Source organism: Colossoma macropomum, unplaced genomic scaffold, assembly GCF_904425465.1.
Source record: "Colossoma macropomum unplaced genomic scaffold, Colossoma_macropomum, whole genome shotgun sequence".
Taxonomy (NCBI): Eukaryota; Metazoa; Chordata; class Actinopteri; order Characiformes; family Serrasalmidae; genus Colossoma; species Colossoma macropomum.
In genome coordinates, this window is record NW_023494792.1 from 34,939,924 (window position 1) to 35,012,012 (window position 72,089).

Sequence of the window (72,089 nt, forward strand, 5' to 3'; positions counted from 1 at the left end):
TTCAGATTTCAGTAATTTTTGTTGTGTTTTCCTGGACCACCCAGATTAATACCAGCATAAAGTTCAAAAGCCAGGGTCTGTAGTGGTATGGGGGTGTATAGTGGGTGACTTACACAACTGTGAAAACACCCTTAATGCTGAAAGATACATGTACATTTTGGAGCAACAAATGCTGCCTTTTAGACATTTTTTTTTCTGTAGCCACCTACAGTTGTGCAGCTGAAGACCTGCATAACTAAAAAAATGGCAAGAACATAAAATATTTTGTTTTTCTATTGTTTTCAATTTCACACTTCTTATGTGCTAGCTTATTATCAGACTGCTTCTTCCATTTCCACTTCTTTCTATTATTTTATGGCAGTAACAACACTTTGAAGAATGGGTTTAGGATATGAGAATGGGTTTAGGATATGAGAATGGGTTTAGGATATGCTACTCACTCTGAAAAGGATGTAAAGATTGCATAACAGCTAATCACTAACACTAGCCTCCAGGGAAAATGATGATGTTGCTCCAGATTTTTACCCAACCTGTTCTTCCTCATCACCTTTAGTGCATTCCACACAATGGTAATGAGAACATGATCTTGGTTTGTCTGAATTCTTCAACTGGCTGCTTCTAGAGAAAGACCACAATAAAAGCACCTGACTTACAGGAACAATACACAACCTTAATTACTGCTGTAAAGTTTAACACACCAGTGGGTTTGGCATGGAAAGCAAAAACTAAGGTAGGCCTACATAAAAACAGCACTTTCTTCTTAAATAGCTGAAGCTTTGATGGTCTAATGAATTGGCATGTTGGAACAGGTTTGTTAGCTTAGGGATGATTGTGAGAGTGTCATTTTGGAAATGTTAACATTTCTGTCCTGTTTTAGGACGTTCTTTCAAAAGATTTGCTGTTCATCATGGCATTTATAACATTTTAAAAGTAAACAAGTGCTAAATCTGTAGATGAGGCCATTTAAAATTCGTTTTGTATCTGTACATAAAACATATCTAAAAGTGTAATTTGTAAAAGGTAGTTCCTACTGATCTGTCACACCCTTTGTAAACTCCTAATTATCCTTTTTTTTAATTTACAGTACTATTTAAAGATCTAGTATTTTTGATTGTATGCCACAAAACCAACTGGAATGGATCAAGAAAATTGTGTTACATCTATTTTTTTGGCCTTAAACCTGTGTATGTGTGGTTTAATCTTTAATATCATTGCCTTTGTAACAAAAGCTGCTCCAAACAGTAACTTTGATAGAAGAAGGAAAAAAACAATACTTTGACATATATTAAAGTGGCTTTATTCTGTCATTTTGTACAATTTCTATTGGTCCGTTTATATGAAAAGTAATATAAAGTAATTGTACAGTAACAAAAAAAAAGTTATGAGCAGTGACAGATAGTTCTAGAGAGATGAAGAGAAGATGATGGTAATTGCGTGAACTGAAGCAAACAAGCACTACTTAAAGGGTAATGATAATAATAATGATATGTCTGCGTAATTAAATAGTTAAGATGTACACAGTCATTCAGAGTGAAATGCCCAAGTCAGAACTTTTCACTGGGTTAGTGATAGAATTTAGTACCTCTAAAAGGGACCTCATGAAATAGTTTACATGAAATCGTTGTGAATATGCTGCCTAAGGCCTAAGACTTTGTTTTATGATAGTTTTGAGATAAGCTTTTAGCCTAAAATATATTTTTACAATATATTTCTGACAATGAGGCACATGCAGGGTGTTCTAAGAAAAAACAGCCCCCCCCCCCGGAAAAGTGCCCCCTTTATTTAAAATAGCATTATTTTACCATCATCAAGATTTACATATAAAAACTCAGAACACACATGTAGGTTCACCAGTCATTTTGTATAGTATATGTAACCTGTATTTGTGTTCTACACATTGCAATCCCTGGTTTCTATCGCCACTACTATTGGTAAGTTCCTTCACAGTTAACCATTTCACATTAAACCACTCTGAATGACTTTGTTTACATCTCATGAATTGAATAATCCTGAAAATTAAAACAAAAAACACCCCTTTAACATGCTGGTGCTAGCAATTTAACCCAGATTCAATAAGCTGGGTGTTGAATAGAGATGAATGAAATTAATTATGTGGTCATTATGAGACATTTGGTTAAGCCTGTCCAATTTCCGGTGAACAAAGCCAAGGAGAGTTGGTCATTTTTAAGTTGCTCGTTTGTAGTAAAAACTTAATATTAACTAAATATTAACGCTTGAGAAACTTCTCAAAATCTGTTCAGTAACAGTAGCATAACATGTAATCCACACTTCCAAAAGTATGCACAAACCCATAAATCACAAAGACCGTCGGAAGTCATGCAGCATTCTGCAGTCAGCAGACTATGCCCATAGACAACCTTGTTTCCAAAGAAGTTAGGAATGCAATGATGTTCAAATCATTTAAACCCAATATTTAATTGAAAATAGTACAAAGACAACATGTCAAATGTTGAAACTGAGAAATTGTGTTTTTGAAAAATATGTATTTTAAAATATACATCACCTTTTGCTCTAACAACAGCATTTGGGAACTGAGGAGACCAATTGCTGTAGTTTTTAAAATAAAATGTTTTCCCGTTCTTGTTTGATATAGGATTTCAGCTGCTCAACAGTTCGGGGTCTCTTTTGTTGTATTTTTCATTTCATAATGCGCCACATGTTTTTAGTGTGTTCGACAGGTCTGGATGGTTGCTCCAAACCTGTATATATCGTTCAGCATTAATGGTGCCTTCTCAGATGTGCAAAGCACCCATGTCGTGCATTAATGCACCCCTATACCATCATGGATGCTGGCATTTGAACTGTGCACAGATAACAGGCCAGATGGTCCCTCTCATCTTTAGCCCAGAGGCTGCGGCATCCATGATTTCAAAAAAGAATTTTGATTCATCGGACCACAGGACACTTTTCCACTTCACCTCAGTCCATCTTAAATGAGCTCAGGCCCAGAGAAGGTGGCAGTGTTTATGGATCCTGTTTCTATGTGGTTTCTTTGTTGCAAGGTAGAGTTTTAACTTGGATTTGTGGATAAAGTGATGTAATGTGCTCACAGACAATGGTTTTCAGATCACGGCCAGCAAATACTAGTTTTTCGAACTTGTCCCTTACAGAGATTTCTGTGGATTCCCTGAATCTTTTAATGATACTACGTACCGTGGATCAGCCCAATCCCCAAATTATTTGCTATTTTACATTGAGAAACATTAGTCTTGAATTGTTGCCCTATATGCCTGCACAGTCTTTCACAGAGTGGTGAACCCCTCCCCACCTTTACTTCTGAAAGACTCAGCCTTTCTGGGATGCTCTTTTTTATGCACAGTTATGTTATATTATGACCTGTTGCCAATGAACCTGATTAGTTGTGAGATGTTTTTCAACTTTACCAGTCTTTGTTGCACCTGTTCCAACTTGTTTGAAACATATTGCAGGGGTCAAATGTAAAATGGGCGTGTCTTTATCAACAATAAAAATTCTCCATTTCAGCATTTGATATGTTGTCTTTGTACTATTTTACAGTTAAATATATGGTTTAAATGGTTTGCACATCATTGCTTTCTGTTTTTATTTACATTTTGCACAGCATCCCAGCATTTTTGGAAACAAGGTTGTACAAAAATGTTACAAAGTTGAGGGTTTGTCTTGAGTACTTTTTTCCCTTGAATGTCACTTTATCATCTGAATAACAAGAGCATTAAGTTGTTGAAAAACCAAAATTGCTACATCCATTGCCAATAGTAAGCTAACACTCCTGCACACTGAAGTAGTGCTGCATGAAAGTAAGTGTACACTTTCAACAATATTATATACAAACACCAGCTACTCAAACTGTAGCCGAAAGCTGCCAAAGCCTCTTAACTACCACACTAGACAAGGCTAACTGGTTTGTATGGGGTACTTTGGTCAGGTTGCCAGTCTTATGATGTCAGTTCAGTGTGCAGAAGTGTTCGCTTATATGTAGCAACATTGCTGTTTCAGCCATTTACTAGCCTTGCAATTCAAGAGACATTTGGAGGAAAAATCAACATACAGCAAAAAGTGTCAGCTTTGAAATGCTGTTCTTTGCCACAGGGTGATTTTGTTTTATTTCATAATGTGGACATGACAATGATTACAGAAGGGCGGCCCAACTTCAAAGGCCTATTTGTGCTTGTTGAACATTCTATTCCAAATCAAGGGTATTAATTGAGAGTTTGTCCCCCTTTGTTGGGTTCATCCTAAAGGTGTTGGATGGGGTAGAGGTGAGGGCCTCTACAGGTCATTGTCATGCAGTGCACAAACCTTTGACCTTATAGAGTATCTGACATTAGGTGCACTAGTGGCTAGATTTCCTATTTGTATGAACATGTTGAAAGTAGGGGCAGTGGTGGTAAAATGTTAGCTCCTGCTTAATTAGTTAGGGCTGCATTATGGACCAAACACCAAAAATGGATTATATTGCCACATACTGTGTGGCATATTAAAACACATTACAGAAAACTGAAGATTAACTTGAATTATTTTGATTATTCAGGAGTACAAGTTAGACAGTTCAGTTCATTTTTTTCTGTCGAGACTTCAGTATCAAAACATTTTGAAATGTAGTTGCCTTGTTGGATGAGTATCCTCCTGTTCACCATCAGAAGTAAATATTTAGAATAAAACCGCTTTCAGTACAGAGGAATTGAAGCTGGGTGTGGCCGCTGTGGTCTTCCTCATAGTTTCAAGCGCGTTCACGAGTCTGGTCCACTGCGCGTGCACGGTACTGCTATGACTGTAGTGATGGGAAGATCCGATTCTTTTAGCGAACCGATTCCTTCGAAGTGTCCGTATCAATGAATCTAACGTCTGATTCAACGGATTCTTTTTTTTCCTTCACAATTATGGTATAAGACGGCTCCGTATTCAAGCCCTCTTGTCCTCAAAGGGTCTGTGAAGATTTTCAGTCACCCAGGTTACTGATTTGTCCAATAAGACCTCATTTAACAAGAGAAGGCGTTTTCCCTCTTATCAGAGGGGCTTCATAAATCAAAAAGCCAGTTAATAATTATAATAATAACAACAATAATAATATGTTTGAATTAATTATTAAAGTTAATTTTATCTCCATGCATCAGTTCTTAGTTAAATTTATTTTTGTCTTCTTAATGTTCAATTCACAATTCAAATTGTGAAAAAAATCCTAATCCATTAGAGTTCTTATGAAATATAACCACAAAATTCTATAATATAAACATCTTTTATAAACCAAATTATAAATGCATATAAAATATATATTATGTGAAGTTTTCAGCAGGTGACATTGACAATGATGTAGAAAGTACTGACCAGCTGCCTCACTGTCTAGTATAGGAACTATACCATCTCAGACTGCAGAACCTTAAGACACAATGTGAGGACAGCTGAGAAGATCATTGAGCCGCCCTTTTCAACACCTGCTTTTAAATACCCTCGTCTGCTTGACCTTGTCATTTCTCTTCGGGGGAATCCTCAGTGCCATCTTAAGGGCTGTTCCATTACATTATTAGCTCAAGTGAAGGATGTTAGATGAGCCCTCAGAGGGCCGAGGGATCGAGTGAACACAGGTGTCGATTTTAGCAGCAGAACTTGCCCAGAAGCTGTTTACAAGCTACAGCAGAGAGGCACTTTAACATTTTATAACCATAATTCAATTTGCTGGGCTTTAGTTTGCAAACTGCTTCATGTTTTATACATGACTGCTGAAGCAACTTCATCACTTTCATCTGCTAACTGGCTAGTTAGCACACTAAAGTCTACACAGCTAACAAAAAGAAATACACCACAGCATGGTTCTTCTCCAAATTTATAACCGGACAAAGCAGTTATTCACAAATGTTATATACGTTATGCTCAAACTTCTTAAGCAATTATTCATAAATGCTGTGTTCGTTATGCTCAAACTTTTTTGCATTGCAAAGTTTGTATGGCTAGCCAATTAGCTCACTGAGGCTAACCTGTCGAGGGCGAGTGTGTTCTGTTAGAATAATCTTCTCATTGTCTCCTCTTCCCCTTTTACTGTGAGTGGCCACTTATGTAACAACAGTGTGACGCACATCCGAGTGACCTGAGATGGGTGAGGGCAAGTTAAAAAAAGAAATTGGGCTGGGGTCTCTCTCCCCACCATACCCGCTACAAGTCTTGCATCCGCAAGGCCTCCAACATTGTGGACGACACCTCCCACCCCTCTCATGGACTCTTCACCCTCCTGCTATCTGGCAAAAGGTACCGGAGTGTCTGTTCCACCACCAACAGGTTCTGCAACACTTTCTTCCCAAAGGTGATCAGATTACTCTTCACACTGATGCCCACCAACATCAACCTGGTTTTGTTTTCCTGTCAAGTTAGTGTCCTGTGTATTTATTGTTCTTTGTATTTATTGTCTAGTAGTCATTGTATATCCTGCACTCATTTCACACTGCTGTGTATTTGCATTTCTTGTGTAACGTGCTGCTGTTGTGTGTCAATTGCACCATAAGGCCTGGAGAATTTCTTCCAGTGCATACAAGTTATATTGAGCTATGACACTAAATACTACTTAACTTGGTAAAGTCAAGTCGACATATTGCAAAGTTCAGCCTTTATTATTTCAATTAAGGTGAAAATAAAATTAAGTTACATTCAGATGGATTCATGAGCCGGTACCATGAAAATAACCGATTCAGGCGAGCCGATTCATTCAAGAATCGGACACCGCTGTTTGAACTGTGACAGAAGCAGTGAGCGGCTGGAGGGAGAGCGAGAGAGGGGGAGGAAAGGACCGGCGAGACCGAAACGTCGGAACGACGGGGACAGATTCATGATTAAGGTACGAGAAATAACGATTTATGGCTGTTTTAGGGAGGGTTTGTTGTCGTTTTGCTGGGATTTTTGATTCTTGAGGCGCGGTTTGGTGCAGCATCCTGTCGGTGTGGTAGCGGGAGAGAACCACGTTAGCTGAGGCTGGTTAACGGGAACAGAATGAGTCTTTAGCTCGGTATCAGGGGTTAGATCGGCTTTTATAAAGGGATATACTCCGGGCCAGCTAACCTAAATCATTATGGATCTAAAATAATTTAGTTTACTTAACGTAAGTTGAAAAATGGTGGTTTGGTGCCGCTATGTTGGAGAATGTGGCCGCTGCTGTCTGCTGTGCTGCTAACCGAGGAGCCGCATTAACGTGTTTCATTTTAAAATTTGGAGCTCAATAATCTTTCCTCATTGTGGTGGCCCGAATGTGACAGTAATAACCCAGGCCGGCGAGTGTGTGTCGGGGCTGTTGTGGCTAATGTGTCTAGCAGGGTGAATGAAGAGAAACCCCGGAACACCCCCCACCTCTCTCTCTCTCAGCGAGCTGCTGCTGCTCAGCATGCGGAGATGGGGCGCTGTGGCCGGGCCGCTGCAGGCCCGCAGGCCGCCCGGAGCTCGCTGTGGATCATCAGCAGCGCGCTTCCACACCGCGTTAGTCAGCGGGGTGTCAGACAGCGAGAGCTGACAGGGTGGGATTTTAGCCGAGGGCTGCGGGTGGTCTTTTTACCCCAGGGTTTGAGGAACTTTTTAAAATTCCAGAGTCTCCGGAATAAGTTTTTTCTAAGTTGACGAGCCAATGAAGATTTTTTTAATTGATAGAAGTTTTTTGTTTACACCAGGTTGTTGTGTGGTTGTTGGTGTTTTAGGGCTTTTATCACAGGGGCTGTGGGAGTTGGTTACTTTTTGTATTTTATCATCATTTTTAATCTTATAGCCTGTGTAATCTTCAGGGTTGAAGGGGCTTTCATTTTACCCCAGATGTGTGGGGTACTTTTTGTTTGTATCCCACAGGTGAACTGAACTGAATTAGAAATGTTCTTTTTTTTGCCTCAGAAGTTGGACAGTGAGAGTTTCACCTTTTTTCTATTTCTTTTTAGGTTCCTTGAGGGTCAGAATTGGGCACAGTTTAGTTCTTTCCTTCTCTAACACACCTGACTGACCTCACCTGCTTTTCCCCAGAATTACTATGTGAGAGTTACTGTGAGTGTGAAACTGTACTGTCTATGTTTGCTGATTGAAAGCCTCCCATTTAAACACAACTTTGACAAGCTGAGTTATCGTAGAACAACGATGATGAGTTTACAGGAATGGAATTATCTATTTAAACCTGAAATGAATAGAGATAACGTACCTGAGGCGGCCAGCCAGTGTACAACACTTGGCCATGTTTACACGCTGTTCCTGTTTGTTTAAAATGACAGGGCTGCACAGTATCGTTGTGCGTATGGTTGCGAATGTAATGTAATGCAAGACAAATTTCAGAGCCAATAAAAAGTCCTATCGTATGTAAGTTTCTGGTTACCATTATAAGCCAGCGGGTGCCAATATTAGTTTATGGTTGCTAATGAAAGCTAATCTTCACTATTGTAAACTTTTGCTTGCTAATAGCTGATGGCTGCTAATGTAAACTGATGATTACTAATGTAAACTTATGCTTGCCAATTTAACAGTTGCTAGTGTAAGCTTGTGGTTACTAGTATTAGCTCATGGTTGTTAATGTTAGCTCACGGTTGCAGATGTAACTCTGAAGTGTGTGAGAGAAAGCAGGAGCGAAGGTCTGGAACAGCTTCAGCGCTGGAACGGCTCTGTTTACACACAGTGTAGACAGCCTGAAGAATTACCATGTGCTGATGTCATTCATATAATGTACTAATGTATATAATGCCACTGTGTGAGAGAGGGTGAGAGTGAAAGAGAGAGAGATAGATACAGTAGTCTGTAGGATCGTGGAGTCAGATGGGTGTGACTGTGTGTGTGCTTGTGAGCACTAAGCATGTGTGTAGCGTTTTATTAGAGCCTTTTTTCTTCTTATTTTGCCCCCTGACGTTCATTTCTCTGACAAAGTGTCCTTTTACTTTATTTTACAAGCAACACGTCTTTCAGTTTAAACCCCAGCCATTCCATTAGAAGTCCGATTTAATGGAGAGTTGCTGAAAGGAGTGTACTCAGTTTTGGAATATCCTTTACTCAGATAGCAGGAGACATTACCCCGCACACCCTTAGTGCTCATGGAAAGGCACTCTCCCACACAGCCATAGAGAAAAGCTTTGGGAGTGTGAATGGGAAAATATATTATGATGCTTTTTACACAATAAATATACAAGAAGTATCACAAATGTTTAGGGTTTTTCTACTTCATGTGGTTACTTTTTGTCTTATAATCTTAAACTTACACTAGCCACACATTTCATCGTAGCGTTTAAGGAAAAAGCATTCACTTTATAGGGGTGCTTTTAAACTGCATAAACAAGACCTGACCCAGTTGGGAACCAAAAAAGCTCAAGTTCACGTTCCACCTTAGTCAGCCAGAACCATTCAGTTGTTGTTCTGGTCATTTTATGCCACTCAAAAGCATCTCTTTTGGCTGATTAGCTACCTTGCATGCTAGTTAGCTTAACTTGTTGGCTGCTGCGAAACAATATTGCACTGTTTTGCATACACAAACACTCACGCACACAAAAAAATTGAAATCAACACATCGGATATGGCGTTCTGATGCTATTATTGGTGATGTAGCAGTGCGTGGTGACTGTATCTTCTCCTGGAAGAGTAAAGGATAGTCTGTAAGTTGTTTGCTAATTGTGTGTTAGCTTTAGCTGCAAGTGCTGCCAAAGTCTGAGGATCCCTCAGTGGGATTAGTAATACTTGTAGCAGCTCTACCTGCTTTTTGGGAAACAAATAAAATGTGCTTGGGTACGTTTGACATTACAGCCTCAAACACAACAAGATTTTACCACCATTACCAATGTTTTGGTTCAGTCTGGTCTCTTTGTGTTTAGTGTGCTGATTGTATGTGATTTATCCCTTTGAAGTATAGCCAACATTTATGTTTGAATGCATTTGATTATTGTTCTAGAAGTCTATTTGAGATTGCTGAACAACTTGGCATGGTTTAAGACAAGTGTGTGATGATTAAGGCATGCAGTTAGCACCATGCTAATTGGTGTTGTATAAGCTTCCTTTACTTGTTAGCTACATTAGCCTCGTGACTCCAGGTCAAAACTGAAGAAGCGAACTGTTGAGCTACGTTTTGTTTAAGTGTGAATGTGTTTATTTCATTGGCCCGTGTTTGCAGTTTGATTTGAATCCTCCCTCAGCTAAGTTGCTTTGTTCTTTTTGCGATAATGAACGCTTCAGCTGTTTTATCAGTATTTCCCTCTGGACTGCTGTATGATTAATGTGACTTACTTTAGTGACTATTTTTACTCGAGCTCTAATTAGACCAAACCAGCTTTACTGTCCTATTCTCTCTCCATTACCACTCTCTGTGTCAGAAATATTCAGGGCAAAGGGCAGAAATGTACCATAACATCCTCTCTTAGAAAAGCAGCAAGCTAGCATGAATGAAATTACGAACAAAACGGCCCATGCTTTGCGCATGACCTCATGAACACACTCATATACAGATAAAAATGGGCTACTATGCTATATGATGCTAGGTTTTACCATAAATTACAGTAAAATAGAAAGGAAATTGAATCTATACACCAATTGGCCTATTGATGTCCAACAGCTAAATTTGGTATGATGAGGAAAAATGCCACAGAAAGTTTTGATTGGTCTTAATGAAATTAAGTATAGTCATAGCTTATGTGAACATCCAACAGCATGTAACTATAAAATTTATACATATCATTTTCATACTTTTAATCTCGATCATATTTTCAATAATTTTTTAAATTAGTGCCCTCTTGTTACCAAAAGACTGAATTTAATGATAAACAATAAAATCTCATTACCATTTCGAACAGAAATATATGTAAAGTTTATTTATCACTTTTGAAAATAAATATATATAAATTGCAGGAATAATTGAGATGTCTCTTACATACATGCCCATGCGTTGTTTTCCCTGTGGGTTTTTAGGGAGTTTATTAGTTTTAGATTAATTTGTAATTAAATTTGTTTTCTGTTTGTTTCTAAATTGTTAGAATTTTGCATATAAAACGCTCATATTTGCATATAAAATATTCCTGAATTTTAGCTAATGTAATGCAGCTTTAGCTAAAATTGCACCTTAAACATTCCTGTATCCCACTTTGTCTACTTTATGTAAGGTAACTTTGGGGAAGAAGCCCCCTGAGCTAAGATGGCCTGTCCCACCTCATTTTCTCTCCTGATCAAATTGGGGCACAAGCTAATTTTTATACATTTACCGAATGGCTATGGTTTATTCCTAAAATGTATCTGCTTTAGGCTTGGTTTTTCTTTTAATAGTGTAATAAAATGACAGTGAATTAAATTGTTATTCGGTTTAATTTCTATAAGGTTTGCACTGCAAACTTCTGAATGAGAAAAATGGCAAAAATTTTGTCCCCAACAAATTTAATGCTAATGAAAAAGAGAGAGAAATAGTGATTAAAATGCTGTTTGTTTCCTTCACTTTCCTGCTCTGTGTCTAGTATCCTGAGAGGGTATAGTGCCCAAGAGCTCCACTACAGTTTAAAGTCACTGTATCCAGCTTATGACAGAAAATACAGCAAAATGGCAAAAAGGAAAGTCCATGCAAGCATAATGACACCATCTCTAGCCATTCTTTTGATAGAATTCGGAAATGAAGGGTGCCAAAGTGCAGCGAATCTCTGGAAAATAATAGAATTCATCGCCTTGGATGACCAGCTGTTCTCTATTGAGGACAATGAATTTCATGGGCGCATACTGTATACACTGTAATAAGATCATTTTAGAAAATGTATTTCATGTTAAATGTTTTTATTTGTTGTCGCCTCAGTTTTGTCCTATTAAAAAAGCTAGTTTTATTGATAAAAGTATTTTTTTTGCTCATTAACTTGTAGCTTTTCTACATTTATTACGTTGGTTCAAAAACAAATAAAAAGGCGCATTAGAAAAGCGCTTTTTGTAGTTTTGAGCGGGTCCTGAGTTTCAGTTGTGGCTGAGAATTTTTTTTATTTTGTATGGCAATTAATTGTCAGCTAAAATTTCATATGCATGACAGGCCTGTGGTCATAAGTAAGGGAGGAAAAACGACAGACATGAAATGTTAGATAATGTGAAGTGTGACAGCAGTAAACTTGGAAAATGTGAAAGTGTCGTGAGTGGAAAGTATGTGTTGGACTGTGTGCACCTGACAGCCGTCCCTCATGTGAGGAGACAGACTACTGACTCAGCGGAGAGACGTTGGGGGGGCTGGGGGTTCCCATATGTCACTTTCATACATGAATAGTCAGCAGTGCTAATGCTGTAAATGTACATGACTGTGAACTCTACACTCAGTCTGTATGTTTTGCTGTATGTATAAAATACACTATGCACAGTTTGAGTATAGAACCCAACCAGTGTATCAGTTGGTTGTTAATGTTGATACTGACAGCTCGCGTTTTTATTGGCATTTGCAAAAGCAGCGCAGATAATTAGACTTTTTGGTTATGGTATTATTAGGGTTTGATCTTTTGATCTCCTGAATGATAAGACAAACATTTAGACAGTTGTTTCACTTGAGAACCCAGTATGAGTCTTTGCCCATGTAAATGTATGACAGTAATTGTGCTTGAACTGGAGAATCTAACCACAAAACTGCATCATGTTTAAAGTCCCTGGGAACCTAATACTGATAAAAACAAGGGTGACCAATATCAGCCAACCAGTAAATCTGTCGGGCTCTAGAATTTTCCACTTTTTAGAACACACTGAAGATATCAAAACTGTGAAATAACACACACAGAATTATAGAGACCAAAAAAGTGTTTATTTTAGATTGTTTCAGAAATTAGCCCACATATGTACAAAGGCATCAACTTCAACTTGTGACCAATTATGTGGTGACCAAAAAAGTTAGACTCACCAGTAGCCCTTATTTGCCTTCATTCAGCTCTGCACATTCTCGGTTTTCTCTCAAGCAGCTTTATGAGGAGCCAGCTGAGATGTGTTTCCAACAGGACTGAAGAACACACACACATGCTGAGACAAACTACTGGTTGATAGAGCAATATTTTTTTTTTCCCAATCAGGTGGTTTTGGTTACTGTACCTTTTTAAGACTGATGTATGTAAATTAGCTGTGTTCTGATTGGTTGCCGTGTATTGTGCCTCATTCACAAAGCAATCTGGGCTGAAACACTCCTTATAACTTTGGCGTTAATGTGTGGGGCTCAGCTGCTGTTGGCAAAATAGAGGTAAATATGTAAATGTGCTGTTCATTGTGACATCTCAAAAATAATGAAATCAAAACAGGCTTGGTTTCCATATATGGACTGAAATCGGCCCCTTATGATTCTGGAAAATATACAGTGTCGTTATGTATGTTGCAACATTCACAGACAAACCAGAGTTGTGGTCGTGTTCTCACAGGCCTCAGGTGGGCCTGGTGCTGTCAGCTCTTAGTTTTCGTTTTGAAGGGTTTTTTTGGGTGCATGTTCCTATGTGTAGGTGAATGATGGTGAGTTGAGTAGTGATGAGTAAGTTGTGAAATGGAACTGCTTTGGTTCTCTCACTGGTCTGGTATTGAGACACTTGCTATCATCTGAGCAGCGCTAACGCTAATTATCTAGAGATATATTCATCACAGATCCTAATCTACCAGCAAAAGTATTTAGAGGAAGATGTTTTCAGAGTCCACAGAGTAGAGCTGGCATGATATAGTTTTGTCACACTGTACTTTTTCATATGGTTCAGTACAGAAAACGAGAAATCTAAAAGTAAAAGAACAGTGATGTTTCCATTAAACCGAGTATTGTTAGCAACAAGCTAGCCTGTCTTTAAACAGCCAGTCTTGTGGTTAATGTTAGAATTTAAATTTCTGTGTCTGTGTGTTGACTGATCTAAAGCAAATACCATTTAAAATCAGAGGTATTTTTTTTTTTAGCACTGTTGACACGTTGATTTAGCATCATACACAGAGTTGAGAACACATTCCTAACTTTCCAAGTCCTAGTTTTGCCAGTGTTATCTTGATTTTTTTTTTCTTGTCACGGGTGGGAAATTTCAAGATGCAAGCTTCAGTCCATGCAGCGAGAGCTCACACTAGCTAACTCTGCTAACTGAAAAATAGCTAGCACTAATTAATTCTGCTAACTGAAAAAGGCTAATGCTAACTAACTGTGAACTGAGGATATCTAATGCTAGCTGGCTCTGCTAACTGTTTTTACTGTTGTAATTGAACAGATAGACTTCTACCTCCTTATCTAGAGAGTGAATGACACACAGCACCATCTAGTTCAACCTGTTCAAAGCTTTTGCTGCTAATGCCAGACTGAGGAAAGGCCAAAATAATGTTATCACAAAATGCTTAAATGTGAATTATTGATGTTGGGGAGCAGGGAGGAAGTTTGGCTTTGATAACTATTGGTTTGTTGCCCAGGGCTACCACAAAGCCTGTCTCTGATCTCTTGTTTTTAGGGAAGGTGGACAGACTACCTGCAGTGAGAGTTTGTGTGTGTGTGTGTGTGTGTGTGTGTGTGTGTGTGTGTGTGTGTGTTTCCTCTTTGATACACATGTGGGCTGCCTCAGATCTGCTTCTTGTTCCCAAATGCAAACAGAAGTGCTGTACTGATTTTCCCCATTTCTTAGTTTGTTGCGGATGTTGAATAAAAACTCTATGCACATGAAGGTAAAGATGTGAGGTTTATTTTGGAGATTTTGAAGTAGTTGCTCGAGCGCAGACAGAAGCTGCTGTTGTCCCTAAACAGGACAGATTTATCACCTCACCAACTTATTTTTACCTTCAATAGCCTCAAGAAAGGCAAGCTTTAAAGTCCATAAATAATTAGCACGTTTAACTGATGTGTCTTAAATTAAAGTCCAGGGACTTTGTGCGTGAAATCATGTGCAGTATAGTATCGTCTGATTGCGTTTCCTAGGCGTAGACATTTGACGTTACTATTATGGCTGGGAAGAGGGGTGTAGTGGTAACAGGCAAGTCAGGGACTATTTTCCATGCCACTGCCACACCATCATGTTTTTTCAGGAAGATCCTCTTAATTGACATCCACAGCCCAATTCTGCAGGAACCCATTTTAACAGGACAGGTATTGCTGTAAAACAACAGAGAAGAAAACAAACACACTCACATTTCTGTCCAGAAACTTAGTTAACTTTGTTCTTGGTGTGTTTTGTAGTTCTTGCTGTGGTTTTACTAAACAGTGTCTTTATAGTTTGTCACTTGCTTTTTTTCAAAGGTGTAGTGTGTAAGATTTGGGGATTTGGAGACCTCTCTGGTGGAATTATACGGAGTGTGTGGGAGAATACTTTGACATTCTAGCTGGATGAGAAGTCAGTGTGATGAGTGCGGCTGTACTGTAGGCATATGCTCAGTGTAAACTTGCTGTAATGTATTGTAATTTCACTCTTGGGTAGCGTCAATGGAGATATTTCAATGGAGACAGAGTGGAGTGTGTTAGATGTGTTATCCCACAATGATGTAGTGCAAATTTCGGTGTTTGTAAAGCTCTTTGTTGTGTTCCTCTAACTATTGCTACACTTGCACTGATTTTAAAATAGTTAATAAACAAGCACTTTAAGTATTCTAAAATGTTTTTCCTTTTTTCAAACTGAGTAAAATAATTTTCATGTTAATGCAGGAGACATTATGTGGCACTGTTGATCTTGAGGTGTTTTATGTTTGAAAGAGCGTCATGCAAAAGGAGGAATAACCCTGTCTTAAATTTTTGAAAAACATTGTGTATGATGTGAAATGTTTGATTATTGACAGAATACATTTTCCCAATTAATCAAAGCCACAATAGACTGATTAATCAATCATGAAAATCATCATTAGTTCTAGCACTAATTGTGACAGTTTATCATGATGACAATAAAATCTTGTCAAATTGCCCTAGTAGAATGGCATAGACAATATTATTGATGTCTGGATAATCCTAGACTTTATTATGGGATGCAGTAATATAGGAACCGTGGGCCGATGCAGAATAAAATGTAGATATTTTAGTGCCGTAACCCAGATACATCTAAACGTTCTGTCCTTCCATTCATCAAATCAAAACATCCGTCTGGTACTGTAAATGTTTTAAAGCGGTTATCTGCTAAAACTTGCATAATTCTAATATTGTTTTGCACCATTTAACAGACTGTATAAACAAATATATCTGAATAAAATTGTTAATGATTAATCATTAAGAATTTAGTCAACTATATTATAAAATCTGACAACTATGACTATTGCAAAGAGAAAAATGTGTTTTGTATTATCATATGTAATCGTCCTTGCTTTTTTAACATTGGACCATGACTACGCAATAAATGTTTAACATTAGCAATAATCGATCAAGAAAATTCCTTACATTTTACAACTTTACACTTAAAAAAACATGTAAATTCATTCAGAATTTAAAACGATATATTTTGAATCATTAGGATAGGGCTGTCTGAACCACTGTGGCCGTAGAGATGGGGCATGGTAAGGCAGTGGAAGGATGCGGGTGCTCACTGCTTTGAAATTAGATTGAGCTCAAGTGTAGCACAGTGTTGCCTGAAGTTATTTGCCTCTCCACATGTCTATTATGTTGATGCTTTTAAGTTCTTCTAAGGCAGCGGTCGTAAGTGAAATGGCAGTTATTGTGGAATGTGGGTCGACAAGCTCTAAAGTGGCTTTTCCCTCAAAGTGCTAGTATTCTCTTAGAAATAAATGCTTCTAGATGGTTCTAGGAGAAAACTTTAAGTAGTGTCGAACGTTTACATTATGTGAAAGCTTCTTTATGCTGTGAAAAGGTTCTTTACACTCATACACCTCATTTACAATAATTTAAATTCACTAAAAGGTTCTGTAGGGAACCAAAAGAGGTTTATGGTATCGCTCCAAAGAACCCTTTCAGCAGCTTTATTTTAAGACTATAGTGTACAGTATCAGGTGCTGGCTCAGGCTTTCTGACTTTAGAATCAGAGACAGAACGAGCAGCAACAAAGTAAACGGCCGCCTTTAACATACCAAAGTCTAAGCTTTCTTAGATGCACCTATAGCATAATAATTAATGTTTAAATGACCATTTTCCAACCTCTCTTTATCCCTTAAACAGTGGTTTTCAGTTCCGGTCCTGGGGACCCACTGCCCTGAAGTTTCAAATATTCCCTGCCTCCAACACGCCTCATCCATCTCATGAGAAGCTTGATAACTAGCTGAAGAGCTGGATCAGGTGTGTAGGGCAGGGAATAGTTAAAATTGTGCAGAGCAGTGGTTCCCTGGCACTGCACTTGAATACCACTGCCTTGGAATTAAACAGGCTGTTTTTATTACTGTGCCTTGGTGTGCTCAGTTTTGATTGGCTGACCTGTATTGTACCTCATTTAAAAAGCATTCTGGACTAAAACACTTAGCTTGAATGGGTGTGTCAACTGCTGTAGGCTGAATAGGGGGGACAAAAATGCTGTGAGGCTGAATAGGCAGATATATGTAAATATGTTGGATTTTGGGACATCAAAAAAGCACCAAATTCCATTGAATTCAGGCTGTTTTTACTGCTTAGTTTCTATATATGGACTGAAGAGGGAATAGTGCATTTTGAAACGTTTAACTACGTCAAACTCTCATTTCAAATATTTTATTTAAAAAAAAAAAAGTCAGGGAAGATTTGGTTTTCCATGATATGGGTCCTTTAATAGTGTTACCTAGTACACAAACCTGTACTACAAAGTAGAGACGTTGCAGTCTGCAATGCCTTCTCTCCCCACACACACACGCACACGAGGTACTGGGCCAAACCATGTTTCCTGTGTGATCCGCTATCCGGTGCAGATCATTTCCTGTGAACTGGTCATTACTCACTCCTGGGTGGAGGATGTTTGCACACTGCTGGCAAACATAGAGAACAGAGTTCAGCTGCTAATATAACCTTAGCTAAGATTATAAAGCTAAAACTGAGCCTGAATCAGCCAGTTAACATTTCAGCTCAAACCGCTGATCATCGTATGAATAAATTTGTTTGAATCAATAATATAATTGCTTGTAGATCAGAGTCCTGGGGAACCCCGAAAGTCTTACAGGGCTGGTCTTCCAGAATGGGATTAAGCCTAGTGCTAGACTAATCTGCATTCTGAATGGAAGTTCTCTATTGAAATGAAAATACAGTCTGAGACTCTCTATCTTGAAAACCAACCCATCGAATCTTAAAATAGTTTTAAGGTGGTTTGGAAATGCACATCTGTTACTGAATTTTGGAGGAAGGTAGCATTTATGTTATCTGATATCTGAATTGGTGCCTGCGATCCTAGTATCCATCCTAGTTCTCATTATTTCGTCCCTCCTTCTGGAATTTAGTGCTTTTCATGCATGCATTCGCTGTTTGTTTATCTATTAGGGATGTAAATGATTAACCAGTTTAGCATCAAATAAACAGTTTGACCAATGCCTCTAGCGTAACATTTAATTTCATTCATTTCCACTAAATAGTTTCTATTTGGATGAGCAGGTTTATCATTCAGATTGAACATTTTTGAGATGTATGCATAAAGCTGCAATAGGCAGTTGGTTCCACTAGATAAGCCAACTACAAAATGAAGCTCGCAGCTATAAATAGTGGTGTTTGGAATGGCATAACTACAACAATATACCATACTGAAGGCTGTTATCCACCAGCCAGATAACTATTCCGTCCATGTTCTCAGAGAGAAAGTGTGACACACAGCGGAGTGAGGAAATCACACATAGGTGTGAAAATTATAGAGAAGAATGTGGTGAACGACGATGGCTTTTGAGAGCTGTTGAGGTACACTGAACTAAAGCTAGAACCGGTCATGGCATTTATAATTTTAATTTGAGCTAGTAGTGAGTGATAAATTTAAGCAATAGAACACGAGAGGGAGTGTGTTATCACGGCTGTGATTTGGTTGTTATTCGCGATAACCCACGACTTCGAGTGTTCTATTGCTTTTATACAACAGTTAAATAAATAAAGTAAGAAGTTAATAAATTGAACTGTGAATGTAGCATTTAATATGTTTTACTGTTCGCAGTTCCTTCTGCCAAACTATAGTTCCTTAACAAGCAGCTTGTTGCTAAATCAGAGTAACGAGCTCCGCCCACTCGCTGCACAGCCGGCAGTTCGTTCTCCAGCTCCTAAATTCCCAAACTGTCTTTACTACTGAGCAGCTTTTCAGTCGGCAGCTGAGACAGAAGAACAGCTAAACAACCTGGAATCAGCCAGAAATGAACCCAACACCATTCGCCAAACGTGCAGTCTGATCTTCAGAGTCTGACCAAATCAGACTGAGCCATAAAACTGCCGCAATATCAAGTTCAGCTCAGTTTAGTCAGTTTTTGCCAGATCAGTATTAATGTTGTTTTGTTCCAGCCAGTCTGTAAAGCATCTTACAGCCCATTTAGTTTGGCGAATGGTGTTGGGTTCATTTCTGGCTGATTCCAGGTTGTTTAGCTGTTCTTCTGTCTCAGCTGCCGACTGAAAAGCTGCTCAGTGGTGATGACAGTTTGGGAATTTAGTGTCGTCTCATCTTCAGAGTCTGACCAAATCGGCTGTCGGTCAAATGTGATCTTAAAAGTATCCATTTTCTGTTCGTGGCAAAGTAAGAAGTAAAAACGTTCAAATGGCTTGAGCGTCTCCTACAGCTGTCAGAGTCTTAGCAACGCTGTCTTAGCGGAGTGATCCAGTGTGTGTGTGTGTGTGTGTGTGTGTGTGTGTATGTCGAAGTTGCAGCACGGTTAGAACGCTTCTCAACCAATCAGCTTGCATGGCCGGAACTAACTGTTGTATAAATAACTTTAGAATGTAGAACTTTCAGCAGCTCATTACTGTATATTACACTCAGTCTGTCAGCTTTTAGTATTTGGTCATATAATTGTGAACGTATTATAGCCCTACATATCATTGCTACATTCCACTGTTCATGCAAGGAACACTTACAGAGCAAGATGTCTAGAAAAGGCCACAGCCATTCTAAATAGAAAGTACCACTCCTAATGGCAGAAACATGATCTCTCGGATAAGAGTTCCAATGGTGCAGGAAAAAAGGATAATAATAAAATGTCCTTATCAGTAGATTATAGGGAAGTCAGGAAAGCCAAAGGTACATAAAATAACGGAAACATGTCAAACATGATTTTTTTTTATACAAATAAACCCAAATGCCATGCGATAACCCTTTTTTTGCAGGAAATTATACCATTACATTAAGCATTTTAATTGCTAAAAGTCAGGATGTTTCATATTAATCAATGAGCTGCGTGGCTCATGTGGTACTGCAGTGGTAACGTGCGCAAAGTGCAAAAGTGCTATTTTTGACACGTGACGTGTGCCTTGCCAGCAGTTTTAGGGAGAAACAGTAAAAAAAGAAATACAAAAAGAATACAGTATTCTTGCAATAACGATCTAGGCTAATAAACAAATCGACAAATCTAGTTTTAACACTCTATCAAAATATCATAGATCCCTTTGTGCCTCTTTCCACAGGGTTAGGGTTAATGTTGTGAACCCACATGTGTCTTCTCCTCCTCAACAACAAGTAAAGAGCAACAACTCTGTCTTTCTATAAGAGAAAGAGTGAAATGATCGTGTACATCACATGAGAAAGCTAGCAACAGTCACGATAGCAAGTCAGGTTTTTATTATTTATCTCTTTCAAACAGTTGGCAGCTTATTAAACAACGTGACATAAAAACAACAACCCAAAAGGTCAATGTCTATACAAGAAGATTTCGATCCTAAATCAGCACTCCTACTCTATAAGGCTTTGTGAGTCTGGGCCAGTAACTGGACTGTTAGGACAGAACTCTTTTCACATCACGACGTGCATTGCGTCTGGTGTGAAATAACAAGCGTCACAGATCGCTACACCGGCTTACCACGTGCACTGCGTCACTTTTGGTGTAAATTCAGCTTTAGCCTGTGAGGCATGCTCGATAGTCAGCGTGAATAATCAAGTCTGGAAAACGACCCAAAATGCACTCTTATCTTGATAGCATATGTCTGTTTTTATTCTCCATAAACATCACATACTGTGTGGGGCAGCTGCTCTGTTAACGTCACACGCCCAGGCTCAAATAGAGGTTGGATGTTTAGGCCTCGGGTGCAAAGTCAGCATTGTACCGATGAGGATATGATGATGATAGTAGATCATTCACGTGCTTTAACACATTTTGTCTGAGTTCTCTTTGGTTCGAAGCACAACCAACTTAAAAAAAAAACGTTCCTATCCACGCTGCGTGCAATTACACATTTCCACCAGAGAGGAACTAACATTATGCAACAGTTTGCAACTAAACACATTTCTTTGTTATGTACATGATAACTCTGTAGTAGCTTTAATGGAAGCAGTTTGCCGTCGTTCTCTTCTCCTGTTCGTTTTTGGAATGCACACTTGAGCTGCTGAGTAACGTGGCATTCACACCATTCAGTAGATGGGTCTTTACAACACGTTGGCAATGAAAGTTGACATGGCAGCAGCAGCAGAAGTGCTCATGGCAAAATTTGTTTAGAAAAAAAGTAAAAAGTAATGTTAGTAATGCTTCCAAAACAAAACTGGTACGTTTATTATATTTGGTGATAACATTAACTTTGTTAATGCTAATTTGTTAACATCATTAATGCTAACTCATTAAATTTATAAAAGCATGGTCATTAATGCTTATTAACTTATTAATTTATTCGTGCGAACAAATTAGCTCAATTAATGCTTATTAATGTTATTAGCTCCATTTATGCTAACTTATCAACTTTATTATTGCTAATTTATTGACCTTATAGAAGTCACAGTACACAGCACCACTATGAAGGCTAGTAGACTCTCCTTAGGCTCCTTATGAATCTGCTAATCTGAATCTGCCATGTTGAACGGTATAAACTTTGGCCATGACGCGATGCACATGCGCAGAACGTACCGATTGGAATGTAATCGGATTCAGGCGTTTACATGGCTATTATTCTTCTATTTAACGGATTATTTAGAGGTTTACCCACCTCGTTCAATCGGTATTCCGAATGGCCTCAATCGGACTAGACTATTCCGATTGAGGTGTTTACATGGACGTAATCTATTCCGATTGAGCTATTAGTCGGATTATTATCGGATTATTAGGCTGCATGTAAATGTGGCTTGTCTGACACATTTTGCCTGACAACGATGGAACTTTGGGGGAACTTTTAGTTCTGCTGAGAACAGATCAGCTCTGTTTTCAGTTTACCATGTTAAGCTGCTTAGCACCATGATCAGTGTCATAGCACTGAGCTAAATTGCTAGTGTGTAGTTTTCTGGGTCTGAGTGTTGATGGCAGATGGCACTCAGGTGGGTAAAGTCTAGCAGAGCTGGGCACACCTGGGATATTTCTGCAACTCAGACATTTGAATCTTTAAATGAACGCTATTTAAATATCCAAACGAGAAAATAATTATTTATTTATTTATTTATTTATTTATGTTTACAGTGGCACCTACAGCTATCATGATTTGTATGTTTTGCTTGGTTCATGTGGTGATTTATCTTATCGTGTTTTAGACATACATGATTTAACATATTTACTGACCTGCATAACAATACCTTGCACAACTTTTGTTTCTTTTGTTCTGCTCAGAGTTTGGTGGACACTACCTTAGTGTATTCCTCCACTTCCACACCAACTCACAGCGTGAAAAAGCCTGTTATTGCTACAGTCCTCATCCATAAAATGCAACAAAATGAAAAACTGCCAGTCCAATGTCATGGGCTGCTGTTTCAGACTGTGTTTAACTAGTTCACACTTTATATTCTCAGTAACTGATCTGTCTTCTACCTGCACTAAACTAGGCCAGCAGGTAGCTAACAGGCTGGTTCTGTGATGTTGAGGCACTATTGTGACTGTCGCACTCTTCATCTCTGAAGGTGATGAAGTTTCTCCAGGTTTTAGGATGCTGCCCACTTCATGAGTTATAGTGAGATTTAATGCCATAAATTGCGTGATAACAGGCTTGATAGAATTCAGAAATCATGCCCAGTCCTGATCTCTCAAAACAGCCTTCCTTGTATGGTTAATTAACCAATCTGTTCGAAGTTTCTCAGTCGAGTACCATAGTGGGCAAAGAGTGGTAGATCAAACGGTGACAGACTGCCAACGCTGCTCACCCCGAGGATCAAATACCCGTGCTAATACTTCAGATATGCTTACTCTTTTTTGTGAAGACATCATCCAAATGTGTCAATCACTGGAATGCTGTTCCGCCTTAAATGAAGCAGTTACATTTTACTGCTGCTCCATTTAAGGTGGTGCAGAACATTTTAATAGGAAGCCACGAGTCTCAGTAGCTACTTTTCCCCACAGGATTCAAGCAGCTGCTGAGTGCAGATTTTCAACAGCCAAAATAAATAACTTGGTCTGTAGGGATTTTTATAGATACCGATTTGTAGTTCAGTTGTAGAACCCACCTTTATTCGGTTGTGGATTCCACATAGAGATGGGACAATATTTTATCATCATAATGCGTTTTCCTTAGTATACTTTTCCAAGCATATCCTGGCTATTGTCAGTACTTGAAGCTACTGACTATATATACAGGTATTGATATATAGATATACAGGTACTGAAAATAGCCACTTATAATTACACATAATTAGTCCTGTTTAATTGTATTTAGTGCAAAGAAGTGTGTGAAACATTGAACAAAAATCACTATTCATAGTTTGTTTTTTTTATATAATGTGGCACTGTTGGTTTTTGTGATATATACCATGTATCATGGAAATATTTTCAATGTCATGATGTTATATTTTTGCCATATTGTCCAGCCCTAATTACAGTTTGCTGGGAGTGACTGAGCCACATTAGAAAATTCCCTCACACTCATTTCAGCCAGAAGGCCAGAGCCGCACTTAATTTACAAACACAAGGTTAGACTGTAAATGAACTTCTAATGCTCAGTTCATTTAGTATTGAGATGTGGCCTTATTGTTTACAATATTGTTTGCATTATCTACACCAATCAGGCGTAACATTATGATCACCTCCTTGTTTCTACGCTCATGGTCCATTTTATCAGCTCCACTTACTATATAGGTGACCTTTGTAGTTCTACAGTTACAGACTGTAGGCCTTCTTATTCTTTGTTAGCCCCCATTTACCTTGTTCTTCAGGGGTCAGGACCCCATGGACCCTCACAGAGCAGGTATTATTTGAGTGGTGGGTCATTCTCAGCACTTCAGTAACACTGACGTGGTGGTGGTGTGTTAGTATGTGTTGTTCTGGTACGAGTGGATCAGACACAGCAGTGCTGCTGGAGTTTTTAAACACTGTGTCCACTCACTGTCCACTCTATTAGACACTCCTACCTTGTCAGTCCACTTTGTAGATGTAAAATAAGAGACGATAGCTCATCTGCTGCTGCACAGTTTGTGTTGGTCAACCTCTAGTCCTTCATCAGTGGTCACAGGACGCTGCCCACAGTCCGCTCTTTGCTGGATATTTTTGGTTGGTGGACTATTCTCAGTCCAGCAGTGACACTGAGGTGTTCAAAAACTCCAGCAGCACTGCTGTCTGTAATTGTAGAACTACAAAGGTCACCTATATAGTAAGTGGAGCTGATAAAATGGACCATGAGCGTAGAAACAAGGAGGTGGTCATAATGTAATGCCTGATCCGTGTATATAAAAGTACTTTTGTTTAAATTCTTTTTTATTTATTTTACGTCTTCTAAGAAAATAACTTGTGCCAGTTATTCCATCAACAGGCAAAGTTGTCTTTTAGAGACAACAGTGGAAACTACAAAACGCTTTTTGGAAGTTACCAAAAAAAAAGCAAAAAAACAAAACAAAATCAATACAACAGTAAATATTGAAGTTACGTTGACTTTTTTTTTAATCTAATTTTGTTTCAAAAATGTATCTTGTCGTTGTGAAATGTGTGTTACTGTTACGGCACTATTGACTGTTGTGAAAATGTCTGATGTTTTTGCCATATCTCCAAACCCCTACTTGTTATCCAATAATGAAACGTTTAAATAACCATGCCCATCGATAGGCAGATCCATGCTGTTTTACCCACACCATGTGAATTCCACTGAGCTGAACGGGTTCTGTTGCACATTTCTCAGAACAGGTGCTGTTATACGCTGTGCCACTTGCTGGATAGAGTTTCCGATCACTGTTTAATGTCATTTACCAACAGTGCACCTGATGTCTGTGTGGAGGCCTCGCACTGGATCCCTACACACTCCCAGATGAGCAGCTATTATCTTGTCCTGTCATCACTGCTCGTACTCCAGCTGATGCATATGATCCTTGCTGTTTAGGTTTGCTGTAATCATAATGTAATTGAAGTAGTAATGTGTCGATTGATCTCTTCTTAATCACTGCGATGCGTGTACTGAGGTATTGGCTTTACAGGTAATTCAGAATGGTTTGATGTTTTGCTGTATCAGAATGCTTCACTGTGGTGGTGATAGGAACCAGACGTCTGAAGGGATTAATGCCTCTAAAAGCTCCTTCACAGTTATTACATTAAATGGCCACAAATACATTGCGTTATGCCTTTTAAGATAGATGTTTTTGGCCTAAAGCACATTTTATAAACACATTCATGGTGGTGAAGCACATGCAAGGCATTGTAAGGAAGAATAGTCCCCTAAGAAAATGTATTTTTTTCACATTTGCCATTATTTTAGAATTATTAAATAATAGTAAATAAAATGATAAAATAATAGGAAAATAAAATAGTAAATAAAATGGCTTGAATGTTAGCAGTAAAGGTAAACCAGTAGTGTACTGGGTTCTGAGAGTGAAAAGGGCCTAACAGACCCACTTCAATTCAGGATAGGCTTGATGAGCTCATTAGTTGGATAATGTGTGTGGGAGCAGGGAAAACACCAAAATATGTGGGACAGGAGTACTCCTAGTCTCAAGAGGCCAGCCATGATCTTTTAACAAGAACATCTGGTGACAACAAAAATTTATTTAGGTAGGAACTGAATGTGAAATTTTTAAACCAGTTGAGTACCTTGTGAAGATGGAGCTTAAAGTAGGGGTGATGTTGCACTGGTCAACTGGACAACTAGCCTGTCGTTAGTCCAAAGATGTAATGCAAGTTGAAAAGTCCCACCTCAAAAAAAAAAAAAACTCCAGTTGAGCATGCAGATGTGAGCAAAGAACACGTTACATGTGATAAAAACAAACCTCTGGTTCCATAGCCGCTAACTAGCCTTTGTGTCATTGATTGTACTCTGGATGTTAAATGGATTTGAGGAATTCTTGTAAGCCCCCTAGTTGTCCCCAGACATGTATACTTGTTACGAGATCATGTTTGTCCCCGCAATGCTAGGGTATGGCAGGTCCAATGTTGGAAACCACTGGCCTAGTGTAGGGTAACTCTGCGAGTGCGCTACTCACTACCCCAAGCCATACAGGCATCCTGACGGTTGCTGCCAGTGTTTCTGGATCACCTACTGGAGTAAGGGCCTCTCTGCCAAAAATTCTATTGGCCATCCATGCTGGAGTTTGCATGCCTGGAGGGTCAGGTCTTTTGGCAGAGGGAAATCCCTCTTACAGGGAATAAAATCTGCATACAGAAGTGGTGAGTCAGATCTGGGTGTGTTTTGCCACAGATTTATGAAGGGACAATGCTCAGCGCCCTGGTTTTACTTTGTTTCCATAACTGAGTCTGATTCCACTGAAAAAAGAAAGTCTGTCATTTATCTTGATGTGTCTGAACTGGTGGAAGAAGCAGTGGTTAGTGAAGATAATTTGGTTGCTATCCAACAGTTTATGACCCCTTCCTTTGTGCAGGGACATCTTACAAGGGAAAATTTCCATCCTTACTTGGATTGCCTGGAACTTTGGGTCTGGCCTGTGCAAGGCTGACATACATTAAACATCACTGCATTCAGAAGGGCCTGGTGTGCTGTCATTTTTTGATGAATGGTGAGGAGTAGGAGTAGTTTGAGAAGTAAAGTCTATAAATGACCCTTCACACTAGCTGCAACATGCCTCATGTTCGATAAAAGGTCTCTTTGAGTCAGACCAGCATCTGAAATGAGTCTGTTGCAGGTACAAAAGTAGGTCTCTAGAGAGGAGATGATGGTTCGTTCTGTGTTTTGGGCTTTGCTTTGGCACAACATCACCTTACAAGTGGCATGACTTCTGTCCTCTATCCAAAGCCACTCACACCCCCATAGGGCCCATCATCGGTCCTCAACTCTCATTCGTATTTTGCTGTTGATCTCTTTCAGAAGGGTAATCTCTTTCAAGATGGCTCTTTTATGAGCATTTGCTGTGGCTAAACAAGCTAGTGACATTCCAGTTCTTTTGGTGCATCAGACATGTGCCCAGCTTGTCCATCGGGGGATTCAAAGATTTTATTCCTAAGTGTTTTATTTTGTTCTTAGTTTGAGTTCTGTCTTTCATTCGCCTCTGAAAAGGCTCGATATACTTTACATAGGGTTACATGAAGCTGAAATAAGACTTTCTGTGGTGTAGGTGGTTTTGTTTTGACTGATCTGTATTGATGGCACACATCTTTAGCGTTAACCGATCACGTGCATTTTCATGTAGTGTGCTGCGGTTGTTTGTTTCCTCCACAATTACACAGAGGTGGCAAGGAATGAATTACATTTAGTCTCGTTAGTGTACTCAAGTACACTTTTCGGTACTCTTTGGGGTAAAACGAAATCATACTACTTTTAGTTTACTTGAGTTGATTTTTAACAAAATACGTTTACTTTGCTACTTTAATCTTTCATAACGTTACAGAGTAAAAATAAATTCTGAATGTATCAGCTCAATAACCAATCAGGAGAAAGCACAGTTAAGTTTACAAGACTCAGTCCTGAAAGCCATTCAGAAACGGAGCAGCTCCTATCTGCAGGAATGATGAGTTTAGAGGAGAACTTTACCAGCACACATGAGGAACTTCATCCAGTCATCTGCATTCATTTTTGAACAAAGTACTTACTTCTCACAACTCCACTTTAGCCTGTAGGACAAGCTTTCTAGCTAGCTAATTCTTGCCAAACACATACTGTGTTTACTGTTTTATTCATACTTTCCTGTTTTAGAATAAAATGGTGACTGTTTAATAATGGTAATCTGTTGCATATGTTTTTTGCGAGTGTCTGTTAGCTAGCTGCTTTAGCCAACCCATGTCGTATGGGTTACCCGTATAAAATACGCAGTTTTGGATGCATAAGGCCGTACTAGGCTGTGTTTCAGGAAAATCTAGACTATGATGGGCTCCCCATACACTCTGCACAGCAATTCTGTCGTGCTCAGATTTGCTTTTCACATAATGCCTTTCAGTCTTACTTGTCTAAACAGTAATCTGATTAGACTGCAGGTCGTATGGAGTGAAGTTCTTTTGTCGCGCACACGCTGTTCACAGACAGAACAGAGATCACCTCACACCAATAACGAGTCATTAGAGACAACAGAGCATCACTTAGAGTTTTAAACAGCGTTGTCTATAATATTATTATTATACATTCACAGCCTTTAAACTGTATAATAATAATAATCAAAATAATAATGTTTATTGGCTCTAGAGCTTGACATCAATGAGTTAATATAAGCTAAAGTTCATGATGCTAATATGCAGTAGGGCTGTCACTTACTGAGTAATCTACCTCTAAATTAAGTTGAATTGTTTCAGTAACAAACTCTGCAGAGCCTTTCAGGGATTCTAAACCGCTTTACTGGAAACACATGATCTAGGAAGCCTTGGTTGTATTTGAATGTGACCTTTGTTCCTTACATAAACCACTGAAAGATGTGTGAATGTGCACTAGTGGAGCACACTGTGATCAGTCTCAGCACTCAAAACGTTTTTTATTATGTAACATACTTGGTGATGTTTGTACAGATTATTTCCAATGATGTAGCCAAGCCGACTCAGATGTTTTCAGATTGTGAATGTGGATGAATTAAAAAGTAATTTGATTACTTCAGTAGTTTTTGATTAAATTACTTATTTACTCTTATTATCTTATTAATACTTTTGTATACGGAAGTAAATGATCACCACAGTAACAGCACTTCTACTTAGGTTTTTCAGTTTTTGAGTTCAGGGATTTTCAGTACTCCTTCTACCCTGCAATTACATCATATTGTTCAACAAGCCAGATGAATGTTATCTCTGCAAGAAGTCTACTGAGGCCTTCGGGAGCCTGAATAGTTGTTTGTGCTGTCACTTACATACACAAAGGGTTCAATAATTTTTAATAATACTTCACAATACCTATAAGACAAGACCCTTACAGGAATGTCTGTCCACTTATTGGCTGTCTCCGCTGACCAGCCTGAATGAGAATGAACATCAAACTGATATCGAGATAACATTTCGAAAATGTCCTCACTGGTAAAATCTGTTAAATTGCATAAATAGTTCAAATAAAACACAAACGTGCTTTTTCGGGTGGTTCTGGGTTCTACACATGCACCGATCTCCACAACAAAGGTTGCCTTTACAATTTACAGATTTAACAAGACGTTTGGCTCTTTTTATTGAAGGGACGGGGCTTCCTCAACAGCCAGCATGTTGAGTGTTACAAGACACCTATTCATACTTCTAGTGAACTGTCTCCTCCTCCTCCTCCTCTAAAATGTCTCTGGTGTAGCTCAAAGTTAACAGGCACCTGTAGCTGAACAGCTGTAGCAAACCTTATGAGCAAAAACATCATTTATTTTCTAGATAAATGAATTATTTGCTCGGATGTTTGAGACCTACTGTCTGTGTGTGTATAAGATGTCTCATTTTTATAATCTCAGTGTGTGAATGTGGAGTGTGAATGTGGAGTGTGAATGTGGAGTGTGAATGTGGAGTGTGAATGTGGAGTGTGAATGTGGAGTGTGAATGTGGAGGTTGTAAGGTGAGTCAGTGGGATGTTATCAGGATGTTGATATGGCTCTTGGCACTAAGCACTGAAATACTAGAGGGTGTGTGTTTAGGGGTGTGTTTACTTTCTGAATTGTTGCCAAACATTGGCCTTTATTATAAGGCTAACTGTAATTCAAACTACACTACTACACTAACAAACTGCTGCCATGGTAACATCAACTCATCATCTCTTGCTCTCTCGCACGCACTCTCTCTCGCACTCTCTAGCATGCTTTTTCTTTTCTCTCTTTCTCTCACACTTTTTCTGTATGTTGTCTCTTGTCTCTCTTTTCATTTTGTGTCACTCACTACCCCCCTTTTCTTTCTCACATATATATATATATATATATGTATATGTGTGTTTTCCCTGATTTTTTTCTCTGCTGTTTTTGTTTGCTATCCAATGTTAACCAGAGGAGGATGGGTTCCCTGTTTTGAGACTTTGTTCCTCTCAAGGTATATATATATATATACACACACACACACACACACACACACACACACACACACACACACACACACACACACACACACACACACCCTCTCTCTGATTTTACTGTACTCGGTCTTCTCAGGTTTGTGACATTGCAACATGGAATGTGCAAAGCCTGTGACCTGAGAGGAATTCAAGTCTGTGTGTGTGTGTGTGTGTGTGTGTGTGTGTGTGTGCTGTTCCACTTTCAGCAGTGTGTTCACTCTGAGGCTGTAATCCTCTCTTCTGTCCTTTTGTCCTCTCTCTTTTTCTTCTCTGTCTCCACTCCTGTATTCTCTCTCTCTCTCTCTCTCTCTCTCTCTCTCTCTCTCTCTCTCTCTCTCTCTCTCTCTCTCTTTCTCTCCCTCTTTCTCTCTCTCTCTCTCTCTCTCTCTCTCTCTTGCTGTCTCTCTCATCCCAGTGGAATGTTTGTAAGAGGGGTGGAGGGGTTTGAGTGGTTTTAACATTGTTTCTGAAAGCGACTTGACCGGTCACTGGGCAACTAATCACATCATCCAGTTACACTACAGACCATAATGGATAATGGACAATAGTTTGCGATGAACCCAGAACTGCTTCTGTTCTTTTCAGAAGACTTTTCAGTTTTTTAAAGAAATCTGCAGGGACATTTTTCCACACCTCCAGAGTCCAGTCTTAGAATTTGGTTGTATTTTCTGCTTCTCACTATCCAAGTAATCCCAGACACATTCAGTGATGTTGAAATCAGTTGGGGTGTTGAGTCGATTGTTCTGAGAACATCAGCAGCTTCTTTGTTTCATAAGTCTTGATCTTGATGATTCTTGATCTTCTCAGCCGGGGGTCTGCTTGGGGTCGTTATCTTGCTGAAGAATTAATTTCTTCCCAATCAGATGTTTTCCAGACGATATTGAAGGTACGATGTATTAAAATGTGTTTGCACTGTACACACTTATGATGCCTTCAGTGAAATATTTGTCCATTTCCTTTTTTCGAAAGCTGCTTCTTGGCAGCTTCACATACTTTTAGACTCAAGACTGTGAAGCTTGATTTTCTTCACTTCAGTTCTGTTTGTCTGATGGTGGCAGTGTTAGTGGTCTACCAGATTTTGCACTGTTGTTAAGAGTCCCATTTTCTCAAAATCTTGTAAGAATTTTCTCAACTCCAGTTTTGGAAACTTATGTTTGTCACTTGTTTTCCTTTGACTTTCCTGTTCTCTATGCAAATGGATTACCTTATATCAAATCTACTTAAAGATACTTCCTTTAGCCATTGTAAATGCATTTGAAATGAATTTTGAAAGCAGCTAAGATGTGTTTGGGTAGTAAAAGCTGTCATTGAGAGCTTTGGGAACAGCTTTTGTTGGGAACTGTAACTGGATGGGTTTAAGATTGGAAGGGTGGAAGAGTTAAAGTGGAAGTATGTACACTAAAGTAAAGAGAGAACAAATGAAATACTGATAGATTTGATATTATATTTATTTGTAAAGTGTTAATATAATATTCTGTTAAACTATTCCTGCTTTTTCCTGACTCTGACAAATGAATAACTTGAACCTAATGGCCTTTTTGTCTGGGTGTTAAAAAACAAAAGGGTGGTTTCTGATTTTTGCCCAGTACTGTATAGATGAGGAGTGATTTTTGTCTGTCAAGTGTTTGTTCAACCATTTCCAAACCTCTCCTCATGGAGCACAATATTATTTGTAGGTATTATCCAATGCGTAGTTTAGCTAATCAGTCCTTTATTAAATTAAATTAGGTGTGCTGCTGATGGAATATATTGTGACAAAAAAATCAATTCTTAGATGCATCGCAATGCGGACGTGGATGATTCTGAATCGATTCACAAATATCAAAAATCGATTTTAAAAAACTACATTTTAATTGATAACGTAATGTTGACGGAATGTAAAAGGCGGAACTTGGAAGTGCAGAAGTGCAGCGCCCGGACGGTCTGTGGCGGCAGATAACAAAAACACTACTGGATGAGTGAGAAATCCAACTGACTCCCTCTGCATTAAAGCCAGGTTAGGTCAGGAGTCACAAACCCAAATGTTAAGAAGAGCCATTTTGTCCTTTCAACAAAAATCAAACCACCTTGGGAGCCACAACATTTAATGTCCAGTATGTCTCAGTATGTGCTGATGTCCTAGTATGGGCTAAAAATATAAATGAAAACGTGTGCTTACTTTGTTGTGCTTTAAGCTTTAGCTGTAGACGCTTTCCTCCCATCTCCGCCAGAAAACTTTTCCTCAGAAGTAGATCAGTTAAATGTCTCTCAATGTTCGACTGTTTTATGAGGCTGAAGTCGCTTCTTATTCCCCAGCTTCTTGTTCGAATTTTCCGGGAAAATGCGAAAGACTTCATCTGCAACTTTTTTAGTGTTTGACAGTCTCTTGTTGCAGATTTAACATACCAGGAAACCAAATGCGTTGCTTATTAATGCGAAGAAGTCCATTTATCTCTAAATGTTCGTCTCAAATCTTTCTCTTTGGTTTTTCGTTAGCAACTAGCGTTAGCTAGGCGAGACTGCGCTGCTAGGTGACCTGCAGTCTTCACGCCAGGGGAAAACCCGTTTTCCTACCGGTTATACGTGCTGCCAACCAGAGGACCATCGAGCAAGCGATGTCAAAGCTTCCACCGGAAGCGAATTACAAACTGTATCGCAACTTTTATTGCCAAGGATTTGCGTCCGTTTTCAGTCGTTGAGAACCAGGGCTTTCGCGCTATGTTGGACACTTTGGAGCCGAGATACAGCGTCCAGTCTCAAAGATATTTTACTGACACAGTGACCCCCTGACTCTCTACAACGAGACCAAAACCGAATAAATGCTGCGTGGACATCCATTGCCACAGAGTCTTATGTCACCGTAACTGCATTTTATCACAGATGAGAGGCAGCAGCGTCTCATGTGCTCCAAACAAGAGCACTGAATGAGAGCCTTCCAGTTCACTGGCCACATCACTTCCATTTGATTTATTAATAAAGGATATTGGAAGCAAATTCGTTATGGATCATTACAAATACTTTGGTTTGAAAGTATCAATAAAGAAAATCAAAAAAGAAATCCTGTGTAGGAAAAAAAAAAGATGCATCGATAATCGTTTTATAATCGCATCGCAGCCCCCGAATCGTAATCCAATCAAATTGTGAGGTGCCTAGAGATTCCCACCCCTAGTGTATAACCTAGTAGCCCCGGATTGAGCCTGAGCAGAAGCTGAGGTTATCTGAGGGCCTGTGGTCCTGCAGGGTAATGGAGGTGATCTGCGGTCAGTCAGTGTGTTCTCATTACCCTGCAGTGGCTCTGGGTTTAATACAGAGCTGAACAGAGCTCTGATAACACCGTGTTTCTTCAGTGTGGATCTCTCTGACCCTCAGGGCTGTGTGCTTTCAGCTTCACATCAGCCTGTCAGCCGTGTATGTGTGTGTTCTAATGCTACATAAAGTCCTGATTTTAAAAAGCTGATTTTAATGAACTTTTTGTAGATATTACAATGTTCAAACACTGATTCAGACATCAAATTAAGCCTGAAGAAATGAGTAATAATTATAAGTATCTGTGAACTCTGCAAACTCTGCTAACTGGAAATAGCTGATGCTTGCTAACTCTGCTGATTAGAAATAGCTAATGATAGCTAACTGTGCGGACAGAAAACTTGTCCTATTATTTATTTTTTTCTTACTGTTCCTGTATATTTTGTATTTTTTTACTTAGTACTTAGTATTTATATATTTATTTATTGTTTGTAATTATAGCTCATGAAGTAGTGCAGAGTAAGAATTTTGTGTGGTGTAACTGTCTGCTTCTGTGTACATATGATAAACCTTTGATTCTTAAATATGACTATTAACACTGGCTAGCTCTGCTAACTAGCTAAATAGCTAATGCTAGCAAATTCTGCTTACTGAAAATAGGTGCAAGCTCACTCTGCTACTGCTAGCTCACTGTGCTAACTAGAAAAATTAATGCTAGCTAACGCTGCTAGCCTAAAAGGCTAATGCTAGCTAACTGCGAATAACACTAGGAAATGTTGCTAGCTTGAAATGCTAATGCTAGCTAACTCTGCTAACTGTCCCCCTGGTGTGAGCTGCTGCGAGTGAACAGCTAGACTTCTTCTCCCTCCACCTCTCTGCCACCTGCTGTGTTGAGGCACCAGCTGTTCAGCGTTCAGACATTTGCTGATACCAGATTTGGGAACAAAAAGGAGTAATGAAGATACGTTTATCACCCAGGTCTACGTCAGGCACACATAACTCATCTCTTTATTTGCTCTGTCTGTTTCAGGTTGGGATCAGGTGGATCAGTGTGTGTGTGTCGTTCTCTCGTCATGGCGTGTATTTCAGAATGGTATGCAGGGAAGAATGTGCTGATCACCGGGGCGACGGGTTTCATGGGGAAGGTCCTGGTGGAGAAGCTGCTGCGTTCCTGCCCAGAGGTTAAAGCCCTCTACCTGCTCGTCCGGCCGAAAGCAGGCCAGTCCATGCAGGAGCGTGTCCAGGACATGCTGAAGTGTAAAGTAAGTGGGTTGTGTGTGTTTTATATATGTGATTGGAAGGTTGGTGCTACTGTGTGTGTGTGTGTGTGTGTGTGCTGCTTTTACTCTCATTGCAAGGACTGCTTGTGTATTTGTGCTGTTGTACTTTGTCTAGGGACATTTTATGTTGTGCTGGTGTGCTGTTTCTACTTTCTGTGTGAGCACTGTGTGTCGTATCCAGAGCTGTGTTCAAAATATCAAAATGGCAGTATATCATGGATGAGCTTATGGTGATGCGCATATTGATGCAGTGATGCTTGTATCGATATTTGTAAATTTACTTTACACGGCATGTATGCCAAGTGGAACAGATTGCCTAGAAAAGAGTGTGACGTTTTGCAGCATCTAGCATGTAGAAACGTGCTCTTATAGTTATATTTTTAGAGTGATGTATAGGTATAGCATTTAGCTCTTTATTATTATTTGTATAAAAAGCGAAAGTGGTCTGGTTTCACTCTGGTCCCTTCTGCGTGTCTTGTGTTCAGGAGAAACGGTGCCAACTGTTTCTAAGGCATGTGGGCTCCTTGTTGCACTCAAGGTAGTTTCATTTCTGCTGATGTGGTTAAGTTTGTGGTTGTGGAGAGTTATTAGTTTATAGCTGTTGTGATTAGCACAACTAAACAGATGATGCTGTATGTGATCTGTGATACTCATATACATATGTGCCGAGTACTATGTGCTGTGCTGCTGTCTTTGTGATTAAAAGTGCCGAACGTTCACTCTGTGTTCTGACCAACACCTCAGAGTGAAGCTCAACTATAATATAGTTTGTAGAAGCTCCCCCAGATTGATGGGGGAGATTAGTTTTTATCCCCAAAAGTACATACCTGCACTGAGAACACTGAGGACATATAAACAATCATAAACACCTCCTGCTGTTTGCTTTGTGTAATTTACCTGTGTTTATTCATGTATTCATCATTCTTGTACTAACCTTAAAAAACTGACTTGATTTAATACAAGAAATGTCATTATCATTCTCTCCAAACTTTTTTTTTTTATTTATGCTTAATTACTGTAGCCTTTTTAGATGAACATTGACCAAAAGTGTCTGTTGTACATCTGGTGTGGAGTATCATTGTATCATATCGTGAAGTTGCTGACAGTTGGTTTTTTCCATGATATACATTGTTCAGAGTGGGCTTTACACATATGAGAAATACTATTTTATGATTACAACCACCTTTATTTGAAACATAAAATGTGTTATACGTCAGCTGCTATTCTTTTCAAACTGCATTGCATATGGATAAACAAATCTACTGTACAAAAGTCAGAAACCAACCTTTTGCCAGTTTTGCAAGTGCAAGTTTTTCAGAAATAATGAAAAAACACATTTAACAGAAAATTACACACAAATGTCCAACACTAAGTATTGCTTCAGTGCTGAAGCTATTAGATCAGAACCATCTTTAATTTATGTTTTACATCTCTAATAACTGTGTTACTGTTTTTGTAGAAACTGTGTTTTTACTGTTTTACAGCCTTTATGGGGACAGTGTGGTTTTACTTTTTTATGCACACTTTATGGTGAGTGTGTGTGTGTGTGTGAATGTTCACTGTCTTTGTTGGGACTGTTTGTATGTAAACTGTGTTGTCTCTGTGGGAACTGTGTGTGTTTTACATTCACTTTTTTGGAGACTGTGTTTGGCTGTAATGCTGGCTGTAAATGTGTGTGTGTGTGTGTGTGTGTGTGTGTGTGTGTGTGTGTGTGTGTGTGTGTGAGGTTTATCTTTAGGACCTGATTTGACTAAAGGGGAGTGTGTGAGAATGAGACCTGATATTTTCTTATGACAATATTGAAAAATGCCTTTTACAGTGGTTGCTATAGCGACATAACCTCAGAATCAATTTGAATGTGTGTTGGAGCACTGCATTTTCATATGTGCTGCCCACACACACACACACACACACACACACACACACACACACACACACACACACACACAGATATACCTGAGTTTGGGTGTTGACAGTGATGTTATCTTCACATATAGTGAAGATTCAGACAGCAGGCATGAAATGGGGACACTAACACTGGGGACATAACTGCCCTGTCCAGGCTCCGCCCACAAATACACATCTTTTGTAGCTGCTTTTGTGTGATTGGACAAGTTTTACAGAATGTTGGTAAAAATCGCAATCAACCTAATGAGGAACTGCAGCGACCTTTGTTTACAGTCTCTGCATAACTCTACAACAACAAAGTGCAGCCCAATAATCAAAGCTACTCCAACATGCTAATGTTAGCTCGATTGCACAATACAAAAAGTAAAACGCTGGGAGATTTACATGTGCTCACTGTAGCTGTAAGGTGGATTGAGATTGCACTGTGAATGTAGGTGTTGTCACACCCTGCACTGTAAAAAGTAGAACAGTGCAGAAGCTGTTTTTGTAGTATGAATTGAAGTAAAATATTGCTGTTGTCCATCTAACCCTTTCATTTTGCTTTGCATTGTTTTATTCAAAGTACTTGAGTTTAAGGTTGACATAATTGATTATATTGGTAAATAAAATGAATAACCTGGTGATTATTCTGACGATTGAACAAGTAATCAAGTAAACAAGTTTTTTTATTATTTTTTTTTTTGGGAGGGGGAAACACACATTATATAATTTATAAAATGAGAGAGACTTAATTATAGAGTTAGAGACTTAGTGATCACTGTTTTAAACACAACATCTTAACATATAACCAGGGAAATCATGACAATTACAAGCTGATTTTATTTGAAAGCAGAGTCCCACCTTTTTAATATGAAAGCAGAACCAAACTCTGTATTGACAGAAATCAACGCAGAGCTGTAAGTGTATTACTGAAGGGAAATTGTAATAGGCATTGCATTCACCATTTATTGCATTTATAATGTTAAAGGGTAATAAAAATAACTATTCTTATTAAGTAAAGATCAGGGATATGGAGCAAACTGACTACAGCAGCTTACAATGTTCATAATTTCCTAATGGTTATAGCCTAGTAGGCTGTAAAAATCACCATGCAGCCAAAGGCTGTACATTTAGCCATAATTTATCTCTGCTACAGTTTTTTAGCCAGGCTGTTCTTTCTTTAAAAAATGAAAGAAAGATATATTGAGAGACTGTTTACACAAAGGGGAAATACCAGTATTACTAAAAAAGCACATCTAAACACTCTTGAGTGCTGTAAAAAAGCAACTTGAGTGCTAATAATGCTCCCTTGTGGCAAATGTTCACACTGCTAAGCATGACTTTCTAGTGACCTCAGGATACCCTGCTTATCAATCAATTGTAAACTAATCACTAAGTGATTCAAGGGGAATTTTAATCAGTTAATTTTTTTAAATCAAGTATAATTGAGTAATAGTGACAGTCCTATTTGAGTTGAATTCAGCCAATTAAATTGCTTGTTACCACACAAAGTCATTTTTCTAGGTTATGCTTACGAACCATTTGTTACAAGTGTCAGTCATGAGCTACAGTTTCTCATTAGGTTGAATGAATATCTCACTCTAAATGTAGGTATTGTGATATAAACTGAGTTGTGAGCTACAGTTTCTCATTAGGTTGAATGAATATCTCACTCTAAATGTAGGTATTGTGATATAAACTGAGTTGTGAGCTACAGTTTCTCATTAGGTTGAATGAATATCTCACTCTAATGTAGTTTGTATAAACTGAGTTTGTGCTACAGTTTCTCATTAGGTGAATGATATCTCACTCTAAATGTAGGTATGTGATATAAACTGAGTGTGAGCTACAGTTTCTCATTAGGTTGAATGAATATCTCACTCTAAATGTAGGTATTGTGATATAAACTGAGTTGTGAGCTACAGTTTCTCATTAGGTTGAATGAATATCTCACTCTAAATGTAGGTATTGTGATATAAACTGAGTTGTGAGCTACAGTTTCTCATTAGGTTGAATGAATATCTCACTCTAAATGTAGGTATTGTGATATAAACTGAGTTGTGAGCTACAGTTTCTCATTAGGTTGAATGAATATCTCACTCTAAATGTAGGTATTGTGATATAAACTGAGTTGTGAGCTGCAGTTTCTCATTAGGTTGAATGAATATCTCACTCTAAATGTAGGTATTGTGATATAAACTGAGTTGTGAGCTCAGTTTCTCATTAGGTTGAATGAATATCTCACTCTAAATGTAGGTATTGTGATATAAACTGAGTTGTGAGCTACAGTTTCTCATTAGGTTGAATGAATATCTCACTCTAAATGTAGGTATTGTGATATAAACTGAGTTGTGAGCTACAGTTTCTCATTAGGTTGAATGAATATCTCACTCTAAATGTAGGTATTGTGATATAAACTGAGTTGTGAGCTACAGTTTCTCATTAGGTTGAATGAATATCTCACTCTAAATGTAGGTATTGTGATATGAACTGTGTTGTGTGCTACAGTTTCTCATTACGTTGAATGGGAATTTTTACCAGCACCCTGTAAAGATTGTCCAACCTCAAAAGATACAAAAGATTGCATTTGTACATTTGTGAGCAGAGCCTGGTGGGGGGGGGGCAGTTATCTCCCCAGTGTTAATGTTCCCAGTTCACACCTGCATAACATCACTGTTGGGACATAGGCCTGAGTTTATCGCTCTCTCTTTCTGTTATGGAAATAATTTTTTTGCGTACGTGTTTCAGGAATGTTATCTGGTATGCAGGTATAGAGATATTATCTGATATCCGTGTGTGGTTTTGCCAGGATGTTATCTGGTAGATTTATCTGGTATTTGTGTGTTTTTTTATATTTTTTTATTTTATTTTTTTTTCTTAAGGGAAATCAAGTTTTTTTTTTTTTCTTTCTGTCTTCCTTTCTTTAAACAAAGTTGGCTGTCATTGTTTTCTCCATCAGCTCTTTTTCACAATGCAGTATTGTTCTCTTTCATTTACAGTCTGTTCTCTTCTTCCTCTGCTCTACTCCCTCTTTCTTTCTTCTTTCATCGCTACAAGGACACAACAAACTCTCTAAGCTTCTGGATGGACATTAGTGTTTAACTTTATTCTGGAAATTAATTTAATTAGAACTTTATTCTGGATATTTGTTTATTAGAACGTCTTTCTGGATGTTAATTTTATTGTTTATTTATTCTATACTTATTAATTCTTGATGTTCAACAGTTTTCTCAGTTATTCTAGTCATCTACAGCTCTGTTCACCATTTTGGACACCTCTATCATTATTGAAAATCAACAAAACCTTGAAATAGAATAAAATAATCCTTTCTGCATGTCTTCGGTTCCCAACCTGGTTCTCAGGGCCCCCCAGACAGTCCACGTTTTTCCTTCATCCCTCTTTGTTGTGATTGGGTTGACTGGTTGAAGCAAAAACGTGGATCGTCTGGGGGGCCCTGAGGACTGGGTTGGGAACCACAGCTCTATATGTACGTCTTGACTACAACGTTTGTGGTACGTCTTTAATGAACAGAGAGATATGCCTGATAATGAGAGCTAAATAATTCAGAGAGAGAGAGAGAGAGAGGGAGAGAGAGAGAGAGAGAGAGAGAGAGGGAAAAGAAAGGGATATTGATCCTGTGTGATAAAGCTGTTCTCTCGTTTCTCGGAGTGTAGGATGAGTCTCATCTGTCCTGGATCATTAGATCAGGTTCATCATGATTACAGACTCACTCTTCCTTACACACACAGCAACATTCTCTTGTAGACTGCAGCCTCTTTTCAGCTTGTTTCTTTACTGACTTTGTCACATTTCTTTCCAGAATTTGCTGATATTTCGTGGAATCCATTTTTTTGTGCAGTGTTTCCAGTGCACTGCCACACAACCCCAAAGCATAATAGGACCTCACCCCTTGCTTAACAGTTGGCAAGGTGTTCTTTTCATCAAATGCTGCTTTTATTCTCCAAATATCTCTTCGGTGATGGTGGCCAAAGAGTTCTATTTTACTTCATTAGTCCACAGCACTTGTTTCCAAATGTCTCTGCCTTCTCTAGATGTTGTTTTGCATACTTTAGACATTGACTTTTGTAGCGAGGTTTCAGGTAAAATTTTATTCTAATGACTTTTCTGTGCAGATCATGTTTGTGCAAGCAACACTACACAGCAGAACAGTTCACCACCATTCCTGTGCGAGCTAAACCTTCCTGCAGGTTCTCTGCCTTCATATGGAGGTTTTGCTTTGCCTTTCTGGCCAACATGAGCAGTTTTATCTGAGTGTTTTCTTGGTCCTCCAGATTTTGCCTTGACCTCCAAAGTTTCCCTTATCTTCTATTTCTTAAAGTCATTTTGGACCGTGGAAATTGTGAACTGGATCTTGTGGCCTTCACTGCTTTGTAGGCATTAATTAGCTTCATTTTCAGATCCTCAACAGCTGCTTAGAGGAGCCCAGAAGTGTTAGCACAAAGTTTGAAGAGTCAGAGAATTAATGTGTTCTAAAGTTATCAGCCAGCAATTCCTAACGACAGTCTGCGGCCTGTCTAACTAGTCCTAATGAATAAGTTAAGGCTTAACGAGTGATTAAGTTATGAGCCTTTAGAACTGAAAGGGTGTCGAAGCTTTTGCACGTCTCAATTACTATTTTGTTTTTTCAGTTTTTTTCAGTTAATCATGTCTACAATACTTGTTTATTAAGATTTTTTAAAGAATTTTTTGAAGTTAGTAAATAATGTACTGTAATTAGATGTTTACATATATCGTTTTTGCCAAGGTTTCTGACTTGAGATCTAAAATATGATGTATTCTGGACATTTGTTGTATTAGAACATAATGTTCTATTGCTTTTTCAGTCATTTTGGCATCATTTACAGCTGCAACACACATACATGCGCATACGAGCCTACCTACATATATATAAGAGGGCTTGATTGGTGTTAGGCCAGAAATTTTTATTTGATATGTGTGGCACAAATAACCAACTGTGTGTGTAAGTGTGCTCACACAAGGGAGAGGGAGGGAGAAAAAAGAGATCAGACTAAGCGGTCAAAGCCTTTCTTCCTGAAGAGAAAGCATTGTCTTCAGGAACACACACATTCTCTGAGCTGGTGTGTTTGTGCCGTAGGATTGGCTGGCACGGTGACTGCTGTCCCACAATGCTCTCTGCCTGATCCTGCACACAGACAAAGCTCAAATTTACAATATCTGACCTCAGTGACCCTCTGACCTCACTGCACTGTAGTTGTTTTATAACTACTGAATATGTTTTATCCACAGGTTTCTAACATACTTAACACTGTCATAACAAAACCTAACAAAAATGAAATGATAACTTTATAACAGAAGAAGACATTCTTAACTTTAATGCAGGTTAATGAATGAATTTTATTCCAGGTAACCTTTGATTATTTCTATTGGTGAATTTATCATGAAATGTTGACGCAGTGTAAAGGACAGCTGGAGTTTTCAAATACAGTTTACACACAAACACACACAGTTGTATGCAAAAGTTTTTTTGTTTTTTTTTCTTTTTGGAAGTGAAAAGAACACCCTTCCAGTTGTAAAGACTCAGAACCTTTTTGTTCTCAGAACTTTTTGTTTTTGCACAGCATAGGTGATGTTTATTTACACTTACTTTTTGGAAAGAGGTATTAAAGGTAATAAATAAAGAAAGGGATCTAACAGCCTCTTCCAGACCCTCCCCAGCTGTGCCTCCATGGAGACAAGTCTTTAGTGCTAGGAAAAATCATAAAAGCAGAGTTTGGACTAGTTCTGGCAGGATTTATTGCTGCAGTCAGACTAATTTTGCATAAATGGAAGAGCTTACATAAACCAGAGGTTTTAGAGTTGCTCAGGTTTATGACTGAAACAGCTTTAACTTCCCAGCTTCAAGCTCTTGTGTAAGGCCTATCAAGGTAAATGCTGGGAACGATGCATGAAGTCATTATATACGAGGAAATGTAAGGCAGTGATTCAAAACATGCCTCAGAATCCACCATGAACTACTTCAAGAAAAGGCAAACTGAAGCTTCACAGTTCCCTGACTTTTAACCTCTTTGAAAATCTGTGGGTTGATCTTACACATGCTGTGCATGCTGTACGGCTCAAGAACATCACAAAATCTTCTGCAAGGTGGCATTTCTAAATACCCATTTAGTACTTAACACAACCATCTGAAATCAGTTCCTGATGTTTCCCCAGGTCATATTTTGTAAGTCTGTTATTTGACTGCATTTCCCTTCTTATTTCCAGCCTTAGCTCCAGTCTCCAGTCATCAGCAGCATGTTCTGTTTGCAAGTCAGTTGTCAATTTCAACTGGAGCTTTATTATAAAACTTTTCAGTGTCTTCTTCAGTCGCATCCCTTGTTGCGGCATAAACGTGGATGACAGCAATGTTAATGGTTATGCATGAAATCGGGTCGACATCAGTCAATCATTCATAGTGTTATATGGACTAACATCCTTATTGGCGGTGAAGCCATGCCATTTCTTCTGTGTTGTTCATGGCCTGAGTAGTAAATGCTGTGTTTTCCTCACTGAAAGTGTCCTAATTCAGTCTATTTGAGTTCACTGATATCTAGAAGGTTGATGTGTAAACCAGTGGTTCTCAAACCAATCCTCAGGGGTCTCCAGACGGTCCATGTTTTTTGCTCCATCCCTGTGTGTTGCAAGTTAGGTTGGAGCAAAAGTCTGGACCATCTTGTGTAGCCACTGGTGTAGACGATCCATTTCCATAGTCACTATTTCCAGCTTACTATGGTTCGCACTCTTTATATTCCAGGTTCCCACTCTGATTTTGTTTTTGCAGTTTTAAATTCTTTATTCTATATGTTGAAAGCGTACTCGAGGAAAACTCAGTCAAGATGTACGATCTACTGTTATCATCATATAATCATCAGCAACGTTGATTTTCTATTTGAGACCTAAACATCCAGGCAGATCTTTTTTTTTAAGCCTATGCGTGTGACGTTAAAGATGTCTGACGTGGTCCAAAAAGCTTCCACAAAATCCGACCCAACGCCTCTGACTATTATATTATTATAATTTTAGGCTTTATAGGGTGACTTGCAGCAGTGCATGCACACCATATTTAGCATGTTTTTTTCCTTCTGACTCAGTAATGCTACTAATTTCAATTTTAACAAAACTTATACAGTGCTGCATTAAACTCGCTCAAAGTATATTAAGCATTTCTGTAGCAGCAGCAGTAGCGTGAGGAACTTCAGCTCAGTGGGACTAACAGTTGATCAGAGGAGGGTGGATGTTCTCTAACAAAACACACAGCGATGATAAATTTTAGTGCTTTACGGATGCGTACAATTCCAGTTTATCCCAGCATGACACTGCCTGTCAATCAACTCATGCGCTTAGCAACAAAGCAAAGCTCTGTAAAACCATGTCTGTGATAATCCATCTCTGTCAATGTATGCCAGTGGGTTCAGGTTGGGTTCAGGTTTCAGATTTAGCAGTAGGAGTTGGGCTGGGTCGGGTTTGGTTCGGGTTTCAGTTTCATATCCCTGTGTGTGTGTGTGTGTGTGTGTGTGTGTGTGTGTGTGTGTGTGTGTGTGTGAGAGAGAGAGAGAGAGAGAGAGAGAGAGAGAGAGAGGTGTGAGCCATTCATTTCTTATGCCTGCAGGCAAGCAGCTTTTATCCTGTGCCAGTGTGAGGGGTGTGTGTGTATGTGTAACCACTGAGTGATGCAGCAGTGAGTGGGAGAAGAGGATCAGATCTCTGCACTCCTAGTGTTTGAGTGTGTCAGATTCAGGCCTGCAACAATTAGTCATCAGCCAACTATGTAAATTATGGAAAAAGTCAACATGGAAGAGCTCTGTAATGCTCTATAATTTCACATGTTCCGCACAGTCATTTTGACAGATTGTAATACTCTACAGCAAATGTAGGGGGTGATATGGCTTCTGTTTCATTTAAAAGGTGCTCTATAATGCTCTATAATGTTCACATGACCCACAAATTCATCCTGACATATTGTAATACACTACACAAGTTAGGGTAGGAGACAGTTTGGCCTATAAAAATGGTGTAGAGAGTTTCAGAGATTTTCAGACAGTTTCAGAGTGTTAGTCATGCAGGCCTGCTGAATAGAATTGTAGAGTTCTTGGCTGGGGTGAGGAGGTCATAATCTCTTGCTTTGTTTAAATTTATAATAATACTTGAATAATTTTGCCTGAAACGCACATCCTCTCATCTAAATTTTTTTTGTGTGTGTGTGTGTGTGTGTGTGTGTGTGTGTGTGTGTGTGTGTGTGTGTGTGTGTGTGTGTGTGTCCTGCAGCTGTTTGACCGTGTGCGGGAGGATAACCCTGAGTTCCATCAGAAGATCATTCCGATTAGCAGTGAGCTAACGCAGCCTGGCCTGGCCCTCAGTTCCGATGACGTTAAAAAACTCACCGACTGCATCAACATCGTCTTCCACTGTGCTGCCACTATCCGCTTCGACGAACCGCTAAAGTAAGAGACACTACTGCCCAACACCACACTAGGCCTTGGTAATAGAGCATTAAATATACTTAGCAAAATGATCATCTTCGATATCTGTAATGTGAGGTTATTTTGTTATATTGTGCTGTTGGGTTCTGGTCTATGCTGATTCATGCTGGCCTGGTGTTGATCTACTTGATCACTCTGCATGGTCAGTCTGGTTGACCAGCATACTGGCATTCAAAAAACAAATGCTGGTTTTGCTGGTAACCAGCTGTGCTGGTCTCTGCTGTTTTCTTTCTAGTAGGGAGGTCACAGAAGTTTAGCTATTGTTAGCTATTTTCAGTTAGCAGAGTTTGATACTATTAGTTGATTTTTAATTAGGTACCGTTAACTGTTTTCAGTTATCAATAAATTTCTAATGAGAAGAATTGCCAATCATTGAAGTCTTCTGGGTTCGTCAGACACTAAAGGGCACTTCTGAGCAAGTCCAACATGAATGGGTTCATGTGCAAAATTACAGTTTGTAAATCTTAATCTTTTTCATACAGAAAAATCACTCAATTTTCCAGCACAGCACAGCATAACTTACTTTAACGCTGCTGTTATACTTCTGAACACTTTTAAACTCCGGTTGTAGGACTTTCGAACAGTGCCTCATGTATGAACCGCTTCACTCAGCCAATGAGCTGATCAGCTCGCCATCCAGCACGCAGCAGCAGTAATGCTAGCTAACCAATCTGCACGCAGCAGCAGTAATGCTAGCTAACCAATCTGCACTCAGTAGCAGTAATGCTAGCTAACCAATCTGCACTCAGTAGCAGTAATGCTAGCTAACCAATCTGCTCTCAGTAGCAGTAATGCTAGCTAACCAATCTGCACTCAGTAGCAGTAATGCTAGCTAACCAATCTGCACTCAGTAGCAGTAATGCTAGCCAGCCAGTCAGCGTTCAGTAGCAGTAGTGCTAGCCAAACAAACAGCATTCAGTAGCAGTAATGTTAGCCAAACAAACTGTGTTTGGTAGCAGTAATGCTACTGTCATGCTGCCCAAAACCTGTGTGCTGTCAACAAATTGAAAGATACTGGTAGGTTCTCGTTTTTTTAATAGAATATATCCATTGGAAGTGTCAAGATTCGCCATGACCTGGCTTTGGCATTAGCTATTTTCATTTAGCAGAGTGTTAGTTGCAGTTTATTAATAAATAAAATGTAATAATTATATCATATTCATCGTATTATCTATATTAAACAACATGGGAAAAATATTTGAGTGTGAGTTTAAGAAAACATCTCAAGAAAAAAGAGGACACCAAAAAATGTTGATTTTTATTTTCATATCTTATTTCTAAATAGAATAGCACGGTTATATAATAATTTCCAGTAATTATCTATATGGAAAACTATGTAGGATTTTTGGCATGCACTTTTTGCCGTACACTACACACCACAGGCTGTCACCACTCAAAGAGACGGGACTGTCCAGCACCATCTCTCTCTCTCTCTCTCTCTCTCTCTCTCTCACTCACTCACTCACTCACTCACTCACTCACTCACTCACTCACTCACACACACACACACGCACACGCGCACACACACACACACACGCACACTTACTAAAGTTCTGGTGAGAGGGCCGATCTTTCAACACCTCTCTATCCTCAGTGGGGCAGTCGATACCAACTTGTGCTTTTAGGAAGAGGCAAGGACACAACTGTTAAAATGATAGTTCAGCAAAAATCTTATTCACCCAGTCACCCCCCACCCCAAATGTAGTTGATCCAGTAGAGTCAAGTTTGGTGTCTGAAGTTTGCTCTGTCTGAGAAACCAGATAAGCAGTTGTATATGAAACTCTCAGGTAAGTCTTTGAGGATTTAGGCACGCAGTTAGCACCATGCTAAGATTCCATTAATTGTTAGCTACATTTGGTTAAGGGAGAAAAAGTGTATACATTTTTATTTTTTTCCCAAGCTATTTCCTTAATTTATTATTGAAGGGGACAGAAATGGAACAGTGCTAATATACATGCTAATGACAATGGCATTAGTTACCTAGCTAGTGTTTGTGTTTGTGGAAGTCTGACGGTTTCTCGGTTATGTTGGCTTCAAGTGTGTTAGCAAAGACAGAATTTCCAGCTGAAGGCAGAAAGAGAGCAAACTCAAACTAATAGTACTCACCACTGCCCTCTGAAAGGGTTATTAACAAACATCAGATAAACTGTGCTCATTGCTGCCCTCTCAAGGCGCTGTTAACAGACATCAAATAAACCGTGTTTTTGCAGATGTTAGAACTTTTACGTGTTAGCCATGATGTATCTCAATGAATGTGCTGTCTTGTATTTCTTATACCTCAGGGAAATGAATTCGCTTATTTTCTTACATTGTGCCTCTAGAAAGGCAGGAGTACAGTAGCTGTGTTTTGAGTGTTTTTGCTGTGCATTGTTCATTCTGCCTGTTGTGCATAACAGGTGTGCAAGCAGCTGCACGTAGAACAGTACAGAGTAGAAACCGCTGAGTCCAAATAAGTGGGGGAAAAAAAAAGGGTTAAAACGTAAGAGTCATTCTTCTATTTTTTCCCCTCCTGCTGTTCTGTTTTTGGAGTGCTCCTCTACGTCACAGTCTCGAGAGACACACCAACCCCTGAAAATGACATATGATCCATCACAGAGGCTGTAAAAGGAAAAGTAATGTTACAACAGGATTTTGTATAAGGTGTATTAAAGCCACAGTACACTACAGCACTGAAACACAACTATTACTTATACTGATACATAAATGAAGGTTAATTAAAGGAAAAAAAAATCAGGATTTTCTTTTTCCTACAAATGTTTAACACTGCAACAGGATAGATGGATGGATGAATGGATGGATGAATGGGTGGATGAACTGGATGGATGGATGGATGGATGGATGGGTCACATCAGATTCTAATGTGGGAATTCTCTCTCCCTCTCTCTCTCCCTCTCTCTCTCTCTCTCTGTATGTGTGTGTGTGTGTGTGTGTGTGTGTGTGTGTGTGTGTGTGTGTGTGTACATACGCATGCACCAACTGGCCACTTTATTGATTACACCTCCTTGTATCTGCATTCTGTCTTTTTTATGAGCTCCACTCATCTGTCGCTGCAGTTTGTGTTCATCCTCTAGTCCTTCATCAGTGGTCACAGGACACTGTTTATAACTTTATAACTGTAGAACTACACAGTGCATCTTTTTGATAAATGGAGCTGATGATAAAATGAACAAAGAATGTAGATTCCAGGAGGTGTACTTAATGAAGTGGTCAGTTGATGTGTGAGTATATGAGTGCAACACTTTTGGTTTTGGTCCCATTTTGAGGTTCATTTAAAAAAAATATGCAGGACACACTGCTACAGGCAAATGGTGGTCACACCAGATTCTAATGTGGAAATTCTGTTTCATGACCTACTGTTTTTGCACACCCACACACAATTCTGCTTACACCAGATATAGTCAGTCAGAACAAGACATGTTTGATGGCCAAATTTTGCTTCTTTAGTTTAGCACTGGAGTGACGAGGCTAACACTGCTACCAAGCCAATCGTCACCCAGATATTTTACGGAAATCCCCAGTACATTTCATTGCACATTCCCAAAACATCCCTCATCCCACTCAAACTGCCTCCGGGTCTTCATCAAGAACGCACTTGTCAAAGTAGTTAAGAGTCCCTGTAAATTATGAAAATGAGCAACTGTGTAGCTGAATGCTATGGGCAGTCATTTTTGACAACAGGTGGTGTGTCAAATTCTGATGCACCTGCAGAACCTGAGTCCCCTTGTGTGTACGCTGATTACACTTGAGATTTATGTTTCTGTTTGAACGTATTCAAGATAAACATTTAAGTAATGTGTAGTCTGTATGCCATACAGACAAGCAAAGGGCAGTTTGTTAAAATGGCTGCCCCCAGTGTTTAGCTGCATGGAGACGTTTTGTTCATTTTCATAGCTGGAATGAGTGGGTTGAGAGAAGTTTTGGGGAGATATTTATGAAAAGGATTTGGATGATTATTCTAGTGTTTGGTGGCAATAGCTTTTCTTTTAATGAAGGATTGTTTAGAAAAAACTATGTATTGGATGGGTAAGCTAGCACACTCCCATACAGAGCAATCACAATGGATTGTTTATTTGTTTATTCAAATTTTTTCTAATGTTAATGTTTTGTACTTTACCTACTTTTTTGCTCACTGCACAGATAAATAGCTTTACAGATGCATTTCTCAGGTGCAAAAGACCTTTGCTCTGGTCTGTATGTAGGTGTATATGTGTTTTTGAATGACAAATATTAATTAGAGAAATGTCTTTCATTTTGTGTGTGTATGTGTTAGGCATGCCCTGCAGCTAAACGTGATTGCGACGCAGCAGCTCCTGGCATTGGCGCTGCAGATGCAGCACCTGCACGCCTTCATCCACATCTCCACGGCCTATGCTAACTGCAACCGCCGCCACATTGATGAGGTCATCTACCCCCCGCCCGTCGAGCCAAAGAAACTCATCGACTCGCTCGAGTGAGTGTGTGAGGTGTTTAAAACAGGGACTGGAGTACAGGGTGGTCCATTAGTCGACTTACACCAGATGTACACTGAACAAGTTCTGAAGTCCTAACAGATATGCAAAACGGGGAGCATCTCGCACTTAACATCAGCCTTTTACAGAATTTCTGTAAAAGGCATTGTGTAATTGTATGGTGATGTGACATATTGTGATATACTGCAATTTATTACTCTCAAAGAAAACTTTTTTCAATCTAATGACTAAGTGCCAGGTGAAAGTAATGTTAAGTGTCTCTCTGATTTACTCTTATTGGTCTTAACAGGAAGAAACAGCCCCATCATGTGGATTAAGACAGAACTTCACTGTGATAATCTGTACGTCTAATCTTAGGCTTCATACATTTAAAAATATTAAATCATGTTGTCTGGGCCTCTGTTATACCTATCCTATTTAAAAAGCCAAAATAACTTGTGATTTGCTGTAATTTTTTTTCTCCCAGGTGACTGTTAAGTTACCGTAATGATGGCCCCCAGTGACAGTAAAAACTCATTTTCTGCCACTTTAGGAAAAAACATGTTGTTCATCACATGAACAGACCTTTTTAAACATGTTGGGTGAATTGATATCCTATATTAATACCACATTTATTGTACCTAACATAGGTGAGATTGTTCTACAAAGGCTGCCAGTGTTGAGCTGTGCTGGTTGAACGTGGTCTGTTCTGCAGGCAGATATCGTGCCTGTACAAAAAGCTTGCCTATAGCTCTAAGAAAGCTTATCTATAGATTGCAACGTTAGGCTTCAGACAACAGACAAAACAGCTCTGGTCACAAGTAAAAACGTGTCAGTTGTCAAAAACAGGCTGTTTCAAACGTCCTCAGGCGAAATGGCTTTAGAGATGAAGGTAAAGGGCTAAGCTATGCAGCCTCAGATGCTGAAGTGTGACATTGTAATGTGACCTTTGCAATTCTATTGTGCATTACTACATGTGAAATGATTAAGCTTCAACTTTTGCATTATCACTGTTTTTCCCCCAAGTCTGCCTCAGTGTTTGGCGTCTCAGCGATATCTGTTTATATGTCTATGTATCTTTGTATCGACTTTCTTCTTCATTTTTGATTATATTGTTGCCATGTATACAAGATAACCTCTAGGACATAGAAAAAAAGGTAACGCAAAGCAGAAAAAAATTGCCCCAACATCTTTGTCAAATCAACCCCACCTGACCCAGTTTAACCATGTCCAGTGTTTATTGCCCACAAGCATACAAGAACAAGACGACTCTGTTAACAGCACAATTTGTTACACAATCTTCGTTCAATTCCAATCCTGCTCCCAACCTGGAAATTCACTTCTGATTTTGAGAACTTGTCAAAACTGACAACTTGGGTGAAATCGAACTAAAAATCATGTGTTGTAAGCCCTGTTGTCCATGGTGTAAGCACCGATTTCAGCAGTGTGTCATACAGCATTAGAAACCACATAAGCAGTTCCATTAGAGATTACTTAACAACTCATGGTTTGAGGAGAGTGTGTGATTATTGCAAGAAGTTAGCTTGATGTTGAAATGGGACAGTTGGTAAATTTAATGTTTCACTCTTAGGGTTACATGTACCCCCTCAAATCTCCCGGTTCTTCATCTACTCATTCTGACCCTCTTCAAGGTCTCTCCCCAGGCTTGTTGGTATATTATTGTGACTCCTCTCTGAGTCATCCTGCATGATGTCTACAGAGTTTGCTTGTTTTGTGCTTGGCGCCAGCTGCAATCAGGAAAAGACACAGTATTCATCATAGGCACAATTTAGTTACAACGCTCAAATCACTGTGATTGTGCAAAAGATATTATAGCACTCACATATGGTTAGGTTTCAGTTACAGAGCCCATATAATGGAAAACAACTGTTTTTGGGTACATGAAATCACACGAAGTGCACAAGAAAAATGTAAGATATAGGATGTTCAATAAATACTGCTGCACCATAATATCAGTATGTGCAAAATACCATAACATAGCAAAGGTATCTTGCAAAATACACAGAGCAGATTAGGTTATATTCTGTGTTTTGCTGCGCTTACAGGTGGATGGATGACGCTATCGTCCGGGACATCACGCCGCGGCTGATTGGGGACCGGCCGAATACCTACACCTACACCAAAGCGCTGGCAGAGTGTGTGGTGCAGCAAGAGAGTGGGAAACTCAACGTTGGCATCATCCGACCCTCCATCGTCGGAGCCAGCTGGCAGGAACCGTTTCCTGTGAGTCCAAATTTGAACTGCCATATGTACATTATAGAGCAGAGGTCCTCAAATCCGAACCTTGATTCCAGTGTCCTGCCTGGATTTTATAATCGCTGGTGGGTAAGATGACCAATCAGTTACATCAACAGGTTAGTTGACTACCAGTGAAAATCCAGGAAACCGAACTCAATGTCCAGATTTGAGGTCCTCTGTTATAGTGTATTAGTATTTAATTTGCCAGCACTATTACTTTTAGTTATCCTGCTGGAATAGGCTCCAGCAACCCCCGGCGACCCAGAAGGATAAGCGGTTTAGATGATGTGTGTGTGTGTGTGTGTGTGTGTGTGTGTGTGTGTGTTACTTTTAGTACAAAAAAAATCCAGCAAGCTAAACAAGAATGCAGGCTGTGTATATTTCATGCTTAAAGCACTCTCTCTGTCCCTCTCTTGCTCTCTCCCTGTCTCTCACAGGGCTGGATCGACAACTTTAACGGACCAAGTGGCGTCTTCATTGCGGTAATTTTAACTGCCCTGCTACTGTATGCATGAATGTAGTAATTTAGACATTAAAGAAGGCAGCTCTCAACAAATAATAAGTCAATAAATAGACATGGAGCTCCAGAGTTAATTCTTACTCGGTGAAATCACTCTGAACAGGACAGGTGTGTCTGTGTGTGGTTCAGGTACATAGAAGTGTAGGCAATATTGATTTGTTCAAACATAAACCAGTTAAAAGTACAATGCAATGTATGTATGCGTGTTTTACCATGGCCGGGTCTACCATATGGGCAACTGGGACAACCAGGGTGACTGCCCAGGTGCACCTAGTAGCTGGGGGCACAACACAGCTGCTGTAACAAAAAAGAAATTTGCTCTTGTTTATTAAATTAATTGTTTGTCAACGTCTGTTTTAAACTATTCATAGACTAGTCAAGACTAGTCAGTCTCTATCTAATTCATTTTATTTTTATTTTATACACATCATTTTAATATGTGTGCTTTGAATTTGGCAGGTATTGGTGCTTGCAAAGTAAAGACACAAACAAAATACGTGATCATTTTGGCATCATTTGACAGATTTTCACTAGCAAGATGATGTTGTCTCGCTGGCATAACCAACCCGACAAGGTCTTAGCTGAGAAGCTAATGTTAGTTCAGTTTAGATTTAGATTAGGTTTGTGAAGTACAAACAGGACTAGTCTCTAGCAAAACTGTTGCAATTTGTCCTAAAAAAGGGGCTTGAGGTAGCATTTTCATACCAAGTCCTAGATAAATGTGCGTGTGTGTGTGGGTGTGTGGTTTTAGGCAGGTAAGGGTATCTTGAGGACCATGAGGGCCAGCAACGACGCAGTGGCCGACCTGATCCCTGTAGATGTGGTCATCAACCTCACGCTGGCAGCAGGATGGTACACAGCAGTACACAGGTCAGAACACACAACCCCCCACACATGCACACACATATACACAGTAATGTGTGTTTGAAATCTAAACCCGGCCACTTCATTAAGTGTACATGCTTGTTTTTACACCCATTGTCCAATTCATCAGCTCCACTTACCATAAAGATGGGCTTTGTATTTCTGTAGTTACAGACTGTAATCCATATGTTTCTCTGCATACTTTGTTAGCCCCCTTCCTCCCTGTTCAACGGACTACAGTCTGTAATTGTAGAACTACAGAGCGCACCTATATGGTAAATGGAGCTGATAAAATGGGCAACAAGATGTACTTAACAAAGTGGCTGGGTTGGTGTACATATTAAAATTTACATATGTATATTCTATACTATGGAAAATAGTAAAATTAGATGTGTCCAAACTTTTGGCTGTTGCTGTGTGTTCAGTTACACATGCTTTGTATTGTTATTTGGGCCTCCTGCAGTCTTTGTTGTTTATATATAGGAGCACGGTTTTATTTTTCTGTGTTTCAGACCGAAATCAGCACTGGTCTACAACTGCACAACCGGAGGCATCAACCCTTTCCACTGGGGTGAGATCGGTACGTACAAATATGTAACAAGAACCACACATATGTATGCACACATGGTTGTGTGAGTGCTTCAGGGTGTGTGTCTGTATGTATTGGGGCTGCATGATAAATAGTTTTTATCATTTTTCATGCTATAAACACATCGATAAGGGTTATCATGAGAGAATGGGGCAAATTACCTCCCGTGCACCGTGCCAGAGTGACATAATTAGATTGGTGGGAACGCAGAACAAGTACTTCTCTGTGCTGGGGTTGAGCCATGCTCTTTGGTGTAGCCTGCACTCCTGCGGATTCCTGCAGGACCCACCACAATATCTTGCAGCATGGGACTAATTTTCAGTGTTGCTCACGGGAGCAGGTGGGAAATCAGACCCCTTCAGGTGGGAGCAGGCCAGAGCACACATGAAGAAAAAAACCTGCAAATTAATGAAGCACCTAAATAAAGTAGAACTCAAATCATATATACAAGCAATTTAAATGACAACAGTAAAACAGTTAAAATGAATGAGGTCATTCCAAAGAGTTGCGAAGCAGCCGATCACAAGAACAACACACAAATTCTTCCTCCCAGTGTAAACCAGCTCAAAACATTAAGAACAAACAGACATTAACGAAGCCCAGTAAACAAAGAGTTAACAGTGACAGTGATGACAACAGTAACAGAGCCAAGGCCAGAGCCATCAGTCAGAACAGTATAGTCGAGCTAATGGATCAAACAAAGTAAACAAACAAGTTGGTGTTTACTAATAAACAGAGCGGTATAACCACCGCCAGCCAAACTAGTGACCCGAGAGGCTGCTGTGAGCCTGATGACCATGACTGCCATATTATTTCAGCTGGGAATAATGTATTTGTGAATAGACTGTGCCAGATATTGATGTCAGTTCACCTTGACGGAACTGCGCAAGCAGGACCAAAACGTTTTGGTTGCGGGCAGGAGTGGGAGAAATTATTCCGATTTTCATCATTAAATTACCGCTTCTCATGTCATCACTGTAATATCCAACAGCTACATTGAACATCACACTTTTTGTCCATATCATGCAGCCCCAGTATGTATGACATTTGTGTATGTCTGTATGTGTGAATTGTGTGTTGGGGTATGTGTGCGTGTGTGTGTGGGGGGGGGTATTCATTTGACTTCGGGCGCTTTGGGCCAATCAGTGGGTGGAGGAGTCAAAGCCTGGCATCACCACGGCAACAGAAGGGTGAGAGGGTCATTCTTAGCATCGCCATGGCAACCAGCACTGGTCCATGAGTTACATAACCTGAGGTCCCACAGGCAGCCAGCTGATTACACACATCTGATAAATGAATACAGTTAACAATTTGGCCTGGGTGATAGAATAATTATCAGAGTTCTTTTTATATCAGTAACACACATTTGAGGTGCTTTTGATAAAATGATGCCATGTTCTGTTCCTTAATGCAGAATGAACAGCAAAGGCTTGAAGTTTGAAAAGTTGCTATTTAGTACGCTAGATGGAGTGTCTTTTACTCTCTAGACAGGGAGGGAAAAAAGTCTAACCATTCACTCACAACAGCACAGAGTAGCAGGACTGTTAGCAGAGTTAGCTATTTTGTTATTTATAGCTATATTTTGTTATTTTCAGGTAGCAGGGTTAGTTATCGTCAGTTATTTCCAGTTAGTGGAGTTAGCTGGTGTCAACTATTTTCAGTTAGCGACTTCAGCTAGCATTAGCTATTTTCACTTTGCAGAGTTAGCTGGTGTTAGGAATTTTCAGTGCTGAAATCATGGAGAGTAAAAAAGGCAATGAGTTTGAGGAACTCACCTCAAAAGAAGAGAAGACTGGAGAAAAGGTCTACACAGCCTAAGCAGGGTTCAGTTTCTTTAAATCAGATGTAAAGCAAAGCAATTTTGAAAATATTGAAATTGAGCATTTGAAAATTGCTCATATTGGACAAGATCTATTAAACATGTATTAAAATTTGACTATTGAGCAATCAAACCTATGGAGCTAATGCCCTGTGGACAAATAAATCATTCTAATTGTGGTTATTTATTTATTAATTACTGTGAGAGCTTAAAATAATATTTAGGTATTTTCACTATGTTTTTATGCCATTTGTTGGGTGCTATGATATGATATGACTTTTGACTGTATTTATATTTATTTAAAATGTCCATTCATAATAAAGATATTGTTTCTTTCTTCTTCAGAGCACCACGTGATGTCGACGTTTAAGCGGAACCCTCTGGAGCAGGCATTCCGTCGGCCGAATGCTAACATCACCTCCAACTACTTGATCAACCAATACTGGATCCTGGTCAGCCACAAGTTTCCTGCGCTCCTCTACGACCTTTTTCTGCGACTGTCTGGCCAGAAACCTCAGTGAGAATGCTAGCGCCCTCTATGGTCAAATTCATCAGTGCTTAAAGAGATTATAGTCGATCAGCCAAGACATTTTTGCTGTCTGTATTTTACTTCTTTAGTTTTACACTAGCTCATATATAGCTAATGTAGGAATAATAGAAGTTTAAACTCTACCATTTAGCATCAGACAAAACTACTGTACATACTTCTGTACATACTTAAGTCCTTGTTTATAGATGACATTATTATAAGATTACTAAACAACCTGAGGCAAGTGCAGGGATGCGGGAAGTGGGGGTGCTGAGGGGGCTGCAGCACCCCCTGAGTTCAGAACTGCAACTGCTAAAAACAATAATAATAATGATACAGAGTGTGGCAAAAAATGTATATGTGCTTGTTTTAGAGAGGAGTTTGTAATTTTTAGAACACAGCCTGTTTTTAGACTTTTAAAAAATCATCTATTGTAATAATACTTCATCAACTGTTTTATCTCTCGCTCATTGTGTGTCCACATTAATGTGGATGTGACAAAATCAGTTACCACAGCACATATCAACAATCGTATTGGTCGCCACTTAATTAATTTGCATAAAGTTCGTCCAAAATGAGAGCGCACAGATAGGATGAGCATCAGTGGTCTGAGGTGCCAGCTGTATGTATATATTGTCATCTCTTGCCGCATTGTAGTGCAGTATGGCCCGTTCTGTTTCGTGTAAATTTTCAAAAAAAAAAGTTAAAAGGGGGGAAAATGGCAAATCATTTAGAATGACATCATTGCTCATGTCATATATGCTGCTTAAAATTTCAACACTCAACTTAAAACACCTTTCCCACGTCCTTGTGCAAGTGTGTGATTTTAGGCTTGCTCTTAGCTTGATGCTAATTAGAATGCTAATAAGCTTCCATTATTTAGCCTTGTAGCTCCAGTTCTAAACTAAAGAAAGCAAATTTTTTCAGACACCAAACATGTTTTGGCTGATTTTCTACATTTGGGGTAAGGGGGGGGGGACTATGGGGAATTTGACCTCTGGCTAAACTGTTCTCTCTCTCTTTCTCTCTTGCTCTGTGTCTGCGTGTGTAGGATGATGCGGATCTTTAATCGGCTGCACAAAGCCATCGGCCTGCTGGAGTACTTCAGCAGTCAGGACTGGGACTGGAACTCGGACAACATGAACATGCTGCTGAACCAGCTCAGCCCAGAGGATCGGAAGGTACACAAACACACAGGGAGTACGGCAGCCTGTTTTGCCTGAAATATTCCCTGTCACATTCCTCTCCATCACAAGATGACTATGATGGGGTTGTACTTCTTAGTGTTATTTGGTAGAAAAAATTAAATAGTATCTTTCAAAAATGTCAAACTATCTATCTAAATGTTGCTAAATCTGAAACTGTAATGCTAATTAGTAGAAAAGACAGGAGCTGGTTAGCATAAACAGAACATTTTTAAATATGGCTAATAAAAGCACTAACACAAGTTTAGGTGATGTTGAGTAAAGGCGAGCTACTGGGGTTGAAATGACAAAGGTGTAAAACTTGATTGGCTAATTTAACGTTAGTTTAGCAAGCAGGCTACAGTACCACAGACCACAGTATAGGTTTGATTCTTACTAAATGGTGTACTGCTGACCCAAGTGACCAAGTGGCAGACACTAGTAACAGAAAGTCAAAGTCAAACCTGTTCTGTGGTGTTTGGGAGTTCAGCGTTTTGACTAAGCTGGTTTAGTTAGCAGACCAAACATGCAATACACCACAGCATAGGCTTGGTTCTGGCTAACTGATGCTAAAATGACACCTGTTTAGAGGGTATCTAAGAGGGCAAATGGAGTGACTGTTGTTTATTTGGCTGTCTAGATGTGGAATAAAAATTTGACGTCATCGTTTTGAAATACCGGCCTCATTTTTAAATACTGCAGTATACCAGAGACTTTATAAAGGAGGAGACAGGTCACTGGTTGGAATATGAATGGAAAAGTTTGTAACACTCAATATGGCATCTGTTGATGAGGAAAGTCCTGCCCTTTAATAAAATTAGCCAATCAGCTTTCTGTTTAAGCCACAAGTGGGAAAAGCCCATCTCTTTGTGGACTTCTGTACATGTGCAGTAGCCTGGACAAGCTGAAAAATCATGTTTTTTCTGTATTATTTACAAACTAATTATGCTGTTTTTGTCAAATATGCTTTTAAAACATTAATGTGGCTTTTAGTTTTTAGTTTCTTAGTTTTAGTTTTTTATGTCTCTCTTAATTCAATGAGATAGTAGCCTGGTCTTGTATGACTGAGAAGTCCAATCTCTCTCTCTCTCTCTCTCTCTCTCTCTCTCTTTCTCTTTCTCTCCTTCTCTCTTTCTCTCTCTTTCTCTCTCTCTCTCTCTCTTTCTCTCTCTCTCTCTCTCTCTCTCTCTCTTCTCTCTCTTTCTCTCTCTTTCTCTCTCTCTCTTCTCTCTTTCTCTCTCTCTCTCTCTCTCTCTCTCTCTCTCTTTCTCTCTCTCTCTCTCTCTCCTCTTTCTCTCTCTCTCTCTCTCTCTCTCTTTCTCTCTCTTTCTCTCTCTCTCACAGACATTTAACTTTGATGTCCGTCAGCTAAACTGGCCTGAGTACATAGAGAACTACTGCATCGGAACTAAGAAGTACGTTCTGAATGAGGACATGTCCGACATCCCTGCAGCCCGACAGCACCTACGCAAGTAAGATACATACACACACTTTCAGATATCCTGACTGACCATGTCAGGTTTCCTTTTCACGAAATAATATTAGCTCTTATCTTCATTGGTTTCTAAGATGTAGTTGGTGTGGCTGTTTTTGTTTTTGTAACCTAAAAGCAGAAAAAAGTCAGAATCTTTAAACTATTGATACTAGTGGATGATGTTTTCAGGAGTTATTCTGTGGTTTAAGGTGTGCTTAACTAGCAAGCCATCAAAAGGCAAATATGCATCACTTCTCTTTTGTCATGAAAACATCTTAAACAAAAAAGAAAGTACAAAATAACTTCATGCATCTAGTACCAGTTAAGGATGGGAGTCTGTAGGTGCCTCACGATTGCAGTTTCAGTTCAGGCTGTCAATGTGCGATTATAGTTCTTCATGCATCTTCATTTTTGATTGCTGTACACTACGTTATGATTTTTAGCTTTTTTAGAATTTGAATATAGCGTACACTCTGCTTACTTCTACGTCTACAGGCCTACATCCTTGTTTCACCATCAAATAAGTTTAAACTTAAAATAAAAAAAAAAAAATTGATCTTTTTAGTTCTTGGTTTTTACAGCACATTGTATACAGAGTAGCTTATTTACACAATAGTATAAATATTAAAGCTACAGACACTTTTTAAAGCCTCTATATAGTAGAACCCAAACAAGATACTCTAAAATAAGTCTAAAATTTCACACACTGTCTTTTCAGTACAAAGACCTGATTTCCTGGAGATATTATGCAAATCTGAGATGTCAATTGAATTATATTACATTTTAGTATATTATAGTATATTTTATTATAAGTGTAGCTTATGCATATTGTGGAAAAATGAGTTGCAGTCATTATGCCTATTAGTTTGTTTCATGTACTTCATTTTCTGATCTCTTTCTTTTTGTTTCTTTCTCTTTGACCTCTCTCTCTCTCTCAGGCTAAGGAACATCCGTTACACCTTTAACACCCTCTTGCTGGTCTTCATCTGGCGCGTCTTCATCGCTCGCTCTCAGATGGCCCGGAATATTTGGTATTTCGTAGTGAGCTTGTGCTTCAAGTTCCTGTCGTACTTCAGAGCCTCCAGCACACTGACCAACTGACCGCAGATCTGCCATTAAACTCGCGGCCCTTCGACACGCACAAAGCTCTCTTTAGCTAATCTCACCGTCCATTCATCAGTGCTCGTCCTAAAAGCCCAGCAGTGAGGCGCTGTTTTTAGAGCTTTTCCCCCTTTTATAACGAGTGTCCTTTCAAATAAAAAACAGTTATATATGCAACGCCCTGTTTTACAGCCTTTCATGTGCGTTTGTTTTCTGTCCTGAGACTTCAGAGTTTTCTGTCTAATACTTGTGTAATTTGTCCTGAGACAAGGCCTTGACTTGGGATGACAACAATGACTATTATTTTAGTCTACTTGAATTATGACAGTGTTCACGTTTAAAGATTTGAAGCTTATTGACCTGAATCTCTAAGCCTTTGAATTTAAAGGTGTCATCCACGGCTACTGTTCAGAACATTTTGGTCATTTCCATCAGTGTCCATGCGTGTGAGTGTTTCTTACATCATATGATCATACAGTTCTGATGTTAATGTGTATGTAATGTCTCTTACCTTCCGGCTCACTTTTGGGGGTTCACCGTTTTGTTGTGCTGTCGAGGGTTCCACCCTTTATCTCCAGAGAAGGAAGAACAAAAGTTGATTTTTAATACAACTGTGATGGTTTAACCATTCTGGTCAGATTTCAGCAGAAATATAAATCTCCCAAAATACAATCATTTCATGTAAACACATTTTTTTTTTGCTTTGTGAGAGGAGAGTCTTTTTCTAAGCTTTTAAGAAGTCTAGTTTTTGATTATTCTGTAACCTGCGGATGTCGCTGTTGGCCGAATAATCTGCTAGGCTTGTGGGGCCACACGTGATCTCATAATGAAAATACATGCCAGGGGACAACTACTTAAACTTTTGGTGCTGGCTTGCTGGATTTGCCTCTAAATACCTGCCTACAAATTCCTCTAGTCCGTGCTCTTTTGATGTCAGATATACAAACAATAACACAAGCAGAACAAGCTAGCTAGTGTAACGCTATCATTAGTTAGCTGAACTTTTTGGTCTTTTTTTTACTGCACGTAATGTGTTCTATGCTCATGCGACACATGTCTACACATGTTTAGCCTTGCTAACTTACACTACACCCATGGACTGATAACAGGCTCATCAGATAATGTTAACGTACAGGCTCCACCTGAGACAAGCCAAGATGGGTGCTGAGTGGACAGACTTTCTTACAAGGACTTTAGCTCTGCCTTCACTTAGTATAGAAATTTCACAATCACTTTGTTCCCTAGTAAGTCTACGCTCCCACCCACATTTAGCCCAAATTTCTCATGGTGGTCCCCAGGTGTCTCGTTGCAAGATCTCGTCTGGCCCCACGAGACTACTGTTGTGTGTGATCTGCTTGAAGTGGTGTGTTTTCAGAAACACAAAATGAAACCGAAATTTCTTCCATTAGAAGCATTTTCACAGTTTAATGGAGTTAATAAAAATTATGAATTTGGCTAAAGATTTTTAAAAATAATTTAAATTTACATTTTTAACCTGTTTGGACTGATAAGGCTCGTTTGCATTTTAATCCTAAAAGGGTTTTCGGTGGTAAATCAGTGTTAAATTGTGGTAAACTGACGTTAAAGATATTCCTACTCTGGGTCTAATCTTTATCCAGGACCTCACTCTATCAAAAAGGGAGACATTTCTATTTGATTCAGTCATGGTTTTAAAATGAATGGAGGTCTGTGATTCTTATCTGAAATAAGGGGTGGACTCTTTAAGCTGTAGGACGTACTGCTATATCCTTCTGTTTGTTTTCATCTCCACCTTTTTTTGCCTGTTTGTAAAGTCGTTTATACAGAGTTCACCAACTTTTACATATTTCTAAAGACTGGGGCTAGGCTAAGCGCCACATGCTAGCACTAGATTAATGTAGTCTGTATCAAAATTAACATAAAATACTAGAGTTTGAGTGACATGTAAATATCCAGAGTATATATATTATTGTTCAGATTACACACATACCAAAAATGTACAAATGTATATTTGTTCAGGGGTCATTAGCGTAGATGGTGGATGGACTATAGCTAGTGTAGCCGAAGGGCTTCCCAGATTGCGCTTTTTTTTTTTTTTGAGGGAAAAAGGGAAAAGTGTTGAGTGTCACTTGGTTTTTCCTTTTACGTTGCTCTTCATTTGGATGCACCAGTGGGTCTCAGTTCTGCTTCTGGTTAACACACCTTAAATGTACAAGCACTTTTTTTATATGCACTGCCTGTCAAAAATTTGGGGATACTTAGCATTTTAAATTGTAATACCAATGCTCATGTTTGCAGTAATTTTACATATTAAAGACTAAGCAGATAAATTCAGAGGAGAACAAAATCAAACAGTTAATATTTCTGACAACTGAAAAATTAATACATATGTTCATTAAAAGTATCAGGAATACCAGACTTTAGGAAAGTGTGTGCAGCAGTTCTAGCTGCTAAAGGAGGTTCTCTCAAGTTCCTCATTTCTTTGTCACATTTTGTTTAAAAATGAGTACTTTTTGACTACCCTTTATTAACATAGTATCTCATGTTAACAAGTACAAGACTACCCAGCACTACAAGAACCTTTATATCGCTGTAAAAAGGTTCTTTAACCCTCACATGTCCTTTAAAATGACTTTTTTAAAGAAACGTCCGTAGAAAGGTTCTTTAGAGCAGTGGTTTTCAAACAGGACCCTTCGACAGTCTACATTTTTATTCCATTCCAAATCACAATGCATCTGGATTGAGCAAAAATGCCGGCTGAGGAACGGGTTTGAGATCCACTGCTTTAAGGACCCAAAAGTGGTTCTTCTGTGACATCACTCTGAAGAACCTTTTTTAACACCTTTATTTTTAAGAGTGTACTAATTTGCATCACTTACGGGAAAAATATATGTGTTTTAATTATTGTGACATGTGTACATTTTTGAAAGTATCTCTCTCAAAAAAAAAAAAATCAGCTTAGGATTTAATATGATTAAACTGACCATTTTTAATTTCTATTTCCATCATTTTATTTCATTTTTATTGTTAGAAAGGCATGTGTTCCCTCATTTTTGAGGGCAGTGTCTATTGTAGAATGGAGGTCACCAGGACTGTTATTGAGACCCACTGGAATGGACACATCAGGGTCAGGAACTCTCCCCAAATTAGAACTAACAAAACCTTGTAATTTTTACCTGTTTAGCGTGTTACTGCCCAAGCAGATCTGACCTGCCATTATGACCACTAAGGCTTCTGAGAGAATTTTCAGCTATTAATGCTCAAAACTCTGCAGACAAGATTACCCTAGTGTGGGTCAGCAATCTACTGAAATCGTGGTGGTTTATAGTGTAACTTGTTTGCTCCTTCTGCTTTTGGAGCAACTTCTAATTCTTCCTACTTTCTTCAGAGTTTATTGCGGTTTCCTTACAAGTTTATAGTGAGTTGTGACAACAATGTTGCAAAGTATGACCAGCTGCCAGTGGAAATGAAACATCTTTGTAGAATGATGGCCTGGAACTTTAATGCAGCTTATTGGAATTTTGTACTAAACACAACTTGCATGACTTCAGGCTCGATTTGTGCTTCATCAGCTGTAGAGTCATATTTCACAGGTCACTTTTATCCCAACCACAAGTCCTTAAGAGTATGATGTCCCTTATAATATACTGCAGTAAACAGCAGCAGAGTGTTTTTACCCCAATGATGGCCTGTTTACTATCGCTGCCAGACTGCCCTCTGGTGGTGGATTGCCATAAATTGTATTTTTAGATTTTTGATAAGAGGAGTTGAACTAAACGAGTGATTACGGTCATCATATATTCGTAGTATTTCTCCACTAATAGGAGACATGAAATATATACACACAGATGCCATAAGCAATACAGAATGGCCGTCTGTTGCCTTCCTTAATAATGTAAATGTTTTAATTATGAGCTGATGCCTTGATGGTGACAAATTTAATTCAAATTATGATTTGGAAAAGGGAAATTGGTGACATTGCTTAAATTAACTTATACACTCTGCACAGAAAATCATTAGAAACTTTATATGTCATTTATATTTCTCTCACATAAAATGTATTCTCCTTTCTAAATCAAAATCATTCCATAAGAGACACAGCTATTTTATATCACTTTAATGCCTTTATGTCTTAAAGAACAACAGAAATCACTAGAATCTGATATATGAGATTATTGATTAGTCTCTTGTACTGCCACACAGGCCTGCATGACAAATATAATCATTGCCATTAATGACCAGTGTTATTGGAGTTCTACATACAGTTATTAATGATTATTGGTCATTGATTGACAGCACTCCTTGGTCAAGACACATACACACAGAGCACAGTGTGATTCTTTAGAACTGAACTGACTGCTGTTTACATTTAAGGCCGGATCTGAAGCAGTTTTTATTGTAATCTTTCATGATCAACTGATTCATTCATGAGTCTTTAAAAGTCTTTGTGCAATCCTGCTGCCATGAAGAAGCATTAAAGCGATTGTTTGGCCAAATTGAGTCAATCAGCCAAGACTTTGGTTCCTTCGAGGTTAATGCGGCTAACGAGTAATTAAAGCTTACCCCACCAACTAGCATCACACTCACTTTGCTGAACTATCGCTTTAATGGAGTGAACAGGAGTGATCTGGAGTAGACAGAGTCTTGCAGTGGAGTAATAAATCTGCATGTTCAACATTAAACAGCATCACTAATTTGAAGTAATGGAACATCTACACTCTTAAAAACGGTTCGTCAGTTCAACCTTAAAAGATTCCTTTGACAATAAGCAGTTACAGTTTCATTCAGCTCAAAAATGACTGACTGAAATTATGGTTCATTCGAAGTATTTATTTAGGTGGAATAAAACTGGTTCATTTCTTCTAACCACATGATGTCATTGTTTTAGGTTGAATTGACAAACCATTTTTTAAAGTGCGTGCAAAAATATTAACATTAGAAAAACAGTGTAGACGGTACTGATGGATATTTCTGTGTATTTGGGCATTTATTCCTCTCTTTACTGAAATCATGGCTGAACTGATTTTTTTTTTTTAAATATGTATTTTTTTTTTAAAGTTACTTCACCCCACATACGTTTTATTTTCATTTCTCCCCAAAACTATAGAATTTTACCTTTAGTATGGATTGTTTCCCCCACTTTTTTTTAATATGGATCAGTTATAGATCCCCTCAAAAACCCCTGTTGTTTCCTTTCAGTCCATGCATTCTGTGTTCTGTGCAGAGGATTTTGCTCACACAGTCACTGACCCTCCTCCACCCTGTGTCTGTCTGTCTGTCTGTCTGTCTGTCCGTCTGTCTGTCCATCTGTCCGTCTGTCCTCTCCTCTCTGTGCCGTCACTTTGCTGGCGGGTCGATGTCCGGGAATGAAAACTGTAGTTGTTGATATAAACTGCGTGCTTGAGCATCTGTTGAGAAGAGTTAAAGAGAAAATAAAGGAAAATGACTTTACCAACATCTCGCTCGGCTCTGTGTTTCTCTCCTCTCTGCTGAAGACTCGCATACGGTGCCTCACTGCTGTCAAACCTCAAAAAAGATACAGGAAATTTGAAGCAGAGATGTGATTGAAATTAAAACATTAGTTAATGTTTTCACATTACGTGTTGACAAACATTAACTAATGTAATTGTTAACATTAGAAACCCATGAGATACTATATTAATAATAGATAATATTTTTGGGTTCATTCTGTAGTGTTGGTTCGGCTCATGGACTACTTTACTGATGCTCACATCTCTCACTTTGGAGCTTTCGTGTTTTATTTCTCACCAAAAGAGTCCAAAAAGAGAAGAATAGAGCTGCACAAACTTCAGCTCCTCTGCTAATAGAAGCTGGATGGACTAAAAAGTTCCACATAGTTACTCAGTACTTTATATCCCTGATGTAAAGTGAAAACATTGATGAAAAGTCATGTGTTAGTAATGAATTAATGCAAGTGTTATTTGTTTACCTAATATTAGCTAACCATTGTTCACACAGTATTTTGTGTTTCTAATGTTAACAAATAAGTCAACACAATGTGAAAACTACCTTAACTGATGTAGTTGTTACCTGTTTACTTTAAATTAGCCCACTGTTGTTAATGTAGTATCACATGTGCTGTTCATGTTAACTTAATATTAGTGAAAACTTATTGTAAAGAGCAACCATTAGGTATTAAAGCACTAAAACTGCTGCAGCCCCTCACCTCACCAAAAGCTGCTGACCTGTCATTACCTTCAGGAACAGTAGAGGGAGCTACAGTCCTTTTCTTGAGTTCTGCAGCGCATACAGTGAAACAAAATAACGTTCCAGGACAAGATAATATATCAGGCATTTAGCATAATGCATACAGCGTGAAAACATCATGACCACTCACGTTGATCTCCAGCGCATGGAAAGGTCAGTGGCCCTTTTCATCAGCTGTGTCTAAGTTCAAACATACTCTAGTTCTAACCTAAGTTAACCAAGTTCAGGTTTACGCATTACTAAATCAGGTTGCACCACACAAACTAGTTTTAACCTTGAGCTTAGTAGTTACTAAATATTTATTTATATTTATACCTCCAAGGAGCAGGTTAAGTTTGGGAAACCATCAGAAACTACATAGAAACACAAAAAGACCAAAAACATGAAGCTAAAAATTCTGAACGTTGTACACGATTTTACTTACAGCTCTCATCATCGGCCTGGTTTGGACTCCGAGCATGAAGCTAAACACCCACAGCTCCAGCTCACTGAGACTCAGCGGCTGCCCGAACAGCTAAACTGAAAATACACAATGGCTGTAGATAATTCAGTTTAACTTGTACACATTGTTCTCTTCTATGCTGGATATTTTTTTTTCTATGAAAAAATGTGTTTCCAAGGCAGCAGGTTTACTAATCGGTCCTGAACGTGTTATCATGTTAAAGCGACGTACACATTAGTTAGTTGTCACTAGTTAAGACACGACTTACGGATTTGTGGTGCAACCAAATTTAGTAAAAGGATAGTTTGAAACTCATTAGTGTTAACTGAGGACTTAGTAAAGACTTTACGGACAAGTTTCAGGTATAAACTTAAGTAAAACCGGTGGAGCCCAGTCCAGGAATATATTAGACTGTAAGCTAACAGTCGGTTCCTGTGGTCAACGTGTTGGATGTGGGAGAAATGGTCAGGCGTGACTTATGCCCCTTAATAAAAGATAATATGGACCTCGTACTGAGTAGAGTTAGGGGTGAACGGGATCGATCCAAATATCGGTACTATTGATACCAACGTTGGTATTGTTATCGGATTGATGGGATCGATACTTCGCTACATTCAGTACGCTGCTCTCGTTTCATCAAAAAGTAGACATGCAAACGATGTGCAAACCGCTCCTTTCACATCTTGCCTGCACACTTCGCTCCTTTTCCTCCTCCTCTGCTGTTTTGTTGTTGTGCTGTCACATAACAACAGACGGAAGTGGATATAAGGACGGCATTTAACGTGAAAAGGATGGATAATGACAGTCGGAGTGTCAAAACATAAATCAAGTTTTATATAATTAACTTTAAAACATTCTGGTGTTTTGAATTAGACAGCAACGTTAACGGTAACTAAGTGTGAATAGCAAACTACATAGTCTAAAAGGCACTATACGCAGTTACCTGTTAGCTTATGGGACCCTAGACTGCAAAACGAGCCTACTTTTTGAACAGTACCACCATTTTGGCAAGTCTAACTAGCTAGTATATACTAATTATTATCGTAGCTAATGGTTATGATAATGACTTCTACCCAGCATATTAATTAGAACTCAAAAGACAATAAAAGAACGTTCATATAATATATGTCTGAAATAAATCAGCATAGCTTTCTATCTTCAGTGTAAATACTTAATACTTACTGTTTTACCATTTTAATGAAGTTTAAATAATCTTACTAATTGAACTGTCCTGACTGTCTGTTTACCCCACAATACGTGTTGTTAGCTAGTCTCTGCATTCTTAATAATCATTATACCAAAACGTTCATTTTAACCAATTAGGCATCGTCTTTTTCAAGATGCTAAAACAATCCAAGAAGGGAGATCCTTGCCTGAATTGAAAAGATGCACCACATGCTGCAAAGACTTCCACTGCCCCTTCTGCTGATCAGCTTTTTTTCACCCAACAAAGTTAAACAAAGTCAAAACCCACTTAGAGAGTCATTTCAACCAAGACGTTTCCATGAAGGTAACTATTGCAATTAGTTATATCATGTCTATGCATTAAGAGCAGTCTAAATGTTATGATCCCCCTGTGATTTGTTTGTGGTAACCAGTTTGTGAATCTGGGTATTCATAATTTGAAGTTTTACATAATATAATCAAAAAATAATCTTGCTATGTTCTCAGTTCTGTGTTCTCATGTTTTAGTAAAAATTCACAGATGTGGGTTAAATTGCTGACCACAGTTGCATTATCACTGTATGCACTGCCAGTCAACACTGTCACGTAAAGCAGACTTCATTAAACACTTGTTTTTGTGCAAGGAGAAGCAGTCTGCCATAACCACCATCCCAGCTCCAGCGGCTTCCTCCATGCCACCTCCAACAGCTTCCTCCATCCCAGCTCCAACTAACAGCTTCCTCCATCCCAGCTCCAACTAACAGCTTCCTCCATCCTAGTTCCAACTATTTTCTCCATCCCAGCTCCAAGAGCTTCCTCCATCCCAGCTCCAACTATTTTCTACATCCCAGTTCCAAGAGCTTCCTCCATCCTAGCTCCAACAATTTTTGTAGAGCAGTAGGTTAATGCTACTGCTCTACTGGAGAAGTCGGGTATGAACTGTCTGTACCATCCAACCAAGCCTGGAAAAGATCTCACCCTCCTCTTGGTAGTTGGCACTGGGCTGTGTTTGATCGCCTCCACCTTGTCCACTTGAGGTCTTAGCACTCCGTTGCCCAAGACATATCCCAGGTAGGACACTTCAGGTTGTGTGATGCTACACTTTGTACGATTGACTGTTAGGCCTGCTTCCTTTACTCTCTCCAGTACCAGCTTCACATGTCGTACATGCTCCGTCCATGAGTTGCTGTAGATAACGATATCATCAATATATGCGGCCGCAAAGTCTTCCAGCCCCCTCGAGATGTTATCGATGAGTCTTTGGAAGGTGGCTGCTGCCCTCGGAGGCCAAATGACATGACCTTACAATGGTAAAGGCCACTTGGTGCTGAATGCTGTTAATTCTCTGGCCTCCTGACTCCTCCTCATGATGGCACTGATATTGTACTGTTGCAAACAACCAGTCTTAGATTTCTTCATGCACATCGTGTCACATAACTGAGTGGTCATCTATTCAAAATGCACAGTTAACTTGTGTGCAATTACAGACTGTAGTTATGCATAAAACCAACCATGATCAGTTCCTGACCACAGTACTGCTTGACCAGACATTATTATTACTGGGTATTTTATCAGTTGCACAGCAGATGTTAGGGGCATGGTAGTGTGTGTGAGGTGTCGGTACGAGTCTAATGTTTGGGCTTTTACATATGCATCATCAGAGCTTTTTACATACCACCTAAAAATATCTAGTCAAGATCAGCTTTGTAGTCAGAAACTGACCATTGATGAAGGGGTTCCCAATCCCAGTCCTGGTGACCCTTTGATATGCACTTTTTTGTTTTTTTCTCCTTCTCCACACACTTGACCCACAAGGTGCTTGTCAGTTAGTTAATGAGGTGAACCATGTGAGTGCAATGAGACAAAGCACAGAAATCTGGGAAAAGCACAGGGCTAGAAGATGACTAACATAAACTGTGCATCAACAGATTGGCTACAGTCTCTAACTGTACACCAGCAAGATGGATCTATAACCAATGGGAAGAGATTAAGGAAGATAAACAATTCATTTTCCTCCATAATACAAACTAAACGCAATGTTCACAACTTTATTTCACCAGACAAACTGTTCTGCTAATCCCTTCTTTTCAACTACTCCCCACTAAACAATGATAATTACAGAATTATAGTCTTACTTATCTAGAAGGCTTTTTCCTCAGCATCTTCTCAAGCAGAAGACTTGAACTGTGGTTTCACTTGGCACTCTGTAACGCAAAGACAATTGTTTCCAGAACAATTTTCCATTTAAGATAAATTATAAAATGAGTTGTAGTTAAGCATAAACACTGATCTAATTTACAGTATGTATGTGTAACACTATCATCATCCTTGTGAGCGCAATAGGCAGCTGTTCAACATCATCAGTGGTGTGGTGATGAAGCACACAGTAAAATTTAGAACTCTATAAAAGTTACAAGATATAAATAATATAAATTACTTCTATTTATTAAGCTCAAGCCAACTAATGAAAATGCATCCAGCTCACATTATGCCTGCCGCAATACAATATGATTATAAAATCTAATGGCTGGGGAAAATGATTGCGATTGTAATAATAATAATTGTGATTATCTCAAATAATAATTGTGTAATAATTGTAATAATTATGATTATCTCAAATAACTGCGATCAGGTGATTATGTAATAATTGTGACAGGTCTACCATATTGTACATACTAAAATAATGAATTTTGCATCTAGTTTTCTGTAAAAGATTAGATTAAAAATGTAAACTTTTCAAATTTTATTATGTCTTTGCACCAGAATTTTCACAGCTGCTCTTACTCATTGTACTTTAGATAATGCTCTCTGGGAAATGAAGGCCTGGGATTGTAAATGTTAAAAAACTCACAGAAAGCTAAATGTTCAGTTATCCACACACTGTGTGCCATTTCAGTTTCACAATAATAACAATAATTACAGACATGATGGTCACAGCTCTGTCTTACTTATCTAGAAGGCCTTTCCTCAGCATCTTCTCAAGCAAAACACTTGAGTTGTGGTTACATTTTGCACTCTATAACACAAAAGATACAAGAATCAAGAAAACTTTCTTTTACAATCTTTCACATTGGGCCCTGCTGAGACACATTCAACTGACAAAGGAATTTAATATTACTTTCATAGCACGTCTCAAACACGCTACATATTTTTGAGAAAAAGCATGTTATTACTTCAATGCACAATTTCCATAACCTCAGAATATTGCTTGAATGTACAACAAGTACTGGCCTACTAGTGGTTCATTAGATGAAAGTCATTTCCTGTTAGTTTTAAAATATGAATACCTTCTAGAACAGGGGTGCACTACTCCAGTCCTGGAGAGCCAGTGTCCAGCAAAAAGCTCGGATGTTTCTCTACTCCAACACACTCAATTCTGGCAATTAACAGATAAATGTAATTAGGTGTGTTTGAGCAGGTGAATCACCAAACTGCCTTTCAGGATCAGAGGTGTGCACCCCTGTGTTAGAATGTTTAGATGACAATAAAAGTAGAAAGAAAAACAAGACTCTAATGTCTTGCTTATAAATTCTTATATATCTTGATTATTAAATTCTAAGTAATTATAATTTCGCTAAAACATGGAATTATGAGGTGGAATGATCATAGCTTCTCTGAGCCTGAATCTGAAACCTTTGAAGTGTTTACTTGAGATCTGTTTAACTATTACGTTACACAGATTTTGCGAAATTGGCAGCTGGTATTTTGAGCGCCTGGCAGTTAGGACATTGCCCCTCATGTTTTGTCACTTTACTAGAGAATATATGTATTTTTTGAATACATTGTGCAGAAAAGATATTCTCAAAATATGTTCAGAAACTTTGCTAGAGTCATTCAGTGAAACTACTTCTCACATGAGACCCTCCACAAACCTGTTGGAAGACTTTACCACAGGAAAGAGCCAGTGTTGTGTTTGATTAAGTTCCTCTTTGAAATTCACGTTCCCTTTGACAAATCAGGTCATCGTACACATGCATTCACTGAACAGAAAACAACACCTAGCAGCACTGGAACTACGGAAAGCAGAAAGGTTCAAAAAAGGTTTGTAAGGCAGCTGCATTCACCCAATCAGCAACAAACAGCACAAAAAGTATTTATCAGTACGACTGTTTACTGTTTAATCTAATTGAAAATAATATTTATCATGGAATCTCAATTATGCCGTGTTATTTTGGGTGTATTTATGTTGGGCGTTGGGTGAGAACACGCAGCCATTCAGTCTTTTTTGAAGCTTTTCACTTTCCATAGTTCTAGCATTGCTTGGCGTTGTTTTCTGTTCAGTGAATGCGCACACAAGGACCTGATCTGTCAAAGGGAACCTGTACTTGAGGGGGAACTGAATCAGATGTAAC

At 38.9% G+C, this 72,089-nt stretch overlaps 1 protein-coding gene across 3 annotated transcripts; it reads left to right on the forward strand.

Moving 5' to 3' along the window:
* Nucleotides 1-6,715: 6,715 nt before the first annotated feature.
* Nucleotides 6,716-60,191, forward strand: si:dkey-97m3.1 (fatty acyl-CoA reductase 1). 3 transcript variants are annotated; one of them, XM_036576975.1, is made up of 13 exons: nt 6,716-6,823; nt 7,902-8,004; nt 34,503-34,734; nt 44,923-45,098; nt 49,408-49,587; nt 51,652-51,829; nt 52,282-52,326; nt 53,116-53,234; nt 53,741-53,808; nt 55,982-56,153; nt 57,217-57,346; nt 58,694-58,821; nt 59,762-60,191. In XM_036576975.1, the coding sequence occupies exons 3-13, from the start codon at nt 34,546-34,548 to the stop codon at nt 59,922-59,924; spliced, it is 1,548 nt and encodes a 515-aa protein (XP_036432868.1). In that variant the 5' UTR covers nt 6,716-6,823; nt 7,902-8,004; nt 34,503-34,545; the 3' UTR covers nt 59,925-60,191. The 3 variants fall into 3 exon arrangements, with proteins under 3 accessions (XP_036432868.1, XP_036432866.1, XP_036432867.1); XM_036576973.1 differs by having other exon boundaries at nt 7,902-7,992; XM_036576974.1 differs by lacking the exon at nt 7,902-8,004.
* The last annotated feature ends 11,898 nt before the right edge of the window (nt 60,192-72,089 follow it).

Coding starts and splice junctions, on each gene's coding strand:
- si:dkey-97m3.1 (XM_036576973.1), top strand. Junction 52,327..53,115: donor CAAGTGGCGTCTTCATTGCG/GTAATTTTAACT, acceptor GTGTGGTTTTAG/GCAGGTAAGGGTATCTTGAG. Junction 53,235..53,740: donor TGGTACACAGCAGTACACAG/GTCAGAACACAC, acceptor TCTGTGTTTCAG/ACCGAAATCAGCACTGGTCT.